Source organism: Pyxicephalus adspersus, chromosome 6, assembly GCF_032062135.1.
Source record: "Pyxicephalus adspersus chromosome 6, UCB_Pads_2.0, whole genome shotgun sequence".
NCBI lineage: Eukaryota > Metazoa > Chordata > Amphibia > Anura > Pyxicephalidae > Pyxicephalus > Pyxicephalus adspersus.
In genome coordinates, this window is record NC_092863.1 from 8,208,745 (window position 1) to 8,280,833 (window position 72,089).

General features: G+C 38.8%; 1 protein-coding gene across 1 annotated transcript; it reads right to left on the bottom strand.

The window, feature by feature from the left end:
- Nucleotides 1-8,156: 8,156 nt before the first annotated feature.
- On the bottom strand, nucleotides 8,157-39,223 carry SLCO4A1 (solute carrier organic anion transporter family member 4A1). Its single transcript, XM_072414442.1, has 12 exons — nucleotides 39,019-39,223; nucleotides 29,409-30,310; nucleotides 26,285-26,375; nucleotides 23,350-23,471; nucleotides 22,659-22,764; nucleotides 20,437-20,591; nucleotides 17,559-17,754; nucleotides 17,084-17,249; nucleotides 15,863-16,035; nucleotides 15,168-15,232; nucleotides 12,990-13,138; nucleotides 8,157-12,821 (listed from the first exon to the last, which is right to left on the bottom strand). The coding sequence occupies exons 2-12, from the start codon at nucleotides 30,226-30,228 to the stop codon at nucleotides 12,672-12,674; spliced, it is 2,193 nt and encodes a 730-aa protein (XP_072270543.1). The 5' UTR covers nucleotides 30,229-30,310; nucleotides 39,019-39,223; the 3' UTR covers nucleotides 8,157-12,671.
- Nucleotides 39,224-72,089: the final 32,866 nt, after the last annotated feature.

Here is a 72,089-nt window from a genome sequence, read left to right on the forward strand (position 1 = left end):
TTGATCATTTTGTAGTTAGAATTGGTGAGAAGACTAAAGCCCCATGCAGACATCAGATGGACATCTCTCTGGAAACAATATTTTGTGATCAATTCTAATGACAAATTGATAAATGAGCGCTGTACATAGCGCCATTCTGTTCTATGGACTTGGGTGGGGGATAAACGAACAGCACACTGGTGTGCTCTCCCCCCAAAAAAAGAACAGTGGTCATTCCAATGCGTCATTAATAATACACCAGGGGGAATTAATGCGCTACATCTGGGGACTGCTCTATACATATTAGGTTTTTGCTTTAAAAGTATGTCCATTCTTTTAAGGTGACAAATATCTCATGCTTAAGGGTTACATTATTGATACAATAGGTTCAGGGTTAGAAGGCTTATTTAAAGGGTGTGCAAACCTCAATATTTAACACTTTCTTTTTTGTTTGTTTATTTGTATTAAATATACTATTGAAAGTTGTTTTGTTAGATTAGTTTGAAATGAAATGACAAAAAATGACCAACTTGTCAACTGATAGCTTTCTGTGCTGCTTTGTTAGCAGTGTCCTTTGTTTTAGTTATCTCTAACGACTATAGAATCACACCCTTCTATGTGGTGGAGAAAAAGAGGCTTCTGTAGTCCTGTAGTGTTGCCCTGCTACAATAACCAGGTCAGGAAATAAATTACTGGATGAATCATCAGGTAAACAAAACACTGGAAATCAACAATGATTTATGTCCTTGGTTAAAAAAGCTTTGTATCTTCCCAAGGCCATTCTAGAAATTGATCATAAAGTCTAAACTCTCCATGAGATGTACACTACTCTGGTCATCAGCTTCTTAAAGTAAATGTAATCATTCATTAAACAAAATAATAAAATAATATTCACCCACCCAGGAGATGAATCTATAAATATTCATGGTTTGTCCTGCCCCGAAGGTAAATATCACTACAAATAAACTCCAAACACATTTCATTCTCCTTGTGTACTAATGACAGCTATTACTAAAGTGATTTCCATTTCTCTGTTGTCATGCTAGTGTTTCTTAAAATATATCCAAAGCCCCAATTTTTTTTTTTTTTTTAATTTTGAATACGGGAGGGTTAGAGTTTTTTTTCAATTTCTGTGATGCACACTAAAAGTAAGGAGATTTCTGTCCATAGAAAGGTTCCACATAAGGTTAGTTTCTTCTTGTCATGGGAACAAGTGTCTCATTAGAAGATTTCCCCTCTATTCAACTTAAACATTTAGATTTACCCCAACTTTTATTTCCTGTGATACCATTGATCAAGGCACAATGTCAGTTTATAAACATGTTGTGCTTATATACTTACTATGGAACAAGGAAAGGTCAGGACTAGCATTTACCCATTGAAGTCAGGATGTTAGGCACATAGATCCAATGGGACTGATTTGTTAAAGCTGTCCAGGATACACTTTCAGTGGTGAACCGGGGTGATTCAGCAAACTGGAATGGATTTTTTAACCTCCCTAGCGCTAACCCCGAGTGAGACCCGGGGTGGAAAAAAGTTGCTGAAAGCGGTAACCCTGAGTCACACTCGGGGTAAGTAAACCTATGGGAAGGTTAGTAAATACAGTCTTACCTGATCCGCCGGTGTCCCGCGTCATCCATCGCCGCCATCTCCGTCTTCTTACTTCTTCCTCCGGCTGGCTTCTGCACCCGATGAGTCACCGGGGGGTTCCCGGTGACGTTGGTGCGTGTGTACGTTGCCGGCGGGGGGGGCGGGAAATTCAAAATCCATTTGTATTGCATTCAATACAAACTGTATTGAATGCAATACATTGGATTTATATGTGTAAAAGCAGTACATTGTTTTCAAGAACATTTATTTTTATGTATAATAGTATGAGTATATTATGTATTTTTTTTTTAATTTAAAACATTAAAAGAAAGTTTATTTTTAAAATATATAGATTTTTTTAATTTATTCAATCTATTATTTTTACATGATTTTGTGTTTCAAACTTTATTATACTCATACTAATATATTATACAGTAAAATACATTTTCATGAAAAACAATGTACCGCTTTTAGACATATAAAACCGGAAAGAAATGAACCACTAGGGAGGTTAAAGTCATTTTCTATTTGTTAGCAAATGCTTTCAATCCTGCATCAGATCAGTTCCAGATTTTTTGGATTACCCAACTTCACTGATGAAAGTGTAACTTCTCCAGTCTTGGAGATTACATTCTCACATAACTTTTTGTGTATGACTTCAAGATGCCTAGTATTGTCCTTGCCTGACTGTTTCTGGGTTAGATTCACATTCCAGAAAACTACCGGAGTAGTTGGTGAATTTGTTCAAAATATTAATTTTATGTTCACTAAACAAACCTCGGGGATGAGATGTCTGGCCTGCAATCCACAGACTACCCACAGTTAATGAATTGTATATATCAATGGATCTTACCATACATATCCAATATTTTTTTTTCTCTGCCACATAATAGTACAGCACAATTTGGGACCCCACATTTATAACTGCCTGAAAAAACAGCAATGTGTGTTCTGTGCATTGTAATGCCACCATTCTCTAGTCATATCTTGCAAGGTACAAGAACACTTCTCAGATCTCTGGTTTAACTAAGTAATCCCAAATGTGTTCTGGTAAGTTGTTTTTAAGAATTGAGTCTGCTTGGAAGAGCCTTCAATTATTTTTTTTCATTGCTTTTTTTATGAATGGGTCACACAAATTACATTTGGTAGATTGTAAGCTCTTTGGGGCAGGGTCCTCTCCTCCTCCTGTGTCACTGTCTGTATTCTCCTGTCATATGCAACCCCTTGTTAATGTATAGTGCTGCTTAACATGTTGGTGCTATATAAATCCTGTTTAATAATATTATTAATAATAATATTAATAACAATAATAATAATAAAAAGGAAAGAGCAGCTGTAACACCGCAGGGATGAGGTATTTAGGGAAGCATTTTCATGAAGTTTAATTTCTTTACCCTTTAAGTTTTAGGTTACAGATTAGCCAAATGATTAAATTAAATTTTTATTTAAATGCTTAGATTGTAATAATGTCTCAAGCTTCTGATATTCACAATCCTATCACCCCAAAAAAAAATTACAAATCCATTTATAAATAAGACACGTTTGTGGTTATCATTAATAAACCCCCTATGTGTTTACTTGCAGATGTAAATTAGCATCTCATTATGTTTTCCATCTTTTCTTCATCTGCTAGAGGCACTACATTAAACATAATTCTGTACATGACACAAAAAGATCAAAACAGTGGCTCAAATAGTTTCTGGTATCTGATACTCTGTTGAACCTCACCCCCTGGGTGAAAAAAGGCTTAGGGTTTTGTGTTAGGACCTAGAAGCACTGACGGTGTATTTATTAATACATTTATGGTGGGTAGCTCACCTGTTTATTGTCTGCTGTAGCTGACCTTGCCAGAATTTACAATCCATAAAGGCCAATAGGCAAATCAAGCCTGCCATCTGGTGGACATATCTGGGCATACATGAGCCATCATTACCCTATATCATCTGTTCCAGAGCATTGTAGTGTAAAGCCAAAAAAGCTTAGCCATTGATGCCAACTGCCCCCCAGAATACTTAGTGAGGGCTGGTAGAATCCAAAGTTACTTGTGTATATATATATATATATATATATAAAACTCCCCTACAAAAGGATAAATTAAATAAATCTCCATGGTTGCTTGTCTTATAGTCTTGTCTTTTTGTTTATTTCCCAGATTTTTGGACTTTTAAGGCACCAAAGGTCATTACACTTTATACAACATCAATTTTAAAAACATAATTTATTATTCATTAAAAGGCTGTCTTATTGCTAATTTTCCTGTTGTTTTAAACATGGAGCTGGTGCAAAGTTACCACCAATTACACCGGGGAACAATTTGGAACAAACTTTTTGTTGGCTTAAATTTTTAAGCTTATTTACACTAAAAAATGTATGCTGATTCTGAAAGTGCAGTTTATTTTCTTCTATCACGGCAGGTTTTTTCTATACCGCTTAAAAAATAATGCTATTACTGTAGGGTGGATTTGTATAGGCCTTTCATTTACAAGCAATACAGTGTAGTCAGAGGTTGTGCGCTGTTCTACGTAGTGAATAAGCAAAATGTATTTTTCTACTTACACACGTATTTCCGTTCTTTCAGATCATGTCTGGCTCTGCTGTTTCTCGTCGTAAGAGCCTAAACATTCCTGATTTATTTTGTTATATCTATGGCAGTTTCACCATTCCCAGTCAAAGGGCAAACATCAGCACATTTGTAGAGCAAGCCTATTTGGCATATTTCAAAGTTAAACTGGGTGATCAAGATAAGTCTTGGGGCCCTCATAAGGTGTGCAAACAGTGTGTTGAGGGTTTACGGATGTGGACAAAGGGTACACGTGATAAGAAGCCATTTAGTATTCCTATGGTTTGTTGAGAGCCAGGAGATCATTTCAATGACTGTTACTTTTATATAGTGGAAACTTCAGGATATAAGAAGAAAAATTAATGTAACAGAGTATCCTAGTCTACCATCGGCTATATGCCCAGTGGCTAATTCAGATGAAATCCCAGTGCCAGTTTTTGTTACACTACCCTCTCCCTCTCTCCCTTCCCTCTGAATATGATGATGAACTAGATGACAACAATGATGAAGAGTTTAAATTGAAGAGGACTCTGTTCGTAAAGAATTTGATCAGGATTAGTTGAGTGATTTGGGACTATCGAAGAAGGCTTCAGAACTCTTAGCACCAAGACGTGCTAAGACGTGCGTGAGAAAAACTTACTTGAAAAAGGAACTAAGGTATCGTACTTTCGAACCAGAGAAATTGCATTGGTTTAATGGAGGAATTGGAAATTCCAATCTATAACTCAACTGAATGGCGACTATTCATCGATAGCTCAAAGTGGAGCTTAAAGTGCGTCCTCCTTCACAATGGCAAAATATTTGAGTCAGTCCCAATTGGCTATTCAGTTTCTGTTTGTGAATAATATGCAGACATTGTAAGGCCTGGTCAGTACCAGTATTCTCCAGACACCAGTCCCCAAATCTATTGCCTCAGTCTTCACCTATAACAAGGCGCCGCTCAGCCTCGGGAGACTGGTTGGGTCCCCCAGCACTCGGTTGCCCCCAGGGCTTGGTGCGCAAGGGATGGTGTCTGGAGGTAGGCCAGCAGCTAACCAGGAGCCCACAAATACAGAGTACAGAATTATCAGGAAATCCAGAAACAAGGCAAAGTCAAAACACAGGAAATCAGTCCACCAAGCGAGGTACAAAGGGAAGGGCACAAGCAGAGTCGGGGTCAGAAGCAAAGGTTGGTCCAGGCAGAGTTCAAATGGAATATCAGGAACAGGCAAAGGTCAGTAACCGAGAAACACTCAAAATCACTCTAGCACAGGTAAGCCCAGCAGACGCTATAACAGGCACTGATGACTGGGAGCAGAGAGGATTTAAAGTCCCAGCAGCCAATAGCAGTGCAGGACCGAGTCAGGAACTGATCAGCCTCTAGAATTCCCTTCAGCTCTGCGCAGCCCAACAATGGATGCTGGGGATGCCGAAATACATCAGGTTGCTCAGCTAAAGGGAAGCAGAGGCTGCTGCTATTTTAGTTTTCCTGCTGCAAATGACATTGCTGGACAGAACAAACAGTGTTTTTTTACTGCAATGGTGCACAGCACTAAGTCGCCGGACAAAGCATTTCCTAACGGACATAAAGAGTCATTGAGTTGTTGCAATATCACCAACACAATTGGGTCATCTGTGTTGACCTAAAAATGGTACGCTTCCTTGTCAGCAATACAGATACACCAAGTATCTCTGTTATCTTTGCATGTGTGACAGCAGAGCTCAGAGGAGGCATTGAGTTCAAAGGAATTGGCCTCCAAGATCTGCCCTAAAACCAGGTGATCCAAACATTCTACATGAGCCACTTGTTGATAGAAAGAATAATATATTTCTGCCTCTACATATGAAACTGAGTCTGATGAAGCAGTTCATTAAAGCTTTGCCAACTGAAGAAAATTTGTTTTAAGTACATCACTCTGGCATTTCCTAGCCCGTCATTTGAAAAATAATGGCTGATGTGTTCGATGATCCACAGATTCTGCAGCTCATCAAAGATGAACATTTCATCAGGACAACGTCAGAAGTTGAAATAATGCTTGGTTATCATTCAAAGCCATTGTCAAAGACTTTCTTGGAAACACATGAACAAATAACTACACAGAAATTGTCCAGAAACTCTTGGAGAGCTACAAAATGCTTGGTTGCAATATGAGCATCAAGGTGCATTTTCTGCATAGCCATCTTTCTAACTTCCAGGAAAACCTTGGTGCAGTCAGTGATGAGCAAGGTGAATGATCCACCAAGATTTGAAGGTCATGGAAGGACGGTATAAGAGTAGATGGGATGTATATATGATGGCTGACTATTGTTGGAGCATCCAGCGGGATTGTCCTAAAACTGAACACTCCAGGAAAAGCTATAAGCGTAAATTTTTGCCTTAACCACTCACCCTAATAATTTTCAAATGTTTTACTGTAAAAAAAAGTCATAGAGTAACAACAAATCCTTTGTATGAACAAAAGAAATATAAACAAACAGTACATTCAAGTAATTTCATTGTATGTAAAATTTGTATGTTTTTTTGACAAAAATGGAGGGTACCCTGTATTGTAAAAACTGGATGTGATAGCAAAAAACTGGGATCATTTCTGGATTCACCACCCAAAAATTACTAAAAAACAAGTGTAAGATCTAACTCAACAATAAATGGGTTCCCTAGTATTATTAATTAATGAAACAGCATCAATGTCTATGTCTTTTATACAATATTGTAATTACAAAATTGGCTTGTAAAATATAGGTAAAAGCCAATAGTTTGGGGTTGTTTGAGTTTGTTGGTTTGGTTTGTTGTTGAGTACGAAATGGTTAAGGCCTTGTCAGATTTTTGTGTGTGTGTTTAATTGGGATTTTTCAAAGATGATAAAATGGTTATCAGGATCTACGTATAACAGTGTTTCCAGCAAGGGTTCCTCCAGAAGTTGCTAGAGGCTCTTGAGTAGCCTCTGTAAAGGCAGCAATGGCCAGCAATGTCATCAGCATTGTACCTGGCCACCACACCAGTATACAGTGAGCTGTAATTATAGAAGGGTTCCCTAAAACACCAATCTATACTGAGAATAAATCTGCCCACAGGGACAGCAAAAAAATGCTTTCTTTCCCTTCTACACTCTAATATAAAACTAGAAAAAATGTTTTGACAACAAATACATGTTAACTATTCCTCATACGATTTATGTGCCTCAATGTTTTAAGGAAGCCTTTAATATGCATTGTATATTATTTGTCATTAAATGCACCCTGTATTAAATGTTTGCATGCACTATATTGTGTTTCTAAAAATAATTTTAAAAATTAAAAAAAAAAACAGTCTACAAATACACAATACACATGAAAATGAATGAAAAGCCATTATACCTTTTCTAGCAGAGATTACTGCATTATTTCTTCATTAGGTTAGGAGATGTGTCTGATATGTCCTGTGGCCATTTGACCTCTGGAGGTTTACAATCCTCATATCTTTTCTGTATTGTTCCAGTTTTTAATGTTAAATAGTTTTTTTCTTGTACTCTTAAATTAATCCACTAGATGACAGCAAATGGTTATATAGGTATTGTATTTATCTTTATAAACCACAAAATATTTGTTCCCTTTTCTCTACACTTATCAACTCTCTTTGCTCTGATGTATAGACCAGCCCATCCTGTAAATGATGTTCCATATTTGCAAACGCTATTAAACTGAGCAACAGTCTCATTTCTATTGATTACAATTTAAACTAGGAAACAATCGATCAGACATGTTTAAAAATTTAGTTTCTTTCACTGCTGTGCCATTCTGTGGGAAGCAGCACCAGATTGCATAGTTTATGCAAATACAAATTCATAATTTTAGAAATTTGTTGATGGTGATCTGCCTATCTTTTTAAAAACGTTTTATAGCAGCCAAGAGAGAAGGGAATATTACAACCTTCATGAGCTTCTAGTGCAATCGGTTCCTCAACCTCACTTGTCCCAACTATCCAACAGAGCCAAATTTGTCAATTGCTGTGCATGTTTGGTATTTTTGGCAGGATGCTTACAAGGGATAAAGATGACACCAAAAACATACAGTAAAACAAAAAAACTTTTTTTAATAAAAAAAAAAAATGTACATCCATAATACATCTATATACAAAATATCATAGAAGCAACATACACCCCATGAATAAATTAAACATACACTCCAGTAAAACTTAAAAAGCAATGAGATGCATACGGAGGACTACCTGTTCAGCCTGGGCCTCAGTGTTCTATCCAAGCATCATGGCCCAGTCCACCCAATGCCCAAAGGAAACCTGTATGTGCTCTGTAGACACAAGCTGCTGAGGCTAATGAATGTGCCCACAGTCTGTTCCGTGCACATTCTCATACAGTAAGAAGGAAAGATGAACAGTATTAGAAGAGGAGACCCAGAAGCACACAGAGCTGCAATACATAGTACAGAGAGCTTAGATTAAATACATTCTTTTGGGACAAAAGCTACCATTGCTGACTTGAAGGTGCAGATTCTCGAGCCCTTCAGACATTTCACTGTGGTAATGTGTTGGTACAATGTGGTGCCATTCATCCTGCCAAAGTGCTACATGGACCATTTTTGGGTGTGTCAGGCTGCCCAAATTCAAATGAGTGGAGTAAATGGATCCTCAAAGACTTAATAAACAGGGAAGCAACACTTAGGATGACAGTTATGGTGACTGAACATAAGTTAGCCATCTATTAAGGTTTGCTTTGCCATATAAGCTCCGTATTTACTGGCAGTTCACTTGTCACGGTTTTTTTAGTCTTTTCATACTATCTTAGTAAATCCTGTTGGTGCAAATGGGGCCTTAGAGAAAGTAGGAACATAGTTTTCCCTGATCTCAGAGCACAGCACAGATCAGGGAAAGCGGCATGGTTCTTAGAATCCCAGCTTACAGGTCATACACAAATACAGGTTTAAAGCATGTATACTCTAGAAGGAGAGGGCACAGGTTTTTTTTTCTATGCATTAGATATCCTCTCAAAACTACAGGCTTGAATTCTCCTTTATGACAACTCAAGCCGATGGTTTCAAATTGAGTTCATCAGTTAATGTAATGACAATTACAAACAATTTTAAAAACACAGTTTTAAATAAAACAATACAAATAAAATTGATTTGTCATAAAAACAGACATAGTTTCCTTAAATAATATATATATTACAGTTATAACAGCACTTTTCTTTTCCATAAAATATATTAGGGAAGGTTTATTATCTTGCATTATTAGGCAAACAGAGTCATTCACACATAAATAAGCACTATATATTATATTCCCTGACTGGTCATATTGCATCGCCCATGTGAATCTTGTGCAGTATTTGTAGAGTCGGGGTAAAAAAAAAAAAATAAAGATTTTGGAGGGCATTGGGAGAGTAAACTATATCCACCAGAAATAGTCTCAATGCCTCTCCAATGGATTGTTCAATGGAATATATTAGAACTTTATTCCAAATGGTGCAACTTATAGTACATGGATAGCAATACAGAATTTAAGATATTCTTAGCAATTGTTAGCTATACACAAGGGGCAATCAGTGATTTACAGTTTCTTAAACAGCACCTGCGCTAGAAGAAATGTAAAGTCTATCATTTTGAAATGGTGTGTGCCTGATCATCATGAATTGCATGTAGTAATTTTAGGGGAAATTTAATAGCATCCAGTGTGTATCTCAGCATGTTTCGAAGAAATTGAGGACTGAATAAATTCTGAGACCTTAACCAAAATCAGCTCAAAAAACGTGTACTGTCTGCACAGAAACCTTAAAAGCACTGTAAGAATCTACTGCACCATGTACCCTATGTTGGCACTGCTGCTTTTTGGCCAGGCTCAGACTTTACAAAGCCTCTGTGAACATGGGCTAATAAACTGGGAGCTGCAAATCACTGAACAGCTCTGACTGAACTGAAACCATAGTCCACTTAAGATCAACTTAGGATAGTCTGACATTACTTTGTGCTTTGCTATTATTCCACCATACAGATAATTGTAGCTCAAACACCTATAAACATGAGCCCTCATGACCATCTTCACATTAAGTTCTAAATCTGCACTACATCATAGTGGCCAGTCATTCGTGTTCTTTTTGTGTGTAACCTCCACCACAGGATGAATGGCTGATTTAGAAGAAATTTTCATTACAATATGGTTTTCGAAAAATCCCAATTAAGCTGTTTTTTTCTTAAAACAGGTACTTGTACCTCGACTACTATGGTCCAGTTGACACAGACTGCCCTACTATGCCATCTTAAACTGCTGCAGCCAAATAAATGCAGTAAGGAGGACTGGAGTCCTGTGAATTGCAACGTGAGTACTGTTGTCAAGGGACAACTTAGTATTTAGGCAACTCTGTAGCTGGAATAACTAATTAACACAAAGAAGTTCCTACACATATAATAATTAATACTTACCTGTCTTTGGGTCCCTAAAACTAACTTAGAAAAGCCAGAAAATTTGTATGCATTTTACAGTCTTAACTGGTTCCAAACCCTGGCCTCTACACCCCCAGAAGTCCTAAACTGACAGAGGGGTGAGTGGGTTTGGAAAATCTAAGCAGCAACCAAGAGAGAATATAAATATGGCTATTCTAATGTCCAGCTATTGTCAAAAAACAGCAGTGCCCAGTTAAGCAGAGATTCTGAAAACTGCAGCCTGGAAAATAAGCTAAAGCTTCCAAATTATTTTTAAAAAGTGCTTTTTGTAAACATTTTATGCTTTCCAGAAAAAATCGATTTAATTAAACCCTACACTTGCCTCACAGCTGGAGTTTGGCTGCAGAATCTTGTTTGCCCTCCATTTATAATATTGGTGTTGCCCAGTAGCTCTGAGGACAGCAGAACTCAGTAACTGTGCCCTCTAAGAATCCCACCGACAGAATACCAATTTATTTCCAATGTGCTCTGTCAGCATTTCACACCTCCAAGGCCCTGGAAAACAATTTTATAGTGGGATTTTAAGAGGGTCGCTCCAATTGATTTGTAAGTGCAGAGATTCACCCTTTCTCTGTTAAAGTGAAAGCCACATTAGGACCGCTTTAGCCCAGCTTTGTAAGATAATAAATAAACATATGTGAACTGATAATAATGAAGCAAACGTACAAATATGCTGTCAGTTTGGTATTTGTCATAGTCACAAAATGTTTCTGGCACCAGAATTGACACAAGGAGGATATAGCATTTTACAGAGAACTGTGGAAAACACACCTTCCCATATCATACCATATTTTTAGAGGTGGCCCAAATGACTGTGTTAAGATATCTCTGACTGTGAAAACAGGTATAATCGAGAATGGAGCTTCAAAGGAGTACAGGCAAGGTGAGAACTTTAAGGGAGGGGGGCCCTTTACAGAGACATTTTCACAAAGCCCTGCACTAATGCCTAAAAACAAACCTTCGACCGTTCATGTTAGTTTCTGCTCGACACAAGCCTAACACATACATATTGGGACAATTTGGTTAGAAGCCACATATTTTCCAGTGTGGTAGGCTGTAGGGGGAACCAGGGTTTCTTACTGAAGCTCAGAAAGAATGTGCATGCTACATGCAGATTGTGCCCATGGTAGTACCTAGATACTATAAAGCCACCTTACTAAGCTATACCCCTATATTACCCCAATGAAATCTTTTTCAACACATTTATGTGCTGTTTCTGTGCCTACATTAAAAACACCCATGTACCTGAGCCCATAGGAAGCTGATAAAAACTAGAATTTGACAAACAGTAAACGCCATGTAAAAATACTGTTCATTTTAAGGGGTTTGCAATGTCTGTTAGCATTAACTTATCTTACAAAAAATAGGTGTAATATTTTTTTCCTTAGGAGAAAGACTTATCCCTGTAGAACATTATAACAATCATTATTATTTAAAATGACAATAAAATATCATCATAGATTACAATAAACTTGAACTCGAGGTAATTGACAACATTTTCTTTGCAATGCTGCCCTCACCACACACACCGCAAGGTTTAAATGTTTGTTTTAGCTATGGGTACCGGTAAAAAAACAATTGTGTTTATTATTCTTTGTTTCTGGAGGCTTCTTCCCCTGGTATGATGGTATAACTGGTCTGTCACCAAAGCCTCTTTAGCACTCCACTGGTCACAGGCCTGACATTATCATGTATAAACATGAGAGGATTCTGCGGACCCATACACAACTTGAAGCATAGACAGAAGAGGAGCAAAGGACAAGGTAAGTAAAGGAACAAGCATTTAACCCTTGCAATACTGCTTGAGCCTCACTACAAAGGTAATGTTATCAGTATCCTGGAGCACGCTGCATAGCAGGGCGTAGTGAAACTGTGTACCATTAAATGTGCTTCCTGTGCCCAGAATGACAATTAAAGAACAACGATTGTTGTGCTACCTCAGGTGCCTCTTGGCATTCAATATAAAACAAAAGTTGTGTTCTGACTTCTATGTGGTATGGCGCCGCAGTGCTTTGAATAGCCCTTCCTTCCTAAACAGGACAAAGTCTAGAAATCTGCAGCAGACAATGATTGTAGGACTGTGCGATGTGTCAAGGCAGCAGTACAAGTGCTGAAGTGAGCGGGAGGAGTAGTCTCAGGAAGGTGTGTTTGTTGATGTTACTGCAGCTTCCTCTTGGCAAGGTCTCTCTGAATGCCCATTAGATGCTTTGTCCATGATGACTGGAGACACTGGTGGAGGTTTATAAAGCAAAAGAGCAAGCAAAAAGAACACTAGTCCAATCACCTGCAAGATCAACAACAGTGTTAGTGTAATTAAAGGGCATCTCCACTTTTCAGTTTCAGCTTTGTAGACAAAATACATTTTTACACCATATGCTGGGATAACGTCTGATTTATTTTAAGACTCAATTATTTTAGACATTAGAGCAGCTCTTATAAACCCTTCACTAACCTTGTAAACGAGTCCAGCGATGAGCATATAGCTGCTCATGGCTGAATTTTGGTACATATAACAGGAGCCCTTTTCTCCGCTTTGGTTTTGCCAGAGCAAGCAGGAAATGTCGATCATGGAGCCAAAAGCAATGGGTCCAGGGATTCCACCTGAAAAATAAAGGGAAAACATTGCAGTAGGACTTTTCTTAAAACACATTCCAAACATACTAAAAAATTGATTTTTTTGATTTACATACACTTTAACTTGTATGGTCCTCAGGGGCACAGACTAATGCATTCTAAGTTTTGTATTATTTTCATTAAACAAGAAGAGCAAAAAACATACATTAAAGTATTATTATAACAGTTGAATGCTTTTCTGAGAAAAACAAAGAACATTAGCAAATTAGACATGGATCATGAACAACCTACCACCTAATAAAGTAACAAACACCAGTCTGGTTTGCTTGGTTACCAACCATTCAGAAAAGTAGAATCTCATAGAGAGCCAGAAAAACTAAACTAATGCAGGTTGCTAAGACACACAGGTAAAAATTACAGGAAGAAAGAAGCAAAATCCCAACTCTGAAGAAAAAAAAAAAACAAATCCTCCAATAGTAGTTTTTAGAAGAAAAAGAAACAGTAAAGCATCTCCACCAAGCATCTATCAGTCAAAGCAAATAATCCATGGATCCCATGTAAAAATCTAAAATTATGAACAGCCTTATTATACATGTGTGTTTATCCCTGACTATAACCCAATTCAAATTACAGTTTTCAGTTGAGTAATATTTGACAATCTCCATTGCCTAACTATCACAATTAAAGATTCTAAAAGAATATAGGAATGGAGGGAGATGGAATGCTTTGGTAGAGCAAGTCAGTCTTAGGAAACAGGGCACACTTCCGGACCTTGGGTAGAATAGTCTGCATGACCAAGTAGATTAGGTTGTAGTTTCTGGTCCAAAGTCTACATACCCATGGTCATTGCCACCAAACATCATTGGTACTTGGCCACATCCTCAGAAACAAAGAGTGGAGGCTTGTTGGTTAAGTTTGGATGACCAGGACCATGTACCACTGTGAAATGGCCATACACTTCTTTTAAATAAGAGCAGTGTTTAGTGAAATTTTAGATGTGGGGGGCATAGACTAACATGAAATTATTTTTTTACTCGGTGAAGCAGCTCAGAATATGTCAATGTTACAAAAGAGTGGAAGAACTGCCGCAATAGTAGGAGAATCATGATGAGTGTTACCTAGAAAAGCCAAAGCCCCTATGAAGAGCTAGGGTCTGCTTTCCCATGACTTCTACAATACTGCTAGCCCAAAGGCCTTAGCGGTCATTTTGCATCTCAAAACATAACTGTATTTGACTGATCCATCTCTGGAAGTCCAGATGTCTCTCTTCTTTACCTCCATAGGCCATAATTCTAGAGGTACCTGGCACCAGACAAGCTGGAAACAGCAAATGGTAGTCAGGAGCCCCTGAACGTGCAGCAGTTCAATAACGAGATAATGTAACAGGCTTTTGCCAAACTTTGACATTTCTCTGCAGCAAAATACATAGTTTCTAGATGCGTACACTTCTCTGCTATGATTGGGATTCCAACAACAATAATCTTTTAAGATGGAATAGGTAAGGATTAGACCTCTGTCAGTTTCTACTGCTGCATGTGTTGATAGCTCTTAATACTTGTCCAGTTGTCCCAACTGGATGTAGAAAAATCTCCTTAGATTTAGACAGCAATAAAAACCTGATCAAGATGAAAATCCTTCTCCACTATTTCTAAATATTAATTAGGGGTTTTGGCTGGAGATCTTATTTTGGCTTTAAATAAAAGGCACTCAGGCCACTGATTTGTCACTGTATTCAGTCATAGGCAGTATAAATCCAAATGGTAAATATGATCAGCACTAGAGCACTATCATTTTACCTACATTCATAGAAAATCTGCTTTAAAATGAAGAGCTAAAGCCTGACTTTCCAATATAAACCATTTTATAAAAAGCCGTAAATCTCATCCCATCCAGAGCCCACTTTACCAGTTAAGCCATGGCCGTTAATGGTGTTTTATAGGGAGAGCTGGTTACTTAGTGAAGAGCACAGATGAGAGATGATTAAATGCAGGAAGCAGCCCGGCCTATCAGCAGGGTTATTGAATCCATTAGCTAAGTACTTCTTGTCATAGCATACCTAATGTTCGCACTAATATCCACTGGATCCCAAGTGCAAAGGAACGCTGACCGTCCGGAACACACCTACAATTACATGGGGCCACATTAGTGGAAAAATATAAAGAACATTAAAAGAAACACTTCAATCCACATAAAAATCTAACATTGTTTCTAATAACAGAGCGGTCTCCTAATGCAGATATATACAGCATAGGTAAACTTTTAAGAAAAATACATATTTCATTCCTCCTTTTGTATGGCCAAGACAATCTCGAGACTTTTTTAGGTTAGTATGAAATATTGCCTGTTAATATTGCATATGTTATTTATCTAGCCAGTAGATGAAGATTTAGGCTCCTTGCAGACATTGGGCCTAATGTATTAAAGTTCTCCACAGCTGGAGAGAAAACACTTTTATCAATGAAGCTGGGTGATCGAGCAAACCTGGAATGGATTTGGTACAGGAGTAAAAACATTTGCTTGCAAATAAATTTTAGGAAATCTATTCCAGATTTATTTCATTAATCATTTTATTATTATTATTATTTTATCAGATTTGCCATTTGTATTCTGACAAAAGAGGGGGTGGTGCAGGGTGGGAATAGGTTGGAGGACAAATGACCACTAGCTACCAGGGAGTAACTAGATGCATCACCCATGCCATCAGAGCTATTATATGTTTCTACTTATAAAGGACAAAATAAATGTTCATACCGTAAGGTTGCAGTGAGTGCAGGAATACTGCATAGGAATGTAAACAGTATAATAGAGAATGTAAACACCAGCAGCAGTGACATCTTTTTGCAGGAGGAGGAACATTTTCCAGCTACAGCCTGTGTCCCCATAACAGAGATATTGGAGGCCACACAGCTGCAGTTTTCATAAACCTAAGATAAAAGAAAGAGATTGCCAACTTAAAGGGGTATTCATTATAATAAATTAGATAAATTAAATGTTTTCATCTGACAGTCACAAATATAAATTTGTAGAAACATTTAAATTGCACTGTTAATGCAACCTGAGGCACATTTTTGTTTTCAATTTGAGAATAGTTTGTGTTTCTGTGTACCGTTCCACAAGGCTGAAATAAAAGCCTCTTTTGCTCATCTCGTGGAAGCAGTAAGAGTTTTTCTAACTTTGACAGTTTAAAGCTTTTATCGACCACCTCCCAACCCTCTCTAACTCATCTCCAGTGTTCTCCCCAGCCCCTTTTAGCTGGACGCACCACCCACACTTGTCAGTACCCACCTGGCGATTTTTGGGTGGTTACTGAAGAGATGGGTCACAATACAAGGGCTGACACCCGCCTACAATTTTTTGAACACTGATCTCCCAATATTAGCTATAAATGCTGCCAAAAATACCTAAATCTGTGGTTATGTGACATGCTGAGTGCTGAATCACTTTCCCCCACTGCAAAATATCAGGGTCCTTTTTCTGAGCACCCATGTTACTGTAAGAATTTCCCTTTGATGGGGTCCTCAAGTTGTCCCAAAGTCTTTTTCTGAAGGGCAGATAAATAACCAGTTGAGTGAATGCCTGGACTGCAGTACCATTCCCATTAACTGGAATTGAATGTGAGGTTAAATCTCCTCAAATGAGACATAGCCAATACTGAAAGTTTTGCATATATCATTTACCTCTCTCTGTATACATTTCTTATTGCAACAGATGCATGCAAACTCACTTGTGGAGGATCAGATTCAGAAACATCAATGGGAAAATTTCACAGCCAAGGCCCCCAAACCATAAAATTGTTTTGCTTATTTCAAGAAATCACATAGCTGTCCATATGTACATTTGGGTTACATTATATGCCTTGTTTCCAAATCTTGAAGCGCTATAAGAGGTCAGTGGTTGTAACTTTGTTGTAATTTTGGGTAGACTTACCCTGCATAGGAATTTCTTATATACAAGTTAATGAAAGATAGTTACCTTTCTGCCATCACCATGGTCCATATAGCTTCCTGAGCAGCCCGCATAGCAAGCAGAATAATACATAACATTATCGGCTCCGCAGACAGGACTGTAAAGATCCTGTGAACAGCGGCACCCAGCATTGCACGCAGAGGAAAGGTTGAGGCTTCCTCCTAAGAGGTTGCTGCAAAGAGAAAACAATAATATCAAACCTTTAATACTGCGCATTATTGTGTGGTGTTAGTGACTGGGAGGGGAAGTCAAGGAAAATGTTTCCAGCAAGGATACAGACAGCAATGGTTTTACCATTCATCAATGTATCAGAAACCAAAAAAATATTTTTTGCCTGGAGTTACACTCCAAATTTGATAAAATCAAAGCATTAATAAAAAAAGTTTGTATTGCAATTTATTTTAAAAGACGTATATACAGACTTACACAGCACAAAACAGTAAACAAGTTGTAGTAGGAATGACAAGTAAAAAAAAAGTACCTGTCAGTATAGGGTGCGGTGACTCCAGCCATAGGCATGTTAGGACAGCTAATGAGGAAGATGAAGACTGACATAAGACTGAGTACAGTACACAGGACACAGAACCGGATGACTCCTGAGCAGTGCAGTTTCAGTTTGTTCACTATGAATCCCCCCAAAAAAGTTCCGCCACCCCCAGCAGGAACCACCAGGTAGCCTGTACAAGAGAAAGAAACAAATTATCAGCCTACGCTACTATACAGGAGGCATCATTCAGGGGACAAAGCTTTCTCATTGTTGCCAAATGGACCCAACTACCACATTGTCATCGGCTTCCATAAAATAGATGTTCTGGGAATACCTGATCCAAAGTCTATGGGAAAGGGATTCCCTTCTCTACCCGTTAGGATGTGCAGAAAAGATCCAACTGCTGAAGGAAACCATTTACAGAGTTTTACATTTTATCACATTCACCCACACAGTTAGAAAAGGAAATATGTCTCTTTAAACATGTTCTTTCACCCCCTTCATGATATAATGCAGTTCAATTAATTAAGTGGGACAAGTCGATAAAACACCATGCTGAGCCCCAGTGCCATCAAATAAAGGCACAAGTGCAGACATTCAGCCTCCCGCCTTTCTCCATCTGTTCATTGTACTAAAAAACATTGCACTGTGTTTGACCTCAAACATATTTTACTTTCACTTTTATATAGAACAATGGTCTGACAATGAGTCTGTTTGCGGAATTCTCAGGAGTTCAGCAATCATCGATCTGTAACTGTAATGTGACAAAGGACATTTTAAAGGGTTCCCACAGAGAACCGTTCCGTCTGCCCACAACACAATGGCATGTTAGGTATGTGGCGGGATGATTTCACAACAGCTGGGCCCCTGCATTAGATGTTTTGGACAGAACTTTAGTTTGGTGCATGGTTACATTGATTAATGTAGCATGTAAACCCCAAATGAATGGTATTTAGTTTGCTGAAGCACCATGAATCATAAAGGACCCATTTTTACTGTGTTTCTTATATATTGTTACCTTTCAAGGCTACTGATCATCTGCAGTCTCTATATAATGTAGGTGCACTCTAACGACGTTTGGATAACCACTTGTGGTCTCCACTGGAAAACCAAATGACAGGGTGGCAACACAGAAACACAACTGGGAAACAGGGATAAAATGTTGTCACCCTGTAACAAAGTGCCTGAAAATAGATCTCCATGGTAGGAACCCCAGGTATTATTTTATTAAAATCAGAATGAAAAATATTGAAAAATAATTTACTGAAATGATTGAGGTGAATTTATGTTAGTTTTCGTTTAGCATACAGTTGTGGGACTGAATAATGAACTGTATATACATATAACATCCTATAGATTTCCCTTTAATTCTTGGTAAAAGTATATTGTGTTTTTTCTCAATGTATAATGATGAAGAACCTTGTGAATGTATGTCATCTCTGTATTTGGAATTGGAATAGAAATAGCAGAGGGAACACAATGCTCTTAAAAAGGTCTTTTGAAACGTAGTACACATTTCCTGCTTCCAGTAACTGCTTCACTCTTGTAGTTGTGTTTCCAACCACAAATATGCTGTTATTGGTCATAGTATTTCTGTCTCTCTCAGCGACCTCATTACATGACTTTAGTCTGCTTGATAAGACACACATGCAGTAGCTGATTCATCACACTAAATATAACATTTTCCGCACAATGTGTTAGAGCTTCAATAAAAGAAAAGTAAAGCCCACATCTGCCCAAAACAATATTTTTTAATTGAGTTTGTAGGTGTTAGAAAGCATTTTTCTGCTTTCTTTGTCCCATGGAGGTTTCTCCCAATATCATATCTATTTGACAGTACAGGAAGTCAGGAAAAAAGTTGGATAGTTTAGAACCTCTTTCAGGATTTTATTGCTCTCTGTATTTCTAGTAAAGCAGAACTAAACTAAAAAAAAAAAAAATCACTCACCTTTACTTATGCAGATCCCTCAATCCCTGTGGAGGTTTCCTTGATTGGGTCCAGCGCCATCTGGTTACCCGTGTTCGCCAGCGCCAGGCACCGCCATCTTTTGTCCTGCTTCTGCCTATGTCACCAAACCTTGCACTGACAAAGACAGAAGGGGAGGGGCTTCACCTTTTTTTTTTCTAAAAAGGAGTTTTTTAATCCCCCTCGCAAGAAATAGAAGGCATATTCTACCTTTCATAAAAAGGTTTTCTAAATTTTAGTTTAGGCCTGCTTTAAAGAAGAACTATATATAGGGGTTAGTATATTATAAATGAAGTAGCACTAATCCTCCTGTCCCCTACACTGACCCAAACTAACCATTCACTCCTTTACAGGTCTGTATCTAACAAGATATGGCAAGGAGTGGTTGACATATCACACCAGTCTGCACCCCTGTGCGGTACAGTCATGTTGACTTCTTTGGGATATTGCCTATTTTGATCTTCCTTGTTGCTGTAAGGCCCTGGTCCAGCACCAGAGCTCACTAGACATAAATCCCCCAATATAACATTGCACCCCTCGTCTATAGCAAGCCTGATGTTTTCCTCTTTAGAAATACATGCCAATGTGATCATCTTAGTTGTTATAATCTCGGCAGTGTTTGTTTCTTTTAAAATGTTGTTTCTACATATGGTGGGGGGAGAATGTATAAATCTGTAAGCATAACACAACAACAAAAAACTTAATACAGTAAACAAAAGTTACTTACAAAAATGACAACAACTCAAAATATATGCATGCTGAAAAATGATTTTAATGATCAGGGAACTATTGATTTCATGTATTTATTTTCTAAAACACAAATACATCTGCAGCTATAAACCACAGACTTTTTGTGTAAGCCAAGTAGTCATTTCGTGCTATCAAATTTGCAATAACAAAACCTACCAAAAAAAGTAGCAGCTTCTGATGCACTCAAGCTAAACTGAGATTCTAAAAACTTTGGTCCAAATGTTGACACCCCTGTAATAAGGGTTGCTTCTGTTGCTCCGGCTAGGCACAGGAAAACAAAGGTGGGATTTTTGAGAAGCATCAACACTGACCTGCACAGAAAAGAATATTGAAGAACATTTTAGATGGAGATCATTTATTGAGGGTCAAATTTCCTACAAACAGCTAGACCTGTTACCCTCTGGGTAGAACCCTTACACTATGCAACAGTTATTACATTTTAATATTCTGAAATTATACAGTTAATATGAACCTGTGGTCAGGCTATGAGCATTTATTTTTTTGCATGTGCCTAACAAGCAATAAACAAGATTTAAAATAAGTAACTAATTATGTCTGTAGCTGCAGGTAATATGGAGTAATTCATCCTCAAAATTCAAAGTATAAACACCAAAGTTACTCTTCATGTCATACTATTAACAGTTTTGCTTTCTTAGTTCCTCCTCCAAAAGCACCTTCTTAATAGTTACATTAGAGATTGAAAAGGCCGGAAGGCTGACGAGTCAATTATCAGAGGGGGCGCAGAGTTAAAAAATCCCCATTATGAGAGGAAGCAGGGTTGCAGAATCACTGTTGGTAATGGGGAGCAAGTAGGACTGTGGTGCTCATTTATTGATGAAAGGAGAGAGCCACTCTCCCTAGCTACTGAATAATTGCTGGGACAAGAGATCATGGACTACTGAACAGTTGAGTAACTGCTAAGACGGGGAGCAGGGGAAGATGGACTTTCAAATCTTTACTGATCTGCTAGGTGAGCAGGAAGGTCTGGCAGTTAAAAATAAATGACTTTGCAGTGAATTGTGACGATTAAATGCACCACAATGCTTAAAAGTATGGAGATCAGTTAATTGGTTTGTTAAAGGTTATATAAAGCTTGTAGATCACATAGTACCTGGATTTGGGATATGTTTAGATTGTCACACAGAAGGGTTTCGATGTACGCGGTGTCAGACATTGTAAACTTGTGTTTACTTCTTAGAACAGCACAGGTGAGATTTGGAGTCATCATATATTAGATTTCCATTATTTTATGGGGCTGCAGGTTGTTAAAAGGCAGTAATATGGAAGTGTGAGACTCACAGTAGAAATACAGTGGTACCTCGGTATAAGTCTGCTTTGGAATAACTCCAACTTGGTATATAAGTCCTGTTTGGACACAAAAAATTTTGCTTGGTATACAACCTTTGTGCTAGAACTTGTATGGGTCAAAATGAGTCATAACACCGCGCGTTACCCTTATTTCCCTCTCTCGAGACAAAACCACGACCGCCCACGAGCGTCGGTACGCCAGTTGCTACCATTCAGTGAACAACCTGCGCTATAACTCTCTGTGAATTACATAACATCTCCTCCTCCTCCCTTCTCAGCACCATCCTAGTAGGCATGCGACTCTTCTTGGTAAGGTAAAGTGAGGTTAAATTATCATTTATTTCATCTAATTGCTTTTGTATTTATGTGCTTTAGTATTAAGTAGTGTTTAAATTATTTCATACAGCCCCATCAATGTATAATATGCCAATAACAATAGGATTTTTTTTTCATTGGAACGGATAATTATTTTCCTTTTTTTTCCTATAGGAAAATTTGTTTGGTAAAGTCCTGTTTGGTATAAGTCCAAGGATCTGGAACGGATTAGGGACTTATACCAAGGTACTACTGTACACAGTTCTCTACAATAAACCTTATAAAAAGTAATGTTTAAGATATGTGTGTGTGTGTGGGGGGGGGGAAACTGACATCAGCAATAAAGCTGTCCATCATCTACATTTCTAATATGAGAAAGTGCTGTCAGAGAATCCAGATATCATACAGGAAATGATGGTCAGAGACTGAGAACATTGTATAGGTGTGGTTAGAGTCTTCTTTGTTCAGCTTTACTGGTTCCTCTTTGTAACAGAGGTAATATTTCCAATTGATTGGCCAATGTGCAGGCTAGAGGTGGAAAGATGACAAAGGAAGGTGCAGTTCAGGAGCAAGAAATAGGTGTGTAACATGCCTAGTGCCAATTACAGCAGAAGTGTGTAAATGACAGGACAGGTTGTAAAACTTTATACATTTTAACTGTGTGTTTACCTGTTTGTGTGACAAGCAAGCCAACCATGTGAGAATGCAAATAAGCTAAAGTAGTTTAAAAACATTAAAATAAAAACTATCCTTACTTTGGAAGATCTTTAATTGTTTTTCCAAAATCAGGGTCTGGCTTGTGGTCCCCATCCTTTATCTGATGAGCTTCAGACACTCTCATTACCACGTAACGCTGGGAACCTGGAAAAATAGGTCACTCCATTAATAAATCACCCTTACTATTTTAATTATATTGCACAACAATATGGGAACTTAATACCAAGAAATATAGCTAGCAGTATTTGAAGGGCCAATCACACAAAACTAATATTTTAGTTATAAGTAGAACCTACTTCCTGTTTTGATGTAGAAGTGAGATCTACTTTACAAAATCCCTGACACTGTTCCTGCCCACCTGGGATTTTGGGGTGTCCTTGCCCACCTGTGTGTCTTTGGATTTTTCCTGTTACATTCTCCACAGCATATAATATATTAATATTAATAATAATAATAAAAAAATATTTATTGTAATAGAAAGGTGTGATTTTATTCATTCAGGGGACAAGATAAGAGTTGGGAGAGCACCAACAATTCTGCAAAACTGGTAGCAATGGACACCAACAATGACAATAATTCTCTCCAGAATATGGACATCTTCAGTTACTGTTCAATGTTTGCGAACAATCCTTTATATCTGTGTCATAGGGAAGATATATTAGTTTTATATTTATCATTGGTTTATCCAAGGAGGAGTCACTGATTATATTGCTTTAATAATTACTGTACCTGGCAGCTGCTGTGGGTAGCCCAGTATTGGGAAGGAAATGAGGAAGGCAGCTGCTCCAGCCCCCAGGAAGCCAATCCACCAGGCCCCGACCCATAGAGGGTTCTCCGGTGTCAGATGAGTGCTGCAATAAACATACACAAATAATAGGATTCACCAACCCTTCTTAAAGCAGACCTTACATCTTCAGGTGGTTTATAAAATACACATCTGGGCAAAAATATAAGACAAGCTCAGCGCATTTCTAAAACTCAGTTCTCCATGCTTTTCTTTTAGAAATGATGCTAGTACAGAAACATACCTATTGAGCCTGCAGGAATCTATCTATAGGGTGACCTGGATAGATGAAGACCTTCACAGAAATACTGGAAGTATTTTATTAACAATGTTTTACATGCTGTCAAAGTTGGTTGAATGTGAAGCACAGAGGGGCCAATTATCCCAATTTATTTATTTATGTATCTCTTTGCTCATTTAGGTCAAAGTGCAAGAGTATCTAGAATTCCCAGTTTACCTCTAGCTCCCTAATTTTGCTTTGCTATTCTGTATTTATAGCCTATGCAAACCTGGTATGTGACCTCCTACTAGGATACAGCTGCTCAGGACTAAGTGGCAAATCACAAGTACTGAACACTGCCATGTGAGGAAAGGATTGACATTATCCATAACATGTGCAAGCTAACAGTCATTCCAGGGGTGTCAAACTCCAATACATAGAGGGCCGAAATTAAAAACTTAGACCAAGTCGGGGGCCAAACTTGAAATTTATTGAAAAAATTGAGGAAGTTTACTAGATGTCGCCCGTGGGCCAGAGTTTGCCACCCCCTGAGTCATTCCAACACTAAGCTCTAGGTATAGAATAAAAGAAGAGAGTGTGGGGAAAGTATAGGAAGCATAAGTGAATCAGGGGATAGTCCATCAAGGTATTCTGTCAAATCAGCAGGCAAAATGTAAATGTGAAATAGATGAATCAACTTTTACCCACATTATTCTTTCTAAAGATGTGTGTCTCATTGGTTCAGTTTGCCAAATAATAGAGAAGGTTGCCACATAAATGGACTAAAATCATATAAAATAATGTAAAAAAAAATTTAAAAAAACAGCGCTATAAACACAGCATTGTTATATATGCACTAGATAACTATTTTAAAAATTATGATATGTGTTCCATGACGAATCATCAAACCAAATTTTAGTAAAAGTTAAGTTACTTTTTGTTTCAGATAGAGTAAGTAAAGGCAAAGGCTCTAATCAGGTTTAATCTGCCTTCTGTGTTTCAATTTTCCTCACTACTTGTCCTCTGGCCACAACAGGAAATGAGGAAATGAGAGTCCTCTTGTTACAAAGCAGGTACTTTTTTGATGCATAAGTTATTTTAGACACAGTAACATCACAACCAGGCATTTTTTTTCTATGCAATGCAGCCAAATATTGGCTGATGGGAGGGGCAGGAAGGGTGCTGTATGTTGATACCTGAAAAGCACCTTGGCTCAGAACTTTTGTAGAAAGCCTTGAGCCCTCATGCATGCTTGAAGATGTCTCTTAAGAAGAAGGCTGCAAATATCAAAATGCCTTGATGAGTGGATGCCTGGCTTAAGAAGTGGGCATTCCTAGCACGAGAACATTTGCATGCAGACTGCTCCAGGTAATGCTGACATGGATGCTGAACCTCCATAATTAAAAGAATTGGATTGCAATGTATAACAACCACAGGCTGGGGAGCAAAGGACTAGATGATATTGGATGGCCACTAAAAAGAGCATTACCCGAATTTTATTGGGCTTCTAACAGATTCTTATGCACATTGTTACTACCAGTACAAATGTGCAATACTAAAGGGAAGGATGATGTTTGGTTATAACTGTCACTCTTTGACACTGTGTTCTGAGAACCGGGGTTACTTTGTATAGATTTGTGTGTGAATAAATCCCTATCCACATGTCTAATATTTGTACAAACCCTCTATTGACTGAGAATGTGACGAAGAGGTTATTTCCATGCCTCATGCAAATATGTGTCATGCAAAATATTTCTGTGCAATCAGATGCCTTTTCAATGACACCTGCAGCAAAGTTTTTTCATTGGACTTGTGGCTAAAACCTGGAGGACAGAATAGTGTGTCTGTTGCTCCTAGCAAACAATTAGAATCCCACTGTCATTTGCTGGTGCTGTCAAGGCAGCAAAACCAAAGACTTATGAACCAACAAAGACATTTCAATTTCTCCTTTCTTTTGCTTAAATTATATGTAAAGCCTTCTTGGAAGTCCTAAAAAGATTGTAAAAGGGTGTATGTCTCACAGCTGAGAAGATTCACACATTGAACACTGTCACTGAGACAGAAAATAACAGGAAATTAAAATTTGTCATGAGAGTAAATGTTAGGAGGATACCTTATTAGAGCAAAATGTGGTGATAACTAAGTTGGGGTGTTCTTTACTTTGGGGAGATATTCTTTCATTTCTTTTGGCATTTTCAAAGTAGAAAGTGAAGGATAACCGATCAGGACACAGACTGAAAAATAAATGATCTGTTAGGGGTAATAACTCTCATGTCTGTCCCCATCCCCTTTGATACACAATGGTTGCAAGCACACAGGACAAAACCGCCGGTCTGTGCATAAGTAGAAGTTGTCACACAGAAACTAAAACAGAAGTGGGAAACATGGGGACACCAAAATATAAGCCTAAGCTAAGAAAACTGTTTAAACATATTTGTTGAACATTAGCACAATAGTAAATTAGTAGTAAATGAACTGATATGATAAATGATGTAAATGATAAGAAACATGCAGATAAAAAAGGGATACAGAGTTCAGTAACGCAGAGAATCTGACGCTCTTTGATCAGATATGACATTAAGGGTTAGCAAGCTTCTAGCACTGCCTGATTGCATTAATCAGAAAGTTCAATGTTTTCAGTGTAAGAAGGTGGTACTTACGGGGTGGTGATCTCAGTGTACATATTCAGGAAGAACCCCCCAAGCAGGTATCCTACAGCTGGGCCAACTATGGCTGCCGTGTAAAATATTCCTAAACAAAGAGGACAAAATGAGAAATAGGTTGATAAATGGCAGAAAAAAGTGGGTGGCCTGTATTGAACCATGAACCCAAACCTATTTTTAGACCTTTTGCAAGCCTGCATTTCCACAAACACATTTCAAAATCTTGTAGAAAGACATCCAAGAAGAGTAAAGGCTGGTATAGCTGCAAAGGGACATCCACAAAGTGCATATAATGGGCCTGATTTATGAAAGCTCTCCAAGACTGGAGACTGGATTCCAGCAAAACCCGAACTAGATTTCATAAAATAATTTCCTATTTGGCAAATGAGCCAGATCGGGTCCATTCCAGCTTTGCTGCATCACCCAGGTTCTCCAGTGATAGTCTATCTTCTCCAATCTTAGAGAGCTTTAATAAGTTAGGTCCAATATATTAATGCCTATGGAACAGTTGATAAAAAGGGGTAGATTCTCCTGAAAATAGTTTAAAAATTCTCAAAACTCAAAATAGAGAATAAAAAACTTTAATTAACTCAAATTGGGGTGTTCTGATATTCGAGTAATGTCTTACACAAGACTGCAGTGAATTAAATTTTATTTGGCACAAGAGAGATATTTGATGTTCCATAATGGTAAATGTGAAAAAAGTAAATAATGAAGCTTATTTGTCACAGCATGCAACAAGGAACAGTAGTGTCAAACTACAGGCAAAAAGAACATTTTTATTAACCTTCAAAACATGGTATACACATGACCCAAACATCTAGCCCAGGTATGGGCAAACTTCGGCCAGCGGGCTGTACACGGCCCAATAGGAGTGTTTCTCCGGCCTTGGCCGTTGCCACCCTGAGCAGGGTCAGGAGAAGGACCCTGCTGGGGGGGGGGGGCGCACCAGCCAGAGCCGCAGGACATGTCTCCCGGATCTGAGCCTGCGATGGGAGAGTGGGCAGGTTGTGTGCAATGATGTCATAACCCCGCCCACTCTCCCATCGGCCCAACCCTCTGTCAAATTGTTTTTCAGATTGTGGCCTCTGAGTCAAAAAGTTTTCCCACCCCTGATCTAGCCTGTTCTAAGCGGCTATCACATTAATTAATCTGTTGCTTAGCAAAGTGGCTATTGCGTTTGACGTACGTGGGACTTGAGAGTGGCTCAGGCCTAAAGTCGAGGTCTCTGTACAGTGTGGGTGGGTTTGGATCCTGTGGCTTCCAAGCTGCAACTAAGGATTAAAAATGTATACTGTGCTTACAGGCATTCACTATTGTCCATCTGAAAATCCAAACAGGTTGAACTCTCGCAAAAGTTAAGGGCGCAATTTCACTAGTATTGAAGTATCCTTCTGCTGGTCCTTTACTTACTTGTCCCTGATTCAGAGGGATATTAGCTGGGTACTTTGTCAGTGCAGCCATTCACCTGTCAAAATCTTCTGTACCAGTCCTGTACATTCACACTGCACTCCCAGTCTCCACTAAATCCTGCAAAGAGTGCAGCGCTTCAACAAAGTACCAATTCTATACAGAATTTCAGATAACATACACTATTCCTTCCACTGAAATGTTATCAAACTGCTGCCAATAAGCAAAGCAGGTGTAATGTCCCCAAATGGAAAACAAATAGAAAGCTACCTTTACACCATGATAAAAGTCTGCAGTTTGCTTTAGTCAGTACAGCAGAGAGGATTTCCAAAGATTGTGGGACACCAGCTGGCTGATCAGTTATGATCTCCTTACAGTGCTATTGTAGGTAAGCGTATAACATGCCTAAAGTGTTAGGGGAGGATAAGTACATGAAAAACACACTTATCCCTAATACAATCTCAAACGTAACAAACCAGTTGGCACTGCGCCATAAACTACCATTGCTTTATTTTTTAGAGTGAATATATTTTTTGTTTATTTATATATTAAAGTCAAGTGACAGGACTGTTCATCACACCCTTGGACTTTATCCTGATAAAAAGTGCCATTGATCATTCATAAATAGAGCCAAAGAACGTTGTGCACTGATAAGGAGAAACTTCGGGAAATTTTAGCATTTATATCAATGGCAATTTATATGAGATAAAATAGAATATAGATACATGCCTAAAATTTCAGGAATCAGGTAGCTACATCGACTAAATAGGAGACATATGTCTATGGTAGCCACTGTTCTGCAGCCAACTTCGGTCAAAGAACACAATCTATATGCAAAAAATTGAAAAGCCCATTCAGGTCTGTTTGCTCCCCAAGACAAAAGATGAGCATCACATAATGCCTGGCTACTTTTTCCTCGTCTATCTAATATGAATGCGTTAGCAAAACCAGGCCTCTAAACATGCAGTTAGGTTAATAGGCATTCCCTAAATTTCCCTTAGACTGTATTAAAAGACATAAGACTGGTAAGGTCATTGGATTGTGAGCTCCTTTGAGTGACAATTAGTGAATACTGGATAATAATGACAAAACCAGGTCCATATGTGTAAGGTTCTACCAATGCAGTTAGATCAATGCTAGATTAGATGCTGAAGACATTCCAAACAGTGGAGCTTGAGAACAGATCTGCAGAACTGTAACTGGGGTAATTACTATCCCTCAACTTTGAAGGAAAGACTTTTATTGGGCAAAACTAAAGTGTAAGAGTGTCACATTAAAATAAATCTGAAACAATAGGGTTGTCATTGTTGACTTCTAAAAAAATCTAGTTGGCTGGCTGTTATACTGACCCAATGGCTTCAATTCCCTGATTAGGGACAAGCAAAGCATAAAGCAGAACTTCAAGCCACTTAAATAGTATAATAGCTAGGCACGTAGGGTTTTGAAAAGATGCTGTGACATATTTCTTTCAATAACATAAATGAGTAAAAAAATGATGTATTAGTTAAGCATCTCAGTAATAGAAATACACCCAGTAAAGCACAGCCAAATGCACATCTCTGCTAATTATTGAGCACTTACATACATTATGCATGTATACTTTTCAGCTAATTACTGGAAAAAGCTTGGACATGCCAAAAACAATACCTTGGAACGATACAGCAATAAATGAATAGTCACAGCATAGAACCACTGTGAAGCTTGTACTCACCAATATACACTGGGGAATAACTAGACTTGACATTCTCATCCAGATAAGTGACTCCCAGTGTGTAGAGTGGTGTTGCTCCAATGCCGTGAAGAAATTGTCCCAACATGAAAACATAACGGTAGTAGGACAGTCTGGAGGCACGTTGAGAGACCCGATATGTATGATTGGACAAACACAATCCTGTATCTTCGGGAAAGTTCACCTCATACTCGCTGGTGCTGAAGTGTGGCAATGCAAAGACTAAGGAACCAATGCCCATTATTAACACTCCCCAGCCCAACCACCGAGGCTTGTGACCGTTTCCCCCAAAGTAACTAACAAATGTCAGGCACACACAGGCCGCTATGTCATAGGAGCTGGCGATTAGTCCGCTATGGTAGCTGTGCAGGTCAAACCTTCGTTCTATGGAGGTGATGACTGTGTTGATGAAACCATTTACCACCATGCCCTGGAGAAATGAGGCCGTGCAGAGAAACAAGAGCACTCCTTTGGATGTGTTGAATACTTGCAAGAAGGAAGGCTTAAAGGCACCCCAGCCACACAAGTTCTCACTTTCGGAAGGTATAAAATTGATCTCACATGGATCATCCCCATAGAGAGCTTTCTTGGTACAGGTTTCATCATACAGGCTTTCATTGTACGAATCTGGAGTCCTAGCTGCATCAGAATGCAATGACGTCTTTGAGAGTAGGGCATCCGCTTGTTCGCTTCCATCCGGACTGGCCAAGCTGTATTCACTGATGCTTTGGGAGTGTTCAACAAAGGAAAGCAGCTCTTGTTTAGAATTAAAAGAACTTTCCGTGGAGAGATGATGGGGCATTTCACAGGGAAATGGTTGAAGTTGTGGTTTTCACTTTCCGTGGGTTAAAAATGTTTTGCACGCTCAGGAAGAACAAACGTTCCTGTATAAAACAAAACAAAAACATCAGCCGATATTATACCATTCCAGAAATAAGCAGAAGAAATTTTAAATCATGAATCTCCTGCAGGCTAAGGGAGACAACACATTTCTAGATACACATTGAGGAACCTTGGCTGGTTTGGTCTGCACATCTGCTCAGCATCATCAAGGCTTCAGAGATTCAGTAACATAAGGAAATGAGTTTGCTGTGCCGTTTGCCTTCTAGCCAGTGACAGGTGGAAACTGGTTGGTTTAGAAGAGCAGTACAAATTATCCTTTGTGCTAACCTGTTTTTAGGTAGACTTAAACCCTATTAAATGATTGCCATTTTTGTAAATAATTGTTTGCATTTCTTTCATTGTGGGCCATGGATACCTAATGTTTTTTGAAATAGCCTCTTGCATCAAAAACTCACGTGAGAGCACATTTGCTGCATCTAATATGAGGAGTTATCACTCTCCCTGTAGAATTTTGTTTTATATTACTATAAATGCAACTCTGCCTATCAGGCTTTACCTCTAACTAAAATGTCACTCTTGGGTGGCCTGATCCTTTATTACTACATCAATGTTCCCACATGTTCTATTGGACATGCCATTTACCTATAAAAATTCTGCAGCTGTTTCCATTAAGTTGCACAATATGACTTTTTTTTTACTTTAATTCTACCTAATCCCTAGCCGAAACTGTGTGATACATAGTGACTCTTCTTTATCAGCAGTTTAAGTGATACTGATCAGAAGATTTTTCATATTCATCATACAGCTTCTCCCATGCTGTCAGTAAACAAAAAAGGAAACTCTTCAAACCACAAGTCTGGTGACCTGAGTAACCCTTAGGATTCTTACAGTATACTTCTCATTACCTTCAAGAATTCCATGCAATGAAAAATCCTAGAGACTTCTTATACATGTACAAATTTGAGGACAGATCATAAAAATTATTAGGTTTATTTTAAATACAGTTATTAACATGGATGGACCCTTTGACAGAAGTTAATAGACCTTTGCTGGGTTGTTCAATCTTTCCATGTACCCTGGAGATAACACATTTCCCTTTTTCTTCTACCAAGATGCCTTGCTAAGCCTTAATGGGACAGTGAAAAAAGTTATAAATCAGTTATTATATAAAATCTAGTAACTAATCTTCCAAGACCCCTATACTGTGATGTCCGTGTGGTCCCTGCTGGAGATTACTGATTCATTTTTGTTCTTGATACCAAATGACAGCCTGCTGGGGGCATGTATGACCGCAACACCCAAAAAAAAAATGAGGCTGATAAAATAATGTCCCTGCTTGAGAAGTGTTCTAATGTCATCCTCCACAAAGGCAGAGAGCATAAAATGTGCATGACCCTGATATACTATAGTTCTGCTTTGAAAATGAGTGATCAGAAGTGTCATTGTTGAAGAAATTGCGGGTTCTTTCTGTCTACATGCACTTCAGCGATAGCTAAATAGCATTTGTCAGTGCCCATTCCCCACAATCACTAGAGTCAGGGTGTTGTCACCTTCTAACAGGATGTGCCTTACAAGGCCCTCTATGGCAGGATAACCAGGTATTAGAACTTTTGATGGAACAACATTGAAAATGACTTTGGAAATGACATTACCAGAATAAAGCTTATATGGGACTGATTGAGTTTCCATCTACTTAAAGGCCTTTATTGGGTTTCCCAAGCTTCATAATGACACCAACTCCTCCATTTTAAATACTGCATTTTATTTTCTGCCATCAACTTGTTTTAGTATTCTAGCAAAATGATTAGTTCTGTCACTCTGATTATATCAGAGAACATGGAAAAGCATTTTAATCTAATGAAGTTTCTTGTTTCCAATGCATCAAGCTACAAGCATAGAACAGAAGAGATGTAAAAGGAAGGCAGGTGTCTGACCGATAGTAACCTCAAATGATGCGACTCCTCTTACAGGCTGTCTGGCATATACAGAATGGAGAACAGTTTATGAGCAGACCAAAATCCCATGGCACACCCAGCAGTCAGAACAAATGATATTAATGTGCATCAGCAGCTGAATAGGGGACAGAGAGAATCCCATATCTGCAGACTGTGCAGAAGAGGGAGGGATGCAATGATTCTGCATTATGCAGACATCACAGTTCTGCATCCAACCTATGAACCTATCCAACCTGCACAGAGAGAGTCAGATGTTGTTTCTTACCCTATCATCTGACTCTTTTAGCTATATTTAAAGGTGCATGCCAAGCTCCTGAAAATGTTGAATTTAATAAGCTTGTCATTGCTAATCTTATATCTGAAAATTTTACATACCTGGCCGCCATGCTATGGAACCATCTTCAACATTTTCATTTACCTATTACTGTGATATGGAGTTTTGACAGAAGCTGTGTACAGATGCTTTTTTTTATTCACTGCAACAAACGTTTATAATTGTGTAGAGCAGCCTTTTCTGACCTTTTTACCATGGGGGAACCCGTGAAATAATTTTCAGGTCTTCAGAGGAAGCCTTGGTATAATTATTATATCCACAGATCACAGTACATTAGCATGGTGGTCAGTGGGAAGAATCTCAACCTTACAGATAGCTAAATAGATGGGTTTAGGGTAACCGAGAAGTAAAAACTGCTCAGTGCTCAAGGAACCCCCCGTAATCTCTGGAAGAACCTGGCACAGGGCCTCCGTAAAATTGTACCATGATGTTTAGTGATCCACCATGGCCCACCACTAAATTATTAGCCAATGTTGTTTTTAAGTCGGAGAACATAGCAGGGCATCTTCCGCTTGACCCCCCCTTTATAGAAAAGAACAACACTGTTTGCACATTGCTTGTTTCTTATCCAACAACAATTATTAAGCACATGTATTAGATCATCAGTGAAGCAGGGTAATCCTGCAAACCTGGAATACCTGGTCAAGTGCTGAAAAATCCAACCCCCAGAAACACTATGAACTTACTACATGGTGATCAATACAGCCGGCTAATTTATGAATTGCCCCTTGGATTTCCATTGATAAACATTATTTAAACATAGTCTTTAGGTTGTAAATGGCCAATCCATCAAGGATAACTATTTTATGATGTTGACATACACTATACAAAACAGAACATAAAATAAAATGTTCCAGGGAAGAGTCATGGCAAATGTACCTGTCTGATGAAAAAGCAAAAACATTAGTAATTTGCTAATGGGACAACTCCATTCCAGTTTTTTTTTTAATCATCCATGTTCACTGATAAATGTGTATCCTCTCCAGTCTTGTAGAGCCTTAATAAATCAGGGCCATTGGATCTAAACACAGTCAGTCAACAACTGACTGTTTGCAGAAGAAAACCATTTGCAGAAGAAAACCATTAATGGAAGCCCCCATGAGAGGTGAACTTTATACTATAGCAGGGGTCAGACCTTTTTTTGCTGAATGACTTAAATTGGTATACCAGCAATCCTCTTCTTAAATGAATCAAGTTGTTGACTGGTTAGCCCTAAATCCAAGTGTGCAACATATGTGGGTGCTTGGTTCCAGCACCATCCTCTGCAGGTTTTAGTGAACAGCATGGAGTCATGCAACAAGAGGAGGCACTCCTATCCAGGTCAGCTGTAATGCTTTGCCAGATAACTGATTGCTTTCCTTGCTGCCTGGATTTACACTTTAATGTAGAAGAGCAAAGAGCAATGATGATCTATTGAATGTGGTAGTTCCAGCACTTCCACATTTACAGACCTGGAACCATCTTTCAGATAAGGAATTCTGATGTTCTGATGCTATGGTCTTTCTCTTCTCATATCAAATCACAAAACAGCGAAGCTGTGCAGTTTGTGAGCATTAATTTCAAATTGGTAAATCTAAATTTATGATAAGTTTCTGGTGGAAAAAGTACTAGTTTAGGCAGAAAGTACTCTATAAACTCTATGCCACTGCCTGCAATTTATTTATATATATATATTTATATTGTGACGGAGTGTCCCTAAAATGTCAGGAAAAAGTGTTAAAGGCTCCAGGGAAATGAAAGTGACTAGGTTTGAATGGGTTTCTTAGAAAGAAAAAATATGTTCTATAGGGCCCTAGAGCCAGCCAAGGGAGTGAAAGGGTGGGTTCCTCGGCCCGACCCAATCCTGACTTGGGTTATGTGCACCTGCACTTAGGTGCATATTAAGAGGGAATTGATCAGCAAGAGGCTGAGAGAGAGCCAGAGTGGGTTCCAGGCTGAGAAGGAGCCAGAGTGGATTCCAGGCCCAGAGAGAGACAGAGTGGATTCCAGGCCCAGAGAGAGCCAGTGTGGATTCCAGAGAGAGTCAGAGTGAGTTCAAGGCTGAGAGAGAGCCAGAGTGGATTCCGGGTCCAGAGAGAGCCAGAGTGGATTCCAAGCCGAGAGAGAGCCAGAGGGTTCCAGGCCGAGAGAGAGCCAGAAGGTTCCAGGCCGAGAGAGAGCCAGGGGGTTCCAGGCAAGCCACCGGCCAAACAGTACTACAAAACTGTAAGTGGAACAGTACTGATATAGTGAATGTGTTAGTAAGAGAGGCACCTAAGTGAGGTAGCCAGAGGCTCAGCCAGGCTACTGTTTATTGTGTTTTTTGGGAAGCTGTGGAGTGTGCTGTAACACCAGGCTAAAAGAATAACTGTTGTTATTTTGGACTAGAGTCTGCTGGCTCTAATCTGCCCTTTAAGCATCCCGTTACCATGAGCACCCCCCAGTGATCTATCAATATATATATATATATATATATATATACAGGATTAAAATGCAAGTCACAGTGTGCAGTGTAGTAGAATGTGATGCACTCCCTTATTTAAATGTAAGATCACCACAACTCATTGTGAGTCAGGCTGTGTCTGTGCCCACTCTTACCACTGAAAGAGGGGAAGTAGTAAGTACACAAATACATCTTCTTTTATACATCCACATAGTCATGATGATGCTATTGGGAAACAATATCTTATTTATAATGTTATGTTCCTGGAACCATACTGGGGTGCTGTTGTAATACCAATTTGGTTCTGCTTAGCACACAAGCCATTGGCAGCCTTAGAGCTGTAGAGAAGGAAGGGATCAAAGGTCATTCCTTGGCAGCACTCATCTAATGGCCTATGACAATGGTTTTACCTGTTTTTTTCCAATACACAATCAGAGGTTTAATCATCCCAGGAAGTGTGGCACATTGAAGTGATTTGGCATGGTTATTGACTCTAAATGACATGACTCTGAGCACAAACTTCTCTTTACAAGAAAAGACAAAAAGTGTAGACAAGAGTTACCTAAATATCTAACTGAAACAACAACTTCATGAAATGTTTAGCAAAGGGATGCCACCACTTACTATCCCACAATGCAATAAAAAAAGAATAGAACTGGAAGCAGGGGCCCTATGATCATATATTTTTTGTAATGCCTGGTTTACTTTACTTACACAAGCTTATGCAGGCTAACTTTAGTGACACAATAGGTAAACCGAAATGAGGCTTGCATAGGTTCTCTAACACGTTTTCAAGGATGCCTTCCTATTACTTGTCAAAGGTTACTGGACACCAGTTCATGTAATTTAATGTGTTCCCTTCTGTGTATTCTATGTGCATCTGTACAGTAATGCTGTATGTAACAGTGTAAGTATTGAGCAGGGTGGGTTTAAGAGGCAGCCAGGTACATTGCGTAAATATATGTCTTAACATATATCCTGCTGATTGTTAATGTTGTATAGGTCTTTATGCTTTCACCTGTGTGAAATATATGTCTCTTAGATCAGAAGTTATGTTAGCCAGCTCCTAGCCGAGCAATAGATTGTGACAAACTGGGCTGATCTGGGTGGCAGCCATCCATGTGATTGGAAGGATCTGTGTCCTCTCGGTTTCATTTTGTTCAGCCTGTCGCGGAAGCCACCTATAACAAAATTACAGGAGAAAGGAGCAGGCCTACGTGATAGGCTGAAATAAATGACAGGACACTGACCATTTCTGTCAAAGCAAAGACTGCAACTGATGAGGACGGACGTTCTCCCGCCTTGGCCAGTCCATGGAAAAACTTTTTTGCATGAAATAGGTCCATGGCCCAAAAAAAGTTGGGGATCGATGTCATACATTGCAAGCTCCTTAGGCAGAGGTTCTCCCCTCCTCCCATGTAATTGTTTGTAGTTATCTGTCATTTGCAACCTCCATTTATTGTACATTGCTGTGTAATATGTGGGTAATATGTTTGATAAGATATATAACACTTAGTTTATTGGAATGTAGAGATTAATTTTCACTTCCTTGACCACTGTACAACTACCACCAGGGTAGTGATGTGGCCTCTTGATAAGAGGAGGGGCACTTGCATGTTTCCTTTGTAAATTTCAAAGCTTTCAATAAATTCACCATTGGTGGTATTTCCCTGCATGGGTACCTTGGACTTAGTATTCTAAGAGGTGGATAAATGTATATATGATTCCAATTTAGAAGACATCATCTGGGGCTTGCATAGACAACAGGCACGCCTCACAAAAGTAAGACCCCGGCTGAACAGTATTAAGCACCGGGGATACCCTGGCCCTTTAATGTGTTCAGTTCTGCCTTGAAAATGTAGATTTAAGGCCATCTGTATCAGAAGGCCACACAGACACAAAGTCAGCTTAACCTCTAGAGTCAGAGCTAAGTGGATTGCGCTGCACCAGGATCAGGCTTAAGAACCTAGCTGAAAAGTAGCTGCACAAGCAGCTCATGACCACAGGCCACAGCATCTGATTTGTATGAGATGCAGCAATGGTAACCAGCTAACTTATTACTAAGAAGACAAGCCTACCACAAAGATCTGATCTCTGTTCTCAAGAAGTTATGTCTTATGTCAAGAGGTTTGGTGACCTACCTGTCCAATTCCCATGAAAAATAGTCATAAATTACTAACACCTGATACGTGGGCCATGTCCCTCTATGTAATGATGCATAGCAATAGGAAAATGCATGGTCAGTGTCAATTTATTTTTGTTTCATGTAATTTCCCAGCAGAAGCCTTGTGTGCAATCACATGGCCTAATTCAGTGGCAGGGCCCTGTACTACATGACAATATGTGACAGACACATGCTCTTGTAGTCAGATCTAGAACTAAAAAAGAAACTGGAGACCTTGAAGTCATCATATAAAGTGACTCACCATGTGGTCTAATATGTGTGGGTGTGTATGTAAAAGGTTAGATGCACGTTCCTGGTGTTACAGAGATGTACAAGTATCACATGATTTAAGGGCTGGGACTGGGCAGACTGAAGTTTTATGTCCATTTCAGGTATCTGCTCGTGTTCTTATAAAATGCTGAACTGAGCTATGTAAGCCACAGGTGGAAGCATAAAGTTGGGTATGAAAGACCACTTAACTCTGGTAGTGGAACCTCAGTGCAACCTCATTGCTCTCCTCAACTTAGCCAAGGGAACAAAGCTAAGTTTAGGCTGGCAGTGATGTTGCAGTACAGTTACAGCTTTCTCATACCTGTGAACTCACACACATGTAGTGTCTCACCTGTGCCTGCCCAAACAATCAAAGCACATATCTATGCTAGCATTGTACCCAGCTATAAACCTCTACCCGAAAGATCTGATGTCATTTTGTAAAGCTCTGATCTCCTGCAGCCTTAGCCAGCTCCTATTTGCACTCCAGCAAAGGCTCATTATGGTGGGTTTCCTGATGATGACAACTATAGACCACAAACGCTTCATATACATTGATGTAGCCACTTATATTTCTCATCAGAGGAACTTGTGACAATGCAGTAACAGAATTACCTATACCAGGAAGTGACGGATAATTATACCTTGACAATGCATACTATGCCATGTGGTCTAAAGGATACCTCCGCTTTTACCCACAGGCATGATAAGGTTAAAAACAGTTTTTTACAGTTTTCTATTCCCTATCCAAAAGTTGTCTCCTTATATGACCAACTCTCAGAACTTTAGCTGCCTCCCAACAAGGTGTTCAGACCTATATGTACCATAATGCCACCTTTTACTGCACGATTCAAAGCAAACTTGCCCTCTATAAATATGGAAATGAATTGTCATTGTTATTGCTAAATACTCAGAGAACTCTATTTGGAAACCCTGTGTATAACATCAGCATAGGGCCAGGAAATTTAGACAGTGCTCAGTGCTAGGGATCTGCCCATCATCTATTCCACATGGCTTCACCCTGATTCTATTATAGTCATTTTATTCCAGGGAAGGAACAGATTGATGGGCTGCTGTCTATCCAAGGCTCTATAACTGCTCTATAGGAGGGGAGGAGGTGCATGGCCAGTGTAGCACATGACAATATTTTAGTATTTTGTAGCAATTCATCAATCTATGCATATGTACGATGACTATAAAAATATGTACTATAAGTATATATATATATATATATATATGTACTATGACTATCAAAATATGTACTATGACTATAAAAATATGTACTATAACAATATATATATATGTACTATGACTATAAAAATATGTACTATGACTATATGTATATGTACTATGACTATATAAATATGTACTATGACTATATAATTATGTACTATGACTATATGTATATGTACAATGACTATATAAATATGTACTATGACTATACATATGTAATATGACTATATAAATATGTACTATGAATAACTAATTATGTACTATGACTATATATATATATGTACTATGAATATATAATTATGTACGATGACTATATATATATATTTGTAATATGATCAGGCAGCAGGCTGATAACATGGTGATGTACATACCTGTGTATAGGTGATGTAGATCCCTTTCTGGTAGATGAGGATGATCCCACTGATGATGATGATGATGGTGATGATGATGCAGGTGGTCCTCCCGGCTTCCTTCAGCTCACCTCTGCCTCTCCTCTGGTGCCAGACACAGTTTTCATTGACACACCGGGCTCCTCCCATTCCCGCACCGACTGACATCCCCTCCGGCCAATAAGCGGCTAGCAAGCGCTGGCCTTATCGCTTATGAACCAATGGGGATCGAGCTGTCAGGCGAGCCCCCCTTATTTCGGCAATGACAGCTGGCCGTGCGCCCAAAAAAAAAAAAAAAAAAAGCGTCAGCATCAAGGAGAGCGATAGACGTGATGTCAGAGCCCCGCCCCTTTTATTTCTTCTATGGATAAAAATATGAGAGAACGTAAGGTCGCCGATACAGCGCTAGGGAGGTCACGTGACCTGGGAGTGAGCGCGGGAAGCGTGCCTAAGGGCTGTGAGGACTCGTTACCCCAATGACAGGGGGCAAAAATGTCAATTTGGGGTAACTAGTGCAGCCCAGAAGAACAGAAGGTGGAGTATTATATCTAATAAATCCGTTCAGTCCAGCACAGCCATAATAATAATTGTATCATTGTTCAGTTGTTTTTTTATTTTTAATAATAACTTCATTACCAGTGTATAGGGTTTGATGAAATAGTGTTTGTTACATCAAATATTAGAAGGAATAGTACCACAAGTTTTGTCACATGGATTCAAAGTAATAGGATTCCCTAAAGTTTGCTTTGGTGTTGGTGTGGCTGCTCCTAATGACGGAAATTTCTGCAAATTATTATCATGAAACAATGCCGATGTTTGTTCTGGGCACGTACGTTTAAAAACAAATAATAATAAAACCCAAATAAATAAAACAACAACAATCATATATATATTTTCATTTTTCATCTCTCTGCAAAGAATTCCTTCCATATGCAGAGATTTGTCCAGCTCACATACTCCCCTGCCCACCCACCATAGCCCAATGCAGCAACCACCAACCCTTCTTTTCCCCAATGTCCAGGTCACGTGACAGGTTCTCTTCACCCTCTGGCTGTTCCTAAATGGTGTGGAGAGCTGTGTCATCATATAGCGATCAGGGGGTCCGAGGGAGGGACACCAGGGGCCCTTGGGAGAGTCAATCAACCCGAAAGGGGAACATGGTGTTTATCAGCCGGACTTTCGTATTTTCATATCCTGCTGCTTTGAGGGTAATTTTGCCCATATTATGCCGATTGCTAAAATTACACCCGCTCACATCAAGAAATCGCCCCAAATTGTCCAGAGGGGGCGCAAGTCATTAAAAGTTGTTTTTTATTTTATTTTCTTTAATTTATAGCTATCAGTAGGAGGAATTACCTTCTAGGCCAAACTTCCTCAACCTTTTTACATTGTCAGACAACCCCTGCTAATATTTATGATATGCCTAGTTCATCGTACATTGGTGGTGAGTGGGATGAAAACACTTACAATTCTGGTCAGTGGGAAGAATGTCATCCCTACAAATATCCAAAAATATCATTGGTGTCACTTAAACCGACCTTAGACTCACAAATTACTTAAAGAGGGACTATACTCAAAAGTGCCCAAAAAAAAAAATCCACTTACCTTCAATCCCACAGGGCAGTAGATCGGTCCAAAGGTGTCTTCTATGGCGTCCCGCGCCGCCCACCAGCATCTGTCTCCGAGCCGGCACACCGGGCGCCACCATCTTCTCCTCTTCTTTCGGGTTCTTCTTCTTACGTCACCCGACCCAGGCGCGAGATCAAGTGACGTATGTTGGAAAAAACTTGCCAATCTCACTGCGCATGCGTGAGATCAGCAATTTTTGTCCCTTTTCACTAAAAGGCTCCTGCACATGCCCGAGTTGCAGAAGGAGCACCCAAAAAACCTCCCAAGATGCATGACATAGGTATCCCAGAAGGCTTTGCGCTCCCATTCATTCTCAATCGCCTAGGCGATCAAGAATTAGGGGGCGGTGCTGCACCTTTTTTTAAAAAAAGGGTGTTGCACGTAAAAGAAAAACAAACAGAATCTTTACCTTACATAAAAGGGTTGTCTACCCTTTTATGTAAAGTGAAATTTCTGAGTTTAGGTACGCTTTAAATCTTGGTGTATTTTGTGAACTGTTCAGTAATCCAGCACCCATTGGGGGTGATTTACTAATTAAAGCTGATCAATTCCCAATGTGAATGTTGACCTTGCAAAGGTTTAATTCACTTAGTGTTGTGAATATGATGATAGTTCACTTTGCAAAGAATACCCAGTCATGTTCAAGGAAATGTAAAAACACAGCAATTTGCCTTGTACATGATTGATGACAGCTGCTGGAGAAACCCTAAGATTCCACAGAACCCTGGTGGAGAAACACTGCTCTAGGTGAAAACACAAAGCAGGTGAGAGGTTCTATTTAATGAGACATCAGATGTCTATTGGACGCCTTATGGATGAACTTCGGTGCTTTTCTTACCAAATTCAATATAAAGGCTTTGATTTACTACGGGAAAAAAATGTGGTATTTGTACATTGCACTTAAAGCAGAACTAAACTCAAAATATAATAATCACACTTACCTTCAATCCCGCAGATCCGTCTATCCGTTGGGAGGTTTCCTCCATTGGGTCCCGCGTCGCCCCAGTATCCGTCTTTGGTGTGGAGCAGACAGAGCATCTGGCACTGACATCTTCTCTTTTCTTTTATGTTCTTCTTCCTAATCACCCAGTCTTACTATGTGCAGATGCTAGATTGGGTGATGTAGATTGGGAAAAAACTTGCCAAACTCTCTGCGCATGCTTGAGATCAGCAAAGGACTAGTTTTCTAGTATTGCCTGTGGTCTCCTTGCAGCAGATCTTTTACCTTTTCCTGATTTATCATGCCTTGACCTACACAACTGCCTCTATGTTGAGGTGGTCATTTTAGTTGAGACGGGATTGTTTTCTAATTATGTCAGAGCTGCTCACTAATAACTAGTGATCCTATTAATTCAAAATGTTGAATAATGAATGAAGAATCAGCACTAGGGGTAAAAAATAAAAACAGAAATCCACAAAATATATAAATCAGAAGCAGGGAGATCCTTGTACTGCAGGTCGTCAGGTACAGCTTTCTCTCCAGCAAGGAAAACAATGAGCAGCACAGTAATAACACCACCAGATCTCATTCTGAAAAGTAGCAGTCAGAGGCAGCAGTACTGTAAATCTCACATTACAGATATACAACTTTCAGGCTCACGGTACAATAAGTGCAATTCTTTTGTTCAGGAGAAATAGCAAACAAAAGGTAGGTTCCTTCCTACTTTTTCACAAATGTTGCATGGAATTACTTCTTCAGTCAATTTGCAATAATTGGTGTGTTGTTGTAAAAATCTAATGTTACCAGGTGGAAGTACCAGAAACGCCAGCGTTGGATTACAATGACTTTATTGTTTCAGACAGAACAAACAAAGCCTGGAACCTCATTCAATTCATTTAACTAAAAATCGTGTCTAAAGCTGAACTTCAGCCTTAGGTTATGCACAGTTGTACCCGCTCCTCTCCTGTATCGAAATCACTTTTATTCTGATTTCTGATCCGCACACAGTCAGCTTCTCACAATATGCATTGGAAGCTACAGCAAGTCATACGAAGCCCACCTTATTTCATCTAACACTTTCTTTCCCATTCGGTTCTTTAATGCTAGGGGCTCAGCATTACTTATTTTTGTTACAGCTTCTCATTTTCAGAAATCACCACCTGCCAGCCCTCCCCACCAGCCATAATCTGCCTGAGAGCTAATGATGATATAAATGGCCTTTAAATAAGATAATACCAATAGCAAATAGGTTTTATCTAATAATTATAATTGTCACAATGATGAGTGGAAAGAGGAGACACTAAGAAAAATTTGGTTATATTTTTCTTTTTTTTTTTTTTGAGGTTAACAAAATAATGTATACTAATGTATACAGCAGTTATGACACAGACCAAGCTACATAAGAAAATAAAATCATGTGACAGATTATTGTTTAGTTAATCATAGACATCACTTCCATGACAAAGCAATGTTTGTGGGAAATGAGTATGATTAGGTCATCACTAATAGGGCCCTGTTTATTTATCAAACAATAAATTTGTGTCATCTTCCTTGATTTGCAGGGTGCTATGGAGCATGGTCAGTCCCCTATCTGGCTGGAACCTGCATTGTCCATGGGGAGACTCCGTGCAGGCCGTGTTAGGCAATGGCATTTTTATTTTACTACAGTTCTTTTAAAGTTTTAGAGTTGATAAGTGTAAGGTATCTTTATACCAGCTTTTTTTTATTATTTCTTATATCTGTGTCTCGGGGAAACATCCCCTTTCTAACTATCTTGGGACACCATAGGAAGTGAGATGAAATCACTGTAGGGTAGGGGAAGTTCCCTTTTTGTTACTGGAACAGGTGTTCCCATTGGAGGATTTCCATATATTTAATGTATTTACATGTACACAGAGTCTTCATAAAGATTTTTTTTTTTAATTTTTTAAACTAATATTAAGTGTTTATAGAAACTAACGCGAGCATATAGCTGAGTTTATTCCAGAGTTATAATGACACAGGCCTAGCACAATGAGATGTGGAACAGAAGAGAACTGCAATTAAATTTGTGCTGGTTGTCTGCCAGACATCTTTGTTGTATCACAGAAGACTGACTTGTAGAGTCCATTTTGGCAGTGATGAAGTTTGATATGTCAAGCTTCGGGGCGTTCAGCTGTCTTTTACTGATACCCGTATAAGCTGCAATTTCCTGCCTCAGTATGCAGACTCTTCTGGAAATGTTTTTGGAGAACAGAACTGACTTTTGGCTATGGACATGCAGATGACTTACCGCGCAGGGCCTCGTTTGTCAAAACGAAATTTGTGTTTCTTAACGCATCCAATCTGATTACATTTTCGTTTCAAAACTGTGAATCTGGAACTGGGCAGCACATGGCCAAAAATACACACAGCAACTTCTGGGTGGTCTGTAAATGCCTTTATACCCTGCTATGGACATGCTTGGTCAACTGGATAAAAAAAAAATTTATTGCTTCTTGTGTACTTGTTGGGGATATTTATTCTCACTTTCTGTGCCATGTGACAGCTGTCAGATGGACAATACATGAGGGAAAATCTCCCAGTGGGGTCAGAAAGAACAATTGAACTAAGTAATCACTTTGATAAATGACATTTTGTGAAATATTGTGTCTGTGCCTTTTAAACTCTAGTCTGCACTGGCTACGAACATCCATTTCAAAGGTGAGTTTGTGAGACACATGCCTATAGCTTTGCATTGAAAGCAACTGGGCAATCTCTATGGTTGCTTCAGCACCAACTGCCCTGTTGTCCTGGGTCAAAGCCACATCTTTCTGTACTGCCCTATGCATTGTGAAATTGAAAAGCAAATCAAAGCTGAGGCATGGTGCTTGTCTACAGAGACTTAGGACAGACTGGCTTCTGATTGCCAGCCGCTTGGTCACTCGCACCTTAATGCTGGCTCTTAAAGGATCAGCATCTCCACATTTGACTATTGGTGGAGTTGTGCAGTACTAGCAACGCTCACCGCCAACCCTATTCATTCTTTATAGGTCTGCCGCCAAGAGAAACTACATGTAGCAACTCCCCAGAGGCAGCGGTTCACTAGCATGAGGAAGTGGTAAGCGCACGGCAACCTACTGCCAGTCCGAATATAGCCTAAACCTTGCTCAAAGCTAATGGAGACTTGCCCAAGGCTGGCTTCACATCTGTGCATTGTGGTTAATACACAGAAAAATCAGCATTACTGTAAAGTGCTATTTACCTTGCAATGTTAGAACAGGGTTTTTACCAATATAGCAAATCTGCATAATGTACCATCTCACTGCTTTGGTTCAGAGTTCATCTACTACCTTTGGTATTCCATGATCTACCAGGCTTGATAATGGGGTTGATCCTTGGAGTAGCTACAGCACCATCGAAAATGGAGATGCCCTAATTACATTTCCTCTGAATGCAAATATTGGCACATGATTCTATTTACTAACATATGAAAAAAATATCTCTATATGGATAAAAACATTGAGATTGTGGGATTATTCCATGTTTTGTAGAGATACTGATTGATATTTAGACCGTAACATGCCATTAAATACATTACCCGCTGTATAAATCTGATTTTGTACCACAACCTGAACATACAATGATGCCCTAAAGAAACAGTTGGGTAATTGTTGCTTGATATTTGTTATCTAAGCTGTTCAAATGCCAGGACAGGAGACCTACAGTTTTATCATGCTGAGCTGTATGATGTAGATGCTCTCCTGTATTTTACTACATGCAAGGTTGCCAATCTAAAAGGGGATTGCTATTTTATTTGAAATATTCCTTCAAAGCACTGCATGCTTGTTATGGTAATAAGCACAGTATAAAGAAGTGAACACAGTTTAACATGACCCTCTATAAAACATGAATGTACAAACTGACATCTTTCTGTACATTCCCCCCTCTGTATACATGCATACATTTATTCAAAACAAATATTTATATTTTTGTTAATGTTTGCGTTTTTTACAGGTACATCATTCTAAATATTTTCCCTTTATGGATGGAGGAAATCACTACTGCTGAACAGATAGAGTTGAAGAGTTGTCTTTTATCTATGTATTGAAGTCTGGATCTGAAAAATCTTCAGTGGAAGAAAAGAAAGTCCATATTATCGCAGTTCCTCCTGTGTGAAATAACAGGGCAGGTATTCTACTGCACCTGCTACCTCTTTATTAAAGACAAAGGTCATGTAATACACGTAGGCAATTTCAGTTGTATAATTAAATCAGTCTATCGAAAATTATGTTGGAGATAAAAAAAAAATCATGTTTTTTTTTGCACTTTTTGCACTAAAAGGGAAAATGAGAAGCAGCTGCAAAGAAGTTTTTTTTTCTGTGATCTGAATAAATGCATTAGCAAGGTCCTAATTTTGTGATGTTATGGTACTGTTAGCACTATACCCAAAAAGGGCTTACATAACAAAGGATGAATAGCCCATACTACATGAACATTTTGATGTTGCAATGTTAAAATGAACCTAAGCTGTGCAGTTACATTTGACTTTCCCTTTCTGATAAGATGTGACAAAGTCTGATTTCTATGTATTAACAGAGACAACATACATTGCCATACACCAGCTCAGTACATGACTTCAATGGCTATTAACTTTTACAGCAACATGTGTCTTTAGAAAATATTAAGCAATGTCAATGGTGGACTAAAAATTACCCAACTGGTCAGTAAAGTCCTAAAAGAGGCCTGGAGAATACAAACTATAAAAAATTAAAGATCATACTTTTATATTCACACCCTGACAGAGTAATAATGTATACAGGCATAAAGAACTGACTATGGCAAGTTACTGGCTGAACCTGCATTATACGAGGTATTGCGTTATACCATATATCTGAGAGAGAACTGTGCTGCCTATCGCCAACCAATGTCTAGCAACGCTAAAAGCATGGACGAGAACACCAAAAAAGGCAAACTTGCCCAATGGTACAATACAGAGGAAAAAAATCCTGGCTTTTCTGGTAAGATTTTTCTATCTTTTATATTTAAATAGAAATGATTGTGTGTGTGATAAGTTACAGTTGGTTTGTGGTGGTAGGCAGACACTGCTGTGGAACGGCTTGCAGAGCTAGTAGAATTATTTGGTAACATAACTTGAAAATGTTTGTCTTTGGGTTGATAGAATGGAGCCAAGTGTAGTGTGCAGATGATGGGGGACGCAGACAACAAGGGGAAGGTAAGGTGGGTGGTTTAGGCAAGCTTTGAGATGCATGGTAAGGGCATTGGTATTGAGTATTTGGCACTGCACATGCACAAGGGGTTGGGCTGTGACCAGTGTCTAATTAGGGTTGAAGAGCACTGCTCCTAGACCCATTGGGCCTGATTTGTTAAAGCTCATAAAGGCTGGAGAGGATACTCTTTCTTCATTGATGCTGGGTGTTCCAGAAAACCTGGAATTTGGTATCTTTGGTATCTTAAAAAAACCCTACTATAACTAATATTTACACAGCTTCACAGTACATCAGTGTGGTAGTCAGCGAACAGAATTTCTTTTACATTGCTGGCCATTGATATAAATATTTGTTTTTTTACTGTCTGGCCTTTATATGAATCCTAAGTGTTATATCTTTACATTCCTACATTATCTGTTGTGGGCAACTTGGATCAGTACAATAAAGTTAAAGTGACTGTATATGTTTTACCAAGTGCATTTTGAATTTTCAGGCTTTGATTCAGGGGTTCCATTAACTATGTGTGTTTTTAAGCATGGCACTATTCAAGAGATTAAAGAACTTTATATGCAATTTCAATCAGCCATTAGACTGGACAAAACATTACTGCTCATTAAGTCAATTATCTTAATTATCTAAGGAGCTACAGTGAAAATGGACACATTGTTAAACCTTATTATCAAACCCAACTTATTCATTTAGTTACTTACATAAGGGCAGTGGATTGGGTGCAGTGCAATCGGCTCAATAAAGCATTCAGTGGGCTGCCAAGTATATCAGTGTGTTTTTTTTTTGCTCAGTGCTCTTTTTTAATGTTCACTGGTTAAACCACCAAATTATTACAAAGTCTATAGTCATGTCACTAGCTGTCCCTCAAAAGGGCTCACAATCTAATGTCCCTACCATAGTCATATGTCATTAATACAGTCTAGGGCCAATTTTGGGGAGAAGCCAGTTAATCTAACTGCATGTTTTTGCAATGTGGGAGGAAACCGGAGTACCCTGAGGCAACCCACGCAAACACAGAGAGAACCTGCAAACTCCATGCAGATAGTGTCCTAGCTGAAATTCTAACCTGGGAGCCAGCGCTGCAAAGGCCAGAGTGCTAACCACTGAGCCACTGTGCTGCACCTTAGACAACATACAGTATATCACTATTGTATTTTGTGTATGGATTGAAGTCATTTAGATTTTGAATTGAGGACATTTTGGGTCTATTTTGAAAGGGTAGCGTGTGGGACCCTTGTGAATGGGGAATGAGTTGTTTCTTTTTGGTGGCAAGAAAAGAAAGTGATTAAAGCTGAACTCCAGCCTCACCTTTTGTTTTGCACATTTCCTTTTCTGATTTGTTTTTATTCGTATTTCACTGCATACTGTGAGCTTCTCACAATTTGCATTAGAAACTTCAGCAAGTCAGATATTTCTTGGCTGGACGACTTATAGCATGATTTTCTTTGTCCTTTCTTACTGTACCAGGCCCACTCCTTCAGTGGATTTGAGTTCTTTTATTTGGTGAAGATCAGAATCACACATAGGTATTACCTATGTGCTTCAACATGTCTATATACCATTGTAATAATTACCCACCTTCTAGTGGAGAGTCTACTATAGGATATGCAATTTAATACTTCTCTGTCATGGACCCATCACAAAGTTTCTACTCTACAGTTCACATGAAAGCTAATTCATTGGCAGCTGTAACAGATATATTCTGAAATCTGATGATTACAGCAATGCCAGCCTTTCACAAACCTCTATGTATCTGGCAGTATTTGTCAAGAACGGATCGCAAAATGACATGCATGTAAAACCGAATAAATTATTTTACAATTTTGGTATTTTCCCAGCTGATGAAATCTTGCAATATTCATGTGGTAATCACACTAACAAACTGCCCATGCTAACAGGAACTTGGTCAGGGTAGGAAACACTGTCTTCCAAATGCTGTAAACATAAGCCAAAAGTCCTGGCAATCCCAACATGGGGGTCAGGTGCCAAAACTAGAGAAATGGTTACCTAATGACTGAGCTCAACATGATTCTGTTAAACAGAATATTGGGCTTTTTTCTTTACATTGAGTATGGTTGACGAATTACTGAGGTCAGAGAAGTGAGTTTATCGAATCTGCAAACAAAACAAGAAGGGCGAGCTCATTAGTGGTTTATTTGGTATAGGAAGGATAAAAATAGAAAAAAAATCCTCACTGAAATAAAATAAAAACAATTTACAGGTTTCCTGCAGTTCTTGTTATGATCAGATCACAGGACAAGCTTGTGATCTGCAACAACTGCAGGAGTGAAACTTCATACAACTACAAAAGTTTTATTTAATGACTGGCTGTTCATCCAGACAAGTGCCACAACGTATCCTGGGTCATTGCCTATAAAAATTAAATACATTTCAATTATCTCAAAAAACCTTTTGACACTTTCAAATAATGATTTTATTCTTTTTTAAACCTGCAGATTCAATTAACATATTATTGTAATTTTTATCCTGCTTAAGGCATTTCTTATTATGGGGTGATCTTTGAATCCCATTTGACTTCCCATCTCTATCTAAAGCCTCTAAGTAGAGCAGAACTAAACACTCTCCTGTTCGTATTCTATCTGAGGGAACCGCCATATTCTTCCTTCTTCCTTTCCTGGATAAAATCTTCAGCCATCTTGATTGGCCAGGCCAGGATGGTGTAACTCCAAGAGGAGTTCATTCATTCCCAACATGTGTGGAGGAAGCTGGGATTGCCAAGTATCCTTACCAGGTGACCTTTTTCGACAGATAACAGGAGTGATAAGTCAGGTAGAAGGGATTATTGCAGGGCATCACCTCTCCCTTTCTACAATAATAACCTGCATGATTAGTTCTGTTTTTAAGTAAAAAGGTGGTTGTGCAGGCATGTTCTGACATTTTTACTAGCAATGATGTGCAGCCAACTATGGAGTGATCGCATATAGACAGAAAGTGGATAATAGCTGCAAGAGGAGATCAGCAGAACTGAGGTGAAAGGAAAAGGATGAAAAAATAAAGGTACAATATACATAGTGCTACAAGAAATCATCAGAGCACAACTAAAGAAGCAGGAAATCTGTAAGGATTTCAGTAAGGATTTCTTTCTATTTAGATGCTTCTTATACCAAACAATCCACCAATGGACTCCAATTCCCCCCTCCGCATTTTGTTTGCCTTAGAAGCAGTTTTCTCCCCAGCCCCTTTTAGCCCGGCAGTTTTTGGTTACCATTTGGCTGTTTTTGGGTGGTTACTGAAGAATTGGGTCACAGCACATTATACATTATAATACACAATATAATTCTTACCACCCAGCTTAAAAAAAATTTCTGGCTTCAACACTGAAAAGGCTGCTTCTCAAAACTCAGTACTTATAAGTCAATAAGCCTCATACAGATGTCCAATAGATAGCAAAGGATTTTCACTGAAAATGATCTTCCATGATCCTTCCAGTGACGAATGATTGGTGATGGTGATTTGGCTCTGGCTGTAAGCTCCTAGGGAGCTTAATATGGAGATATCTGTTCACATAAAAGTCCCAAAGCCCAATATAAACATACGATGATTGTCCCTAGAAACTATCCTTTGTGATTCTTTCCAGTGACAAATGAATGAATGAATGCATACACACACACAGAGATGTTCTGTTCTTTGGATGGGGGGGAGTGAACATTTCTGATTGATCGTTCAGCAACCTGCCATTGCAGTTTGATGAAAGTATTTGGAGGACAGCTGAACACATGTCAGAGTTTCAACCAAGACAAGCACATCCATTTGTCTTGGGCTACTACCTGTGTATGTGTAGCTTTGGGGTACCGCCATTATGTTGTGTTTAATCTGATCTTGAGCTTGGCCTGGTGAAAACACATCTGGCATCTCACAGTCATTAGGTAACCATTTCACTAGTTCTGGGCATCACTTCATTACATATTGGGATTGCCAGGAATTTTCGACTAATTTCAGCAATAGGCGGTCAGTTTTCCCGTCCTAGTTACTCTAAATTACCACATGTACATGGATTTTAACAGCTGGGAAAAATGTCATTTCTGAAATAATCTATTTGGTTTAATACGCATGCTATTTTGCTTAATACTGGCAAATACGCAGGTTTGTGGAAGTTTGGTTATATGAAAGGAAATGAAAAATACATAAAAATGTCATACAAACAGTGCAGATAATATCCCTGGCTTTAAGAGTTGCTCTATAACACTCAACTGTCTACTCTGCATCTCCTAGCACCGCTCTCACCTTAAGATGGGGGGAATGTTCCACTACAGAATACCTTTGTTTCTCCATAACATGGGGGGTTGTTCTGTAGTCCACAGAGGTGAAATGGAAAGAGCTGATAATGTTATCTGAGATCACAAGGTGCAAGGTGCATGCAACAGGACAGCTCTGGATTTCTGGCAACATAAACATTTATTTATTTTGTGCACTAGTTAAACAAATTGTAGCAAAACACTTTCAATGTTTTATCCAACAAATCAAAAGGGAGCAGCTCTGTATGTTGAACAATGATGAACACAGATGCAATAATTGTCGCTGGAAAGGATCTTCTCGATCCTTTCCAACGACTAACAGCTGCACGATGCATGAATGCGTGTTGTACATACAGCACCCTTCTGTTCTATGGAGAGGGGAGGGAGAGAACGACGGAGCAGCACCCCGCTATGCTCTCTCCCCCTTCACTTCCATTACGATCACTCGACGTCCATCGTCTGTGGATCTGCCAGGATGGTCATTCGGACAATGGACGGCGAGCCATGTACACACGCCAGATTCTCGTCTGATATCAACTCTAAGCCAATTATCAGACAAGAACCATTGCACGTGTATACCCAGCCTAACACTAATAAAATAAGTTGAAAAAAATACAAATGTTCATTATTTTCAGCCATAACAAAAAAATAAATACATAACACAAAAAATAAAAAAACATTGTCTACTTGGAATTTAGTTCAGGGGAAGACAGAAAAATGAGTACTGATAAAAAATCCTTCTTGACCTCAAAATTAATTGTATAGCTCACTAGATCCTGGATTCTACTAATAATTTACTGTAAAATATAAGCAGCCGCCTAACACTTTTTGAAGAAATTTATTGTATCTGTTAAAATCAGTTCCTGTGAAGATTTCTACACATTTTCACATCTTTAGCAATGAATTATTTCTGTGTGCAGAGAATAAATATTTTTCCCACTGTCTCAATAAATACAGAAGGAATAGAAGAGAACAACAGAACAATGGAGAACTTGAATTTTTACTGCTGAAGATATTGCCGTTTATTTTTTTTTCACTACCTATCCAGGTGACATATTTGCCAACAGAAAACTAAACTCTGGAAAAGCCTAAAATCAGATGTGTATGCCTCTCTCCGTTTTGTCTTAGCTGTTGGTAGGATCAGTCGTACCTTTGGCTTTAGTCTGTGTACACACGTTCAATAATTGTCATTGGAAAGGATCTTTCACATTTGAGTGATGTACATACAGCCAAGGTTCTGCTCTATGGAGAGGGGAGGGGGAGAACGACAGAGCGGCACCTCGCTGCACTCTTTTTCCTTCACTTGTAATATGATCATTCGTCATACATGCCAGATCGTCTGCCGAGACGGATCCATGAACAACGTCGGACGAGCGTTGTACACACAGAAGACTCTCGTCCAATACCAGCCCTGAGGGGGTGTACGTAGCCTTACTTGTCACACTTTTTATTTGTTGTTACCATCTCATCAAAACAAATTTGTTGTTTGTGTTTGCACCTACTTACACTAATTTTTCTCCCCCTTTCTTTTAGCTTTTGCATTATAAGGCAAATATCACCTGATTGTTATTTTAGACCAAAGTTAACCACACACATAATAAACTTTAGTTTGATTCACTGTCAGTTCGTTTGACATTCTGATATAAATGTTAACCGACAATCAAAAATCAATTTATTGTACAACCACACACCACAATCAATGCCTGATGAATTTTTTATAATATGGATCTCAATGTTGTTTCATCCAAGCAATCTTTCAGTGAATGGAGTTAAGTTTTTTAATATTATCATTTAACTGTACAGTTGACAATCGAAAATCTGACCTTTGATAATCTGGTTCCTTCAGTTTTCTGGCATGAACTTCAGATCGCATTTTCAATACAGGGACTGTAGTACACTGTTTGGCCACTTATGTTTTGATGGCGCTGTTCTGCAGAAACAGCCGTTAGGTCTTGCTTGCTACACTGAATACACGTTGAGACTTCCCTACTGCTCCTCGCTCTCCGGATCTGTGCCAGATGTCCGAGGGTGCTGCGAAAGGAAGGCTGGCCTGTGTGTAGAGGTAAGTATAACTTTCAAAAATTCAGAATTTTCAAAAATCGGGCACTCCACAGATGCGTAGGTTGCCGGATTTTTGAATATCAACTGTATTTATAAACTGTGAACATATTACACACCCCTGGACAATAAATACGAAATTCAAATTACAGACAGATAAAAAAATGATACAGGAGAAGGAGAGGACCCTGTCTGAACGAGATTACAATCTATGAGGTGGTGGAAAGTAGCACACAATAAGTGGGTATGTGCGCATTCCCTAAAATTCAAGCAGAGATTTATCCAGAGGTCCCAAAAACAGTCAGATACTTGTACTATCAACAGAAATTTCCCATCTTGATTGACCCAGGTTATTTTCATTCTATAGTCAATTGCGATTGCTTTTGGTTGATCCAATTGAGGAAAAAAGAATTGATTCAGGTTGATTTGATGAAACAATGAAATAGATTGCTCAGATGAACTTGAAAATCTACCCCATGTAGGCTCAGCCTTGTTCATCTGTATCAATGTGTTTTCTACTGTGTGTTTTAGTCAAAAGTGTACAATTAAGATTTTATCACATACTGGGGTTAAAGAATTACTGCCCAATTTTGCTGTTTTTCATCCAGGTATACCTGTATATAACTGTGTATTAGGCCATCCCATTGCTTAAAGTGGACTGTACATGAAAACATCAGGTCTGCTTATATGGAAGCAGCCCCCCACTTACCTTGGACCCTGGCTTTAGACTGCTTCCTGAAGTTTTTAGTGTTGTCATCTTTTAGGAGAGCTGAGTACCCTTCTAGAGTCAAGCTAGGACCCTCTAGGGACAAGCTAGGATTCAGTTTCACAGGATTTAGGTAGTTTTTTTGCACTTTACAATTACCTTGTTGCTGGCTTACCTGAGGGTATATTGACATAACTTTCTAAGCTGTTAGGTTTTATATCTGTGACTGGACTGCAGGCTCTGAGCTCCAACAGATAAGTGGGAAGAGACTGCAGCCCTGACCCACAAACACTAATAGGAGTCAAGAGATAAATAAATTGCATAGAAGTACACATTTTTTTTAATTTATTTAATTCAACTGTAAGATAAGATGTGATTGGAGCAAATAAACCTGATTTCTAATCTGGACAATAAGGGGGGTGAGTAGGAAGATGAATGATTTGAGGGGAAGTATACAGCTATGATTCAGTTTGTTTATACTTTTAAATTGTCCTTTATGCATTGCATTTTGTTTTCCGATATTCTGGAATACATATTAAGGAACCCTAATAAGTTTACATTCAGTTTGTCTTACTGGGATGTTTTACGAAGGCATAGCAAGGCAATACAAAAATGTGCAGTGCAAGTTTCAAATTCCTTTTGTGAAATCATTTAAAGCATCATTTCTTAACTTTTTTGTGACTACAGCGCCCCAATGAATTTCTTAATATTGCCTCACACCTCTGACTGGTCCCATATGGCCCAATATCCCAGACTGTTGTAATCATCATAATTCCATGTCCTATTCTAAAACAGTATCAAAATCTTGGGTTTGCTTTACACAATCTTAGCTAGGACAAGCTAATGTATATTTATTTGTTTTTCTTCAAGCAATCATAACTTGGAATACTGATACAGGTTATGGTAATGTTACTTGTCATGTCATATGATACATTTAAAACTTTAAAGCTGAACTCCAGCTACTTTATTACTTTATAAGACTGCAAAGGGCTCATACCTGGTAAAGTAGTAAAATCTAGGTACCATTAGGTTTACACTGCTTGTATTATAGTTTACGTTTGTCTGACTCCTGTCTGATTGTTTATGGCAGTCATTGCTCCATCTACCTGTCTGAAGCCTGGATATATAGGAGCTCTATGTCTGTTCCTACTGTTAGGTTGGATATTTTACATTATGTACAGCATGGAGGCTGCACTTAGGATGGCTGTGCCCTCTTGTGGTGAAAGAAATGTAGTGTAAAATAGCTGCCAAATATTTAGAATTATTTGCTAAAAAAACAAAAAACTTAGCATACAATAATACAAATTACTTGTATGTCTATGTTCATAAAGTCTGTAAGAAAATGATTTGTACCTGTGAAAGGTTATGTGAATATATCAATAAAATGTTATCAAACTTATTAGTTCCATATAGCCCCCCTCTAACTTATGGATGCAAAGAAACACCGAGCTTTCTATGGAAAAAAGATAAACATGGTAATAATAAAAAATATTGAAATAATTGCAGCTATTGTAAAGGAATAGCATTTCTTTAAGGAGGTATATTCATAGCTGTGGAAATCTGAGGAAAGTTAGTTATTGGAAAATGTTTATAACAAACATTGCACATTGTTTGAATATTGTGTGCACTGCAGATACATTTCTATGTATTTACATTCAACTGCTGGTTTTATTTTAAATATATACAGTAGACTCTGGACTATCCAGCCTAATGTGGCGGAAGGGAAGGCCGGATAATAAAAAAGCTGAATAGGCCGTAGTTCTATAAATATAGTACTCACTTCTACAGGCCAGCACTCCGCACCCGCAGACATACGACACACAACCGACGAAGTGAAGAGCAGGCAGCAGGGCGGGGGAAATCCTCATCCCGCACGTCTCAACTGGCGCCATGCACACGGCACGCAGGAATACCACAATGCCCATGCATTTTATTATGGAGATTTTTTTTTTAACTAGGCCGGATAGTACGGAGGATGGATAGTGGCAAGCCGGATAGTCGAGTGTCTACTGTATATATATATAATATTTTTGAACACAGTATTATTTATTTATATTTAATAGTTATGCAGCCAAACTTTATCATATTTATGAAAGGATATTGTGAGGGTAAACTAGAAGTTCAGCCTAAAAAGCCAAAAAGCGGGCAAGACCAGGCCCTAGTATTGTCTGTAGGTTCCTTGTATCTTCTGCTTACTGAGTTACCATGTCTTGTTCTGCAGCATTTTGGTAGAACAGCATTCTCATATACGCACCTGTAACCTATGTGAATATGGCTGCCGTACTCAAAATTGTGCAGCTACATTGTAGAGTGTATTGATTTTAGAACTTGATTTTATGTTTCTTTGGATTTACTTTGAATGAGCTATGGGACCTCTGTGTAAAATGCATCAAAAATGTCCAATTTGTTCTCTGACCTGATCTGCACTGTACATCACTCAGAGAAATTATAACACAATGACCCCTGCTGGCCATGTGCTGTCATTAACAAGTGGATATTACCTTGTAATAGCAGGGGATATATTCATTATAGGTACTGTAAAACTTTCCCATCTACTCTCTTTAATGTTAGCTCTTGTTTCAAAGGGCTTTGGGTTCAAGTTGATGCCATCAGTTTGACATTATTTTAGGACAGTTCTGGAATCATTCAGAATTATTTGACATTCAGATGATCCTTCTACATGTCTATACAGTATAACGGTACAGCTGCAAGGTAAAAGCTGCTGCTGGGATCTCTAAAATATGAATCTGTGAAAGGAAGAGGTAAGTTACCTTAAGTCAGAAAAGTCAGGGAAATAGGATCACTGTCTGAATGAACAACAAGAACTAGAAAGGAAAGTTGTCTTTGGTTCATAGGATCAGAGCTTTCTCCTTCTTTCCTTTTCATTTTTAGTAGTCTTGTTTACAGAAAAGGATTCTTGTGATTGCTTCAGGATTTGATAATGTCAAAAAGTTGTGCTCAGTGGTGTTCTTCTTTAACTTAGGCAACACAGCCTTATGTTAAAAACCTCCTTGGAGTCTTCAAGGACACTTAGCAGCGAATGGTGTGCTTTATGCATGCTATAACTGGTAACAAGCCCTACTGTAATTTACCATTGCATTCTTTATTGTTCTTTGTTTCTTGAATGAAGCTGGTGCTATAATTTCTAATTGTACTGCAAAATCAATATACTTAGAGGCCCTTCAGCTCAGACAAGAGATCATGGTGGGCAGTAAAAGTAATTCTGTTAATATTTATCGGTCGGGAGGCCTTTTTCCTGATTTATTTTATACCGACCTCTTTATGGTTTTTCCTCTTATTACAAGCCACTTAGAATTAAGCAAACAAACGTCTATTGCTTCAGTGACGTCCCGATGGGGATTGCAGTATAATCGGCATTACTTTCAAGTGGAAAATTGGTGTTTATATATTTTATGGGCCGAGGCTTGTGTTGGCTTTCACAATGGCAGCTACAGATCTGTCTGGGTTATTTTTAATTACAGAGGGTGAAGCCATTGTCATTGCTTTTGTGTTGAATAATTCTTCATGGATGTGAACTGTTGTGATGCCAAAAGGTGCGAGACTGTCCTGAGGTGCAATTCAGAGGTTGTATCCTTACCTCCTATCATTACTTCATGCCGAATGGTTTTATGTGAATTTGTTCCAGTCTAATATTTGCACACTGACATAAATGACAAGGTGACTGCACCATTTTTAAAAGCCTAGTTCTTTGCACACTATGTGAAGCTAAATGCTCTGACGTTACTCCAGATCCCATTTTGCCAAGAGTTTTCTTGCAGATTCCATTGCAGAGAAACCATTCAGTTTTGGATTTTGCTCCAGTTAGGTCTGATACTGATTTATTGAAAGGCGAACACATAATGATGAATGAGCCCTGTCCACTGCCGTAGTCCTATGAGCCTAGGCTTCATGTTGAGATTGCCCCAGGGGGCTGGTTATGATAGCCAGGGTTCAAAGGAAGTAGATTCAATTACACTACTTGACATTGAGCTCAGAAACATATAATATAAAAAATACTGGGGTGGGCAACTAGTGAGTATTGCAGCGAAAGAATTACTGGGTTTCTGAGATTTAAAAAGCTAGAGTTCCACCTTAAGATCTCATCTTGTGGTAGCACCCAGAGATAGTTGTATAAGTATATATGGGAGCAGCCTTTGCTCAGTTTATAGGATATGAATGTACACATTCCCGACTTGCATATTTTCAGAAGAATAGCTGACTAAGAGAAATCAGCCAGGATGTAGCTAACTGCAAAATGCAATTGCTTACTTCGTTGTCAGGGACGCAGGCTCTAGAACTATAATTGCAATCCAGACTTCACTATTATCAGTGAGACCTAGAGCTGAACATCTAAATATCAGTTGTTTTGGACACCTTCTATGCACATACCCATGCATCTTCAAAAACCAATAATGGCAGCAAACAAATTTGTATTCTGGTGTGTTTTCCTAAACACGTGACGTGACCTTTGTACATTTTTTGCAGTGTTGGTGTAATAAAAGAGGACAGCAACATATAACCTTTATTTGATTTAACATTCTTTTTATCTGAGGATTACACTCTTGGGTGAGAATAAGTTAAAATGATTGTAAATAAATACATGAGGACTGGAACACAACATGTGTCAAAAGTCAACTGGGATCTAATAAAATGCCAGGGTGTGAGGACATGTAACCTTAATATTATTACACAGTATATAGTGCCATCATATTACGCAGCACTGTACAAAGTCCATAGTCATGTCATTAGCTGGCCTTCAAAGGACCTCACAATCTAATGTCACTACCATAGTCATATGTTTTTTTTGTAGTCCAAGGTCAATTTTGGGGAGAAGCCAAATAACCTTACTGCATGTTTTTTTTTTTTTAATGTGGGAGGAAACCAGAGCACCCGAAGGAAACCCACACAAATACTGGGAGAACCTGCAAACTCCATGCAGATAGTGTCCTGGCCGAGATTTGAACCTGGGACTCAGCGCTGCAATGGCAGGGGCACTTACCATTAAGCCCCTGTGCTGATCATCTCCGTTTACTTCCAGCAATCGGTGAGTGGTGCCTATGTGGCCAATCACTGGGCCTGGGCACTGTTATACCGGTTATTAAGAAGACCCTCAGTCCTATGAGGCTCTCACTCTCTTTTTGGAGCTGTGGTAGGAAAAAATGCAGCAGGTATTTGCCAAGAGGACCAAAGAACAGAACAGGGAGTTACAGAAGAAGTAGTTATAAAATGATCCCAAGAAATTGTCCTGCTTGGACATAGTGACAGGTTCACTTCAGGGCTATTTCCAGACAGTTACTGTAATTTGGGTTAGAACACATGTAGTAAACTGCTTTCCATCCTGTGCCTGTGAGGAAAAATGTAAATGGGGAATAGAAAGTTGATTAAATAAAAAGTGAAAACAATGTACAGCAAATATGATACAATTAACAAATGTGAGGAAGCTGAACCTGAACTCGAAGGCCTTATGGAAGTAAGATCATGGCTTTCCTTTTGCCAGAACATAACAGTCAAAGCCTATTGCCAAGTAATGAAGAAAATCCATCCTCTGTTTTACCTTCCTAGAGGATTTCTTTGTACTCATGTCTGAAGAAAACAAGTTAAATGAAAGTGCAATACAATGTGACACTCATAGAATACAGAGGTGCATCCATGTATTAAGCAATGGTCCAATCAATGTTCTATTTGCATTACCTCTGAGGAAAGTTCTCATCCTCCTCTGCTTCGTCACTTCAACGAAGCACACTTAATCATGTCTCTCAATTCCCCCATGCTCCATGGCGGCATTGTATTGCTATTCTTCTTCTATGATATTAGCATTTGTTCTAGCTGTGTTCTAACATCCTTGTGCTAACAAGATCTGGCTCCCCGAATTACCACGTAATTTACATTTACATTACAGTGAGACCTAAGCCCCAGGAGTTTCACTGGAAGAATAGAAATATGACTTCAACCTCAAGTTTCCAAGTATTTGGAATTGTCAATTCCTAGCAATAAAAACTGGCACAGAGTAAAGTAGCTATGTTACCTATAGTGACTGTAAAATTCCAGTACTTTATTTCTTTTTACTTGGAAGTTTCTAAAATTAAATGAAACTTCATCACTGTACACAACTGTAATAGTATGCAAATATTGTTTTATAGCCATTTCAGCATCAGGAAATCAGAGGTTTTATTATTTTGTTTTTAATCATTGAAGCAGCAGACTGAAGATCTCATAGATACATGAGTGATGTAGAAGATGGCAGATGGTTCAACAAGTCTGTCCATATTTTGATTTGTCTAAAGAGCAGTCTTTCTCAACCGTTTTAACATGAGAGACCCCTGGAAATAACTTTCAGGTCTTCAGAGAGCCCCCCCTATAATTTCTATATCCACAGCTCACAATATATTATTATGGTGGTCATTAGGAGGATTGCTTCTTATATTGCTGGCCAGTGGGAAGAATATCACCCTTACAGATAGCCAAAAAGATCATTGGTGTCACCTAAACTGACCTGAGAGGCGCTAACTACACAAGGAACCTCTAGCAACCCAAGGAGGAACCCTAATCAAGAAACATCTATCTATTTATCTACATACGTTTCACTTTATTGAAGTTGACTGACCACCAACCTTTCCTCGACATCTAATCCAAGCATCACTTACTATTTCCTCTTTGTTTTTCGGGGTCATGTTCCTGTTTTATTGATCTTTGCTTCTTATTAAAAATATAGCCCTCCTGTACCTTATTTATACCTTGAATGCATATAAAGTTTGCAGTTACTTCTCCTTTTCTCTCAATACTGCAAATATTAGATTTATGATTTCATGATATATTTTTTTTATAAGAAATTTAAACATGTTTTACTTTTTGGTGGACTCATTCTGTGATATTATTATCTTCAGAACTGGACATATAATAATGTATAATAATGTACAGGAATCTGGACCTGTTTTCTTTCTCCGCTTCCTGGATCATTTTACTATCAAAGAAATAGGCACCCTGAATTATTTTCTTTTTGCCAACACTAACCCCAATATCTACAATGTTGTACTACTGACTTCCTCACTCATAACCTCATCACACGCATGGCACCAAGACTTTTCTAGAGCTGCTCTGACTTCCTGGAATGGTCTTCCTCATCCTATTCTGCTTGCTCCTACTTTCAGCTCATTTCAAAGAGCCCTCAAAACACATTTTTTTAAACTTGCCTATCTGTCTTCTTCTTTCTTTTGAAACCGTCTTTACTTCCCATCACTACATATCTCCCCTCCTATTGTGTGATACTTCCCCCACCTCCTAGATTGTAAGCTCTTCAGGGCAGGGTCCTCTCCTCCTCCTGTGTCACTGTCTGTCATTTGCGACCTCTATTTAATGTTCAGTGCTGGGTAATATGCTGCAGTTTCCACTGTTTTGACCAATCTGCTAGCAATGCCTCATCATGTTCCATGTTTAAAACACTTCCAGGAATATCAACCTTATTAAACACCTTTGTGTCATATGAGCAAAAAGATAATTAAACCTTCCGGTCACTTCCAAAGGTTAATCAGAACAGGACTTCATACATAGCATTAGCGATTGGCCTACCCTTAGTAAAGCCATTTCTCTTTAGGTCTAGTAAGTTTTACATTTTTATATGATCATTGACCTTTATTTTCAGAAGAGTTTACATTGGTATTATTAGTACAGATGTTAGATTCACATACCTGCAATTGTCAGTTTCTTCTTCACTACTGGGCTGTAAACTGCTAGTTGTGGGGAACTTATCATGTTATAAGAGATTGATTGAAAAGATCAGGTACCCAACAACTATAATTCAAAGTTCTCTTAGAAATCTGTGATGAAAACTTTATTATACTCTGGGATGAATATTATTAGGTTACCATTTACCCATACTACTAATGTTCAAACTATGTATGACTGGCAGCTTTTGTTCCTGCTCACTTTAAACCTTTTTTTCCTAATTATTTATTCTTTGTGACAGATTACTTACTTACATACTTGCTGCATACATCACATACATGTTCCTGCTATGCCAAGACCTTTAATGTGATCCCAAAATTCTGTCGGATCCTTCTGCTCCGGGACTACCATATCATAACATTCTTTCACAACAAAAATTGGGAGCAAGTGGACAGCACAGGGAGGATCTGGCAGAGCAGAGACAGCCGTCGTTTTAAAGGCTGGTGAAAAATGATATCAAGGTTCACTAAAGTTAAAGTCACTAAAAGTGTATTGGTCTAAAGACCTAATTAAATTAAAAGGTAGTGATGTAAGTTAAACTGTAACAATAAAAGTTTCATTATTACTCTGAGTGACACAGACATATATGACTGCTGTGGTGGATTTAGTTTAGAATACAATGAGTGCCCCCTAAACAAATTACATAAAGCAATGCAGTTTTAAGAGTGAATAAGATGATATAAAGCCAGACGGTCATATGTGGAGACAGAATCATTTTGTGTATTTAAGTCGGAGGACGTTAAATATGATCATCCACAAACCACTGAAAAAAATCAACACAAAGCAAGATTTGTTTAGTGTCTGGTAATATTGATGTCACCATTACCAAGCATTGCTAGAAGTTCAGTAATGTCACAGGATGCTATTTATCTGCTAAGTAGTGTAGCCTTGCCCCTGTTTACTCTTTGCAGTTTGGCTTTGTTTGCCATTTTTCCTCCGTGGAGCACGGATATTTGTCTGATGATGCTTCAAAACAGACATAAAAATTCACAAAGACATTTATTTATTGTCTTTTAATCATTTTATTTAGTAATTTAAAATTAAAAGAGTGTTTGTCATTAAAAGATTGTTTTATATTGAACCCAGGCTTGCAGCAGTATACTGGTATTGCAGTATAGAACAGTATAATAGTGTTGATAGTATAATTCATTGAGGATTGTTAGACGAATGCACAGGCACAGGTGATATTCTCTATTTTTTATTTTTTTTTATTTAACATTTTTTAAAAAATAGCCTGCACATCTCCTTTCCTCTTCTACGGGCACAGGCAAAAAAAATAGCAGTGTGTGGTAATATTAATGTAATACTATATACCATAATACCACAAAATCACAATATTTTCTTACACCCTGAAAACTGCATATAGTTATTTGAGTAACTATCCAAAGCACAATCGTCCCGTCTCTTCTGCTCTGGCCAGCTATAGAAAGTGAAAAAACTGAATACTGGACTGCAGAAATATGTAGGCATTTCACATAGTATTCTTCCAGTTACTGAATGCACTGATCCCTTTATTTTTTATTTCTCATGTGATGCTGCTGATGGTATATTGTTGACCTTCTCTACAGGAGAAAAAACAGTATCACATGTTAGGTGAACTGATGCATCCATTTTGTCTTTCAGAATGAAAATTGATTTGAGTTCTGTGCCAGACTCTCTATAGATTGCCTATACACTACCGGCCCCGTCTCCCCAGGCCTGGCAGGACACATCAGGATGTCAGCAGTTTTACTGGAAGGTAATCATATGACACTAGGTGTATGCAATGCCTTATAAAGTAATGATGCTTTCAACGTGATTATTGTGTGTTTTCCGGCCGCGCTTTGCTGCGTAGTGCTTCTTTAAACAGGCTGGCTGTCTGGAACCAGAAGTACAAAATGTAGGCTTTTTACATGTGACCTGCTTGTATTTTTTAGCAGCACAATTCTGAAATAAAAAATAGAAAACTGCGAAGCCTGCTATATCCTACAGAGCAACAACTAATCAATACATCCTGGTGTATCCTATCACAAAATTGGCACTGATTGTGAAGGTTTTCCACTCTCATTTGCTATGAAAATGTACTGTAGTGGCCACAGTAGCTACAGAACAGTAGCAGGTAATAACTAAACTAAAGAAAAAAAAAGAACTGAAAAAAAAACATGACCTTACCTCCTGGTTTTAAGACACGTCACTTCTGTTCAAGTGCAATCAGAACAGCTATGCATTTTGATCAGGACCGTGTCTCGGAGGAGCGCTGCCCATCACCGATAAAAGCCCAGACTCTATTTGAGTTTACTTAACAGGCCCTCTTGTCCTTAGTGAACCTTGTGGATCGGAGTAAACAAAGACTGAATGATAGACTTTATTTATAGATCTAAACTGTTCTGCCATGAAACACTATAAAAGGGTTTTTATTTAGACATTAACCCTTTTCTGTAATTTCTCATATATTAGTTTTGAGTTAGTGTACTTCTTTTTGAGGTATATTGCCTATCATGGGAACTTGTGTACTTAGTTCTTATACCTTATTCCCTCTTTTTTGATACAGCTATTCCTTGAGTAAATCTGATTTCTAATTCTTTTCTATCAATATTGCTGTGATGGTTAATGTTAGTCCTAATATTGTATTGTTACATAGTTACATAGTAAGTCAGGTTAAAAAAAAGACACATATCTATCAAGTTCAATCCCTATTGTATTATGTTTATGTTTTTGTATAAAAAAGTAATGATGTTGTCTATCCAGGAACATCAGTGGTTGGCTTATATGTTGTGTTTAGGAACTCATTACCATTCAACTATTTAAATCAGTATTGAGCTATTTGTGCTTTTCCTTTTTATTTGCTGTTATTCGCAAACGACATTATCAGCAAATGCATGAACATGTGTATTTTACATTTAAAGTAATGACATTCTGGTGTTTTTTGTTTTTTTTCAGCTGAAGTGATGAAACATAAGAAGTGATCAGAGTGTGTTTTCCCTAAAAATGTTAGCTCTGAAACATATCCCTCCTTTCCACGTCACAAACCACGGATTGCTGTACTTGTAACCCCTTAATTTCCCCCACTTAGTAAATGAAGTGTATCATTCATTGTCTGACACGTAGCCCTGGCTGGTGTACAGCTGTTTAAAACAGAACAAAATCTGCTTGTGCAGCATTTTATTATCCAATTAGTTATTTTGAAAGAGCCCAGTGCCTGTAAGTTAATATACTAATAAACGTATTGCAGGTTATGAGTGAAGGTTATTCAGAATCGCACGTATCACACTATACTGCGGCACACTCCAAGTGATTGATGGCCACACCAAGAGCTGCCAGTGCTGTAATCCTACTATTCTTGTCCCAGTCATAGATCCAAGACATGCAGCAGTGGGAGGAATGCTGGGAGTGGTGCAGCAATAATGCTTCTTCTAAACTTTATTGATGTGGTTAGAAGGGAAGCTGCATGCAGATCTTTCAGCGTTCATGGCAAGGTCATATGAATGATATTAGACGATGTATAAGACTTCTCCAAACAAACATTATACTTTTATGTTTAGTTCACATATATGTTTATATAGCACCTGGTAATATTGTTTTCTAGATGATTGTCAAGCATATACAAAACAATTTTATTGCAGTAGTGTATTAATTGATAAATATTTTTTTTAAAGATAGCTAAGACTGGGTCTACATGGACGTTTAAAAAAAACGCATTCCTTTTGCGTTTATATGCGTTTTTATGCACTTTTATTAACTTTTTAAAACTTGCCTTTAAAATGCTGGAAAACGCATATGCCGCATTTTCCTGCGTTCTTATCGCGTTTTAAACTAATTTGCAAATTAGGTGCTCAAAAACACGGGAAACCCCGCGCAAACGTCCTATTGAAATCAGTGGAAGCATTTTCCCGCGTTTTCCAGCATTAACCCAGCAATTTAATTTTTTTAACGTTGCAAGCAATGTTCAAGATACATATCGTAAATGTTCCTCAAGGAAACATTCTGGTGTAGATTAACCCATTGGAATGCATGGGGATTTCAAACAAGGGCTTTAAAAGTCTCAGGTTAAACGCTGGGGAAACAGTCCATGTACACTAAGCCTAATACCTGATTTGTCTTGATATTAACCTCTTGTGTTTTCTTGGATGTCAGGTTTAGGATATCCAGCAGTCTTTATTGCACATGCACTGATAGGTAACACAGAAGCGAGCAAAGTGATAATCCATGGTTTCTTCTTCTCTGCCCTTTCAGCTGACTTTGCTGTGTCCAGGACCATTCTGTGCTGCCATGGCAGTGAAGGTTTAGAACCTCCTGACAGGATTTCTGGATGACAAGGCTGACTGAACAGAATAATAAAGCCTTCAACAGCTTTACCAGTTCACATGTTGGCATTTTAAGGTATGTATCTGCTTGCTTTGAGATGAATGCTATACTATACTGTGTTACCTGTCAATGAAAGGGGACAGAGCAAGGGTGACTCATAATATCATATCCTCAGTCTCCCCTATTTGGCTTGGTAAACGTTTTTTAAATTTTTTGGCTGGGCAGAAGTTCAGAAATGTCAGAAGAGAAAGCTTTAATTCCCCATTTTTAAATTATCTGAAATATGATCCATCTCTGTTTTTATAATTTCTTTCTCCTGCTTTCATGTTCAATGGTGCAACAGGAATTATTTGGTTGAGGCAACACTTAAAGTTCTTACTTTTCACATATATGTTTTGTGTAATACTAATAATATAATTGCATTTCTTTATAACCTTTTATGTTTTCAAATTAACATTTTTACCAGAGTGCTTTCAAAACAGGCCCAGTGCCCCCTGTGCTTTTTTGTTTTCCGACTTCTTCCCTATAGAAATCTATATAATCCTATATGAGCTAGGAGATACTGTTGTGTCCCTCCTCTGAATTTTTCAACTGCGTATATTAAGAATCGACTCTGATCGCAGAAAATTAAATTACACAGGCAGTTCAGACGATTAACAGCTTAGAAACAATTGACTGTACAGAAAACTTTTCATTAAGTCTTTAGAATTCTGCCTGGTGGCTACAAGTGGTAAATATGAAATATTGAAGGTATTGGATAAACATAATTGCTAGATATTGAGATCTGAGATCATATATATAAAGGAACACAGGGTTAGCTTATGTGGAAGGCAGGAAAGACTGTAGGGATAGGATTCACGCAGACATCCAAGTTATGGAAACAACCTTCCATTGCTGGTCTTTTTAGAAAAGCCTGTATGTTTGTGTCATATTACCTGTCGATTCTCAAACTGTCCTGTGCCATCCCGTGCCAGTCTTATCCTCCCTGAGCTGTCAGGGGGTGCACATGTCTGTTTGAGGGTGGGCATGCACACATTAAAGGGGAAGGGGCTATTTTAGCCTCAGCAGGAATGGTGGCAGGTGCTGTGACTTTGCACCAGCCACTTCACTATTTAATGTTTGTACATAAATGCTATTCTGCTCTGACTGTTTGCCTGCCACCGGCCCTGACCATTCACCTGGACCTGTATTACTGTTGCCAGCTCTGACCAACTTTTCACCCTCTGTCCTTCTGCAACCTACTGTTGCTACACTGAAGCCTCTCCATTCCTCCTCCTCAGGTAAAGTGAAACCAAGGACCAAGACCTGATGACACCTGGTGCATCACCCCCTGCGTGGTGCCCTGGTGACTACCAGGTGTCACTTAGGCTCCACACCTCAGGTGATACCATTCTACCTGCCTGATAGGACCCTAACATTTTGACTCTGGATTCACTACTTTTGAGTCACATACCTTGAAAGACTGTGTGACAGTCATACAAAGGGCATACTTGAATGGATATACATGGGATCTACTGTTTAAATAGACCCTAAAGTCAAACTAAAGTCAAAATTCTTTAGTTTTTTTGTAAATTTAAACGAATACCTTTGTAATTTAACTTAACAAATTAATAAAGCAATTGTGATTGGTTTAATAATTGGGTTTAGGCTGTTTCCTTAGCAAAGTAAATTATTACACTTGAAGGGATAATTCACTTAGCATGGTCAATGCAGTAAAAATGCACTTTGATAGAATACCTAATCATTTGCAAGGAAATGTACATAAAAGTGATTTATTCTTGCGTATGATTGAATATCTAAGGTCCGCAGAGCTTCATCTCATTTACTAAGCTCAGTGATTTAACACTTGCATAGTGATAATTCATAGTGAACAACCTAAACTCTTTAAATAAATCAGCTCCACTGTGTAGCTGTATCCGTTTATGATTGTGAAGCTACAGGACTCCTTATGCCTTTTAGTTACCTGTTAAAAGATTGAGGTCTCATGGTTGCTTCCTGTAACTACATGTTGAGAAACAAGTTTATGATGGATATGACCGAGAAATAAGCAGGGGTCCTATATGCTTTACCAACATATCAGAGAATAGAAGTCTATCAATTCACCAGATATTAACCACATTACTGTGACACTTAAAGCCATTTTGTATTGATTTTATGGTAGATGAACATATCTGGTATTATGGCTATTCCTTAGGCAGCATTTGTTCAGTCAGCATTATATCTTTCTCTTCTGTACATAAGTGACAAGTACATTTAGATGCTACCGAGAAGCCACACTTGAGAATACTTTCCATGGCTCTGATAGGCTGAGGTCCAGCCTATATGACAGAAAAAATTATCTGAATTCCCGTCCTGCCCAAACTATGGAGATGAAGCAAATACCGCAGTAACAACTTGTGACACCTTCTGGGACGGGAATCTGAAGTACCGCCAGCTAACTGATTAAAATCACCCAGAAACAATGATTCACGTAAAAAATGGCTTAGTTAATGTCAGCAACTTAGGATAGTGCTTTCTTGGCCACTCTCCCAGCCAATACAGGTCTGGAGGGTCATGAGTTAGACCAATAGCATTGTCTTCATCATCCATTCCTTCTTTACCGTCTTGGACCCAGTTCAATAGGGGTAAGAAATCTTTATGTGAGGCTGTGCATATTCATTATGATGTTTAACACTTCCACTACAGTGATGTTTCAAACCTCCATATTTAAAGGACTGTTAAACCTAAAGAAAAACCTTTACTTCATGTGTTAAATTTTTCAGCAATTACTAAAATGTATGTACAAGTACATAGATTGGTATTGGAAGATGGAAAATACTGCATGATTAGGGGAGCCCAAATGCCCAATTCCCCTTCCTGGCTGCCCAGCCACACACTAACCACCTTCATTGTAACCTCCTATAACAACCCACAACCCCAGTAATGAACACAAACCCATTGCTGGATTAAATGGCTGACATAGCCGCTATAATAACTGAACAATAAACATAAATATATATCAATATATATATATATCTATATGCATAACTCTCTACAACCACAACATCTTCTCTTCTAACGTACATTTTTACATAAATATCCACAAACCATAAGAGTCCCCCCCTTTAGGTACCCAAAGGAACCCCCAGTATCCTTCAACAATCTAAACAATTGGCTCTAGGTCCTCAAGGGGGCCATACATTTACCACCTCCAAATGTGGTCTGCCAATCCCTAATTCTTATGTCTCCATCCGCACAACTCTAAATTACTCTGACGCTACCCAGCACAAAGCAGCCCCTTCACCAGCATCCATACTATAGTTACAATTTCTGTAACCACTCCACCTTCCAGAGACTCCACACCTAATGTGGTTCCCAACCGCCCAAACAATACTCAGATACCACCCTCGAGGACCCGCCAGTTGCCTCACACAACACCCCCCCCCCCCTCAACCACTTTTTATCCTCACTGCTTTCTCTCTAACTGACCCCACTTCCTCTCTGTCCCTCTCTTATGACCTTCTGACCCCCGCCCCCATTTTTTTAAAGGCCAATCCTGCCCCAACCTCTCCAAACTAACCATCACCCATTAACCCTTACCCACTTGGGCCCTGAGCCCCCTCTCATGTCCAGCTCTCCTCCTACGGCCACGTCTCCAGGCTCCTCTTTATGTGCATAGTGCAGAGGTAAGGGGGTTGCTGCATAACCTGAGCTGTATGCAGCAGTTATGGTAAGGATATTAGATTGTAAGCTTCTTTCACAGGAATTAGAGCGGAATGAAACCCACATTACTCACCTGCCCCTGTTCACTTACAGGGTGCTGCCATCAATTTCTTTCCTCTCTTATTATAAAGGATCTTTAGCCATCTTGATTGGCCTGGCCAGTATGACGTAACTCTCGCACAGGTACACAGGAGTTCATTCATTCCCAGCATACTCAGAGGAAGCTGGGAATGCCTGGTATCCAAAGCTGACGCTGCACACGTGTATTCGTTGCGCATTCTTAAAAGTGAAAATTTAGTTCCATTTTAAATGGTTCTCTGTGACCAGAAAAAATAGAACAGTGATATAAACATTAAAAAACAGAAATGACAAACATAAAATCTATGTTTAGGCTATAATATCTAGCTATAACTCTGCAGAAGTACATTTAAATACCTATAGATGCCAGCATGGTAATTTCCAGTATTCCAGGAGCCAGATTTATTAACCTGCAGATTAAGCCTTTTCTCACCCAAGTGATGTAAGTTAAATTGGGTCAGGCTTGAGTTAGGCTAAGTATACACATTAGATAGGAGAAAATAATCTGCCATGTGTTAAGTAGTCCCCTAACATCATTCATCATGCCGGTGTGACAAATTGATCAACGACCGATTGGAAACAACCACTGTGCACCCCTATGGAGGAAAGCACAGCAAGGTGCTGTTCACTTGTCCCCCCCCCCCCCCCTCCCTTCTCCATAGAATAGAATAATGTTGTGTGTACAGCACTTGTTCGTTCATCTGTCACTGGAAAATACAATGAAAGATTGCTTCCAGCAACAATCATCTGACTTCTATCTGACATCTGTATGGGGCTCTAGGGCTTAAAGTTGGAGCCAAACCACCCATGGCGGGATGCCATCTTTAGTGAAAAGTACTATCAAAATGACAAGTAGAATCAAAGATATAGACAGCTGATGGTATGCATACCTCGATTTTACCTGTAACGGTTAAGTTTGATTCTGCTCTGCTGTCACCTTATAGGCCTTTTATTATAATAGACAATCTCCCCAACTGGCAGGTTGGCTCAGGATGTGAAGGGGGTAAAAAGTTTGGATTTGCACTAACCTTACATATATCATATAGGACAGTGTTCTCCCCAGGCCCTATAGCCGGGTGCACCACCCAGCAATATTCAGCCGGCTGTTTTTGGGTAGTCAATAAATTGTTGGGTCACAATACAGGGGCCACCACCCACCTACAGCTTCTTCTTACCCAGCCTAAAAAAACTTCTGGGGAAAATGCTGCACAATATACCTTGCATACATCTAGCTTCTTACTGTATCCCTGGATCTTCTGATGCTTCTGATGATGAAGTTTTATTTTTTTAATCATCTATCACCAGGGTTTGTTAACGTTTCCAGAAGTTTGCTGAGAACTTTTTTTTCAATTCCACATCTTACCATTCTATAAGGGCCATTCAGATGTTATGTTCAGATGAATGTTGCTGTAAATGATAGTTGGTAATCGTTTCGGGTGAAAGTGTACAGTGTACAGACTCCCTGTTCTTCTAAGTAGCCTACTCTGTTCTGTTCTAAAATGTAAAGAATGTTAGCAAATGATATTCTCAAATTCCAGAGCTGTTTTCCTGCTGCACTATTGCTGTATTATTATTTATATAAAACAGGATTTATATAGCGCCAACATATTACGCAGCTCTGTATAGTTTCAAGAAGCGGTATTTTATCGTCCAGAAAAACATCAAGTAATATAGATGCCAAGCGACATTAGCCAATAATTAAAAAAATAAAAAGACAACATGAGACTTACTGGAAACAGCAGTAGCAGCAAATAATGGCAAACCAGCAAAAACGGGGGAAACTGAAGGGGAAAAAGACTGCTTCTGCCCATTTAATTATGCTCTGCAATGCGGGTTTTGCGCGCTGGAGATGCAAGCTCTTCTGCATTCATTGTAGCCTACAGGGTGTAAGGTTAAGGGAGATGGTTTTAACCTCCCTTGAGCCTCTTTATTAACCCTGACCTTGCATAACCCTGACTCTGGTCTTCCAGTCTTTTCATAACTCCAAAGTGTAATCAATAGTCCCTCTCGCATTAATGTATCTGCTTCCCGTCACAGAAGAGGTTTGAGAAATGTAAAGTGAACAGATTGAAGAAGCTTGTTAGGGAATATGTTGTTTAAATGTATCAAAATAAAGTGAAACGTGCCAGTGGTACATGTAAGTAAGATTGCATCCAGTTAATTAGGTTTGCTATAGTAATTTTCATTTTGTGTCTCTCCAGTAAAAAAAAAAAAAAAAACCCTTTAAGCAGTATAATGCAGATTTATGGTAAAAAAAATAGTTATCAGTTCTCATTTTTGTTACTGCACCCCATTCATAAAAGTAGCCCTGCCCCTTGTACATATTGCCTGTCTACCTTCCTCACAGTCCATAGTGTGTCAGAGTTGCTGGTGGTGGCTCATCTCAGCCAGGACATTCATAGAGTTAATTGTTATCCCCGTGTTTGCATTGGTATTCTAAAAATTTTCTAATTTACTCCCACATCCCAAAACCCCACTGA

Excerpts from the sequence above, each read along its gene's own strand:
- SLCO4A1 (XM_072414442.1), bottom strand. The coding sequence starts at position 30,228 with ATGCCCCATCATCTCTCCACGGAAAGTTCTTTTAATTCTAAACAAGAG. Across the intron at positions 17,755-20,436 it reads AGAAGCTGCTACTTTTTTTG|GCTACCTGGTGGTTCCTGCT; the intron begins GTAGGTTTTGTT and ends TCTCTTGTACAG. Across the intron at positions 16,036-17,083 it reads ACCATGGTGATGGCAGAAAG|GTTTATGAAAACTGCAGCTG; the intron begins GTAACTATCTTT and ends CTTTTATCTTAG.